Source organism: Amblyraja radiata, chromosome 4, assembly GCF_010909765.2.
Source record: "Amblyraja radiata isolate CabotCenter1 chromosome 4, sAmbRad1.1.pri, whole genome shotgun sequence".
NCBI classification, from domain to species: Eukaryota; Metazoa; Chordata; class Chondrichthyes; order Rajiformes; family Rajidae; genus Amblyraja; species Amblyraja radiata.
The window spans coordinates 58,657,881-58,729,148 of NC_045959.1; the positions used below are offsets into that span (position 1 = coordinate 58,657,881).

The window sequence follows — 71,268 nt, forward strand, 5'->3', positions numbered from 1 at the left end:
CCCTCCCTTCCCCTCTCTCTCTCCCCCTCCCCCCTCTCACATCTTCCCTCTTTCTTGCGGGGGGGGGGCGAAGATGAAGGTGGCACAGGCCCAGCGGGGATGGCAGGGCCAGTGGGGGTGGCGTGGGCCCAGCGGGGGTGGCATGAGCCCAGCGGGGGTGGCGTGGGCCCAGCGGGGATGGCATGAGCCCAGCGGGGGTGGCGTGGGCCCAGCGGGGGTGGCGTGGGCCCAGCGGGGTCAGTGGGGGTGGTGCGGGGGGAAGATGGCTTGGGCCCCGGTGGCGGGGGGAGGCTGGTGTTGGGGTTACAGCCATTGGGTTCAGATTCAGCCACTCTTGCCCGGCGACGGGAGAACAGGGAACTGGCCGTTTCCAAAGTGGAAACGCTGATTTTTTTCCCAATTTTTTTTTCTCCCCGTATTGTATCCAGTGTCTTCAAGGTCCGCTACACCAAGCACCCCTGGGACACAGGCGTCGGGCGAGGAGAGGGATGTCAGCTCATGGGTCGAGCACGACAGAGACCCTGCAGCAGACCTTGGATTACCTGGATCGAGAGCTGCTCCAGTACATCAAGCACGTGGACTGGACTCGGCACTTTTTGTAAATGGTGACACTCGTGTGATTATGCAAAAATAATTTCACTGCAATGCACACGTGACAATAAAGCACCATTGATTTCCTGAGAAGATTGAGCAGATTTGGTATGTCAACGAATACTCTTGATCTTCCACAGGTAGAGAGCATATTGACTGTTTGCATCACGACCTGGTTTGGCAACTCGAACGCCCAGGAATGAAGGAGATTATAAACGTGGTGGACACTGCCTGGACCATCACAGGTACTGACCTCCTCACCATTGAAGGGATCTACGCGAGTCACTTACTCAAAAAGGCAGCCAGCATCAAACACCCATACCACCCTGGCCACGCTCTAATTTCACTCCTGCCATCAGGAAGAATGTATAGGAGTCAGGGTTATGGGGAGAGGGCAGGAGAATGGGGTCAGGAGAGATAGATCAGCCATAACTGAATGGCAGAATAGACGATGGGCCAAATGGCCTAATTCTACTACTATCACTTATAGATGTAGATAGAGTCACTCTCCTTCCTCCTGGGTTTGCGTTTGGTCACCTTCTTGTCTCCATTGGGAGCTCCTGCCTTCTTCTCTGGTTTATTGACCATGATGTTCAGTCCCAGAGCAGTGAATAACCAAGAACCTCTCACTCCAACAACAACAACAAACACACTGCCCAACCCACACTTTTAAATACATCCACTCCTCTCCCTGCGTGTTTAGCCAATTGCCTCCATCTCCATCCAATCACACACCTAACAGGGCCCAACTGAAGGTTATTGCTCATCAATTGTAATTGGTCAATCACTAGCCTGGCCCATGGAGTTCTCTGAGCTAGATAGAGTTGGTCAGGGCAGGAGCCTCATGGAGAGCAGAGTGGGTGAAGCAAGAAACATAACTCTGGTGACTGCACGAGGAATGGGACCCTCCACATGTGATGTGATGTGGCATGAGTCGTGTCGTTATGATTATTATCACGTGCACTGAGATATGGTCCTTTATTGTCACGTGTGCCGATGTACAATGAAATTTGATTTACCATTCAGTCATATCAAAAAAGCAACAAGACACAAAACTACATAAAGATTAAACATAAACAGCCACCACAGCGGCGTGTGAGAATCCCTAGGGCACACACAGCATAAGCGCAGACCCACAGCCATCAGTGTAATGTCCAGGCCACACACACGCTCCTTCACCGTGATATGACCAGAGTTGTACAGACTGCTGTCACTCTCTCTGCCGTCCCTGTCCGCCCGAACTGTCAGAAAGCCGTCCACACTCGCACCAGATACCAGGATGTTCTCATGGCGCCATGTCCCCGCAAACACAGAGATCACTGCGCTCACCGCACTGTTTCCGAGTCCCCACCAGCGCAGGTAGCTCGTCCATCTTGTTTTTCGGCGACCTCACATTCCTCACTGTGATGGAAGGTGAATAACGTTTACCTTCTTTCCTCCTTTTCTCCCACGGTCAGGGCGATCAAAAGATACGCAGTCAGGGACGATTGAAGCCCCCGCAAAGGGGCGATCGGGGCTCCCGCGATCGGGGCAGTCGAAGCTCCTGCAGTTGGAGCTCTGGAAGTGAAGCCCTGACAAAGGGACTGCCAGCTCCACGATGTTAAGGCCGCAGTGCGGACAGAGATACGATACAGAAAAAGTCACATCTCTGTCGAGGGAAGAGATGAAACAAGTTTCCCCCAACCCCCAAACCCCACATAATACAAAAACTAAAGATACATTAAAACATACAAATAAAAGAGACTAAAAACAAGAAAAGAAGAAAGGGACGAGACAGGATGTTGGTGAGGCTGCCACTTATGGCGCCACTCGGCAGAGTGAGAAGGTCGTATTTCGCCATTGTGTGACTATGGGGGAAAAAACATAAAGTGTTGGAGGCACTCAGCGGGCCAGGCGGGATTTATGGGGGAAATGTTTTGTTTGTGATTTTGAGATACAGCATGGAAACCGACCCTTAGGCCCACCAAGTCCACAAAGACCATCGATCACCGTTCACAGTAGTTCTATGTTCTCCCACTTTCTCATCCACTCCCCACGCACTAGGGGCAATTTACAGTGGGCCAAGTAATCTACAAACCTGCACGCCTTTGGGATGTGGCAGGAATCTGGAGCACCCAGAGAAAATTTGCTCGGTCACAGAGAAAACGTGCAAACCCCACACAAACGGCACGTGAGATCAGGATCGAACTTGGTCTCTGACACTACGAGTCAGTAACTACCAGCTGCACCACTGTGCTGCCCCACTGGTTAGGCGATGTTTTGGGCAGGGACCCTTATTCAGTCTGAAGAAGGGTCTTGAGTCGAAACATCATCTGACCCATTACCTCCACAGATGCTGCCTGACCCGGTGAATTAATCCAGTACTTTGTGCTTTACATCTGCAGTTCCTTGCATCATCGATAATGGGCGGCATGATGGTGCAGCAGTAGAGCTGCTGCCTCTGGGCGCCAAAGACCCAGGTTCGATCCTGACTGTACTGAGTTTGTACATTCTCCCTGTGACGACGTGAGTTTTCTCCGGTTTCCTCCCACATTGCATAAACGTACAGGTTTGTAGGTTAATTGGCTTTGGTAAAATTGTAAATTGTCCCTAGTGTGTAGGATAGTGCAAGTGTACGGTGGTCGGCACAAACTCGTTGGGCCTAACGGCCTGTTTCCGTGATGTATCTCTCAAGTCTAAAGTTGATCCAGGACAATCCCAAATGGCATCAAGGAATCCAAGAAAGACTGTAATGTTTTTAAAAATTGACTCAACCACACCACAGAAATAATCTGAAACACCAGTGAACCTGTTTAGTAATCTGTTACACATCAGTCAGAAACATATAGAATCATAGAAACATAGAAAATAGGTGCAGCAGTAGGCCATTCGGCCCTTCAAGCCTGCACCACCATTCAATATGATCATGGCTGATCATCCAACTCAGTATCCCATACCTGCCTTCTCTCCATAACCCCTGATCCCTTTAGCCACAAGGACCACATCTAACTCCCTCTTAAATATAGCCAATGAATTGGCCTCAACTACCTTCTGTGGCAGAGAGTTCCAGAGATTCACCACTCTGTGAAAAATGTTTTTCTCATCTCGGTCCTAAAGGATTTCCCCTCTATCCTTAAGCTGTGACCCCTTGTCCTGGACTTCCCCAACATCGGGAACAATCTTCCTGCATCTAGCATGTCCAACCCCCTAAGAATTTTGTAAGTTTCTATAAGATCCCCCCTCAATCTCCTAAATTCTAGCAAGTACAATCCGAGTCTATCCAGTCTTTCTTCATATGAAAGTCCTGACATCCCAGGAATCAGTCTGATGAACCTTCTCTGTACTCCCTCTATGGCAATAATGTCCTTCCGCAGATTTGGAGACCAAAACTGTACGCAATACTCCAGGTGTGGTCTCACCAAGGCCCTGTACAACTGCAGTAGAACCTCCCTGCTCCTATACTCAAATCCTTTTGCTATGAAAGGGTCCTGACCCAACACATCATCTGTCTGTCCCCTCCACAGATTCTGCCTGACCCGCTGAGTTCCTCCAGAGCTTTATGTTTTCAGGGCTGCCAACTCTCACGCATTAAGCGTGAGAAGCGCACATTTGGCCAAAGTCTCACACTCTCACGCTGATGACAAATTTCTCACGCTCTGTCGTGAGAAATTCTGTGATCAACGAAAATTTCAAAACTCATATCAAGTGCATGGGCCGCGGGCATTGGAGAGCCGGGGCAGAGGGAGGGATGGAAGCAGAAGCAGCGGCGGGGAGAGATGCGGGCGGGGAGCCGGGGCTGGCGAGTGTTTGCCGGGCTGGCCAGTGTTTGCCGGGCTGACGAGTGTTTGCCGGGCTGGCGAGTATTTGCTGGGCTGGCGAGTCGCTCGCTGCAACTCCGGCCATGGAGCAGCCTCAGTGCAAGAGTCCCAGGCCGTCGGAAGCGTTGCGCTGCTGCCATGAGAGTCTCTGTGCCGAATTCGCCCAGGTGACCGGCATGGACCAGGCTGCAGCTCGGTGCATCCTGGAGGACAACCAATGGCTGCTGTAAGTAGGTACCAAGCACTGGGTAGAAACGGTGGATGATAGTGGCCTTCAAATGGGGGTGGTTGGAGAAAGCATCCTGCTTGCCTGCTAGATTTACTTACTGTAACTGCAGGAAAAATGTTCCCGATGTTGGGGGAGTTCAGAACCAGGGGTCACAGTTTACGGATAAGGGGAAGGCCATTTAGGACTGAGATGAGGACAAACTTTCTTCACGCAGAGATTTGTGGATTTCTCTGCCACATAAGGCAGTGGAGGCCAATTCACTGGATGTTTTCAAGAGAGCGTTACATTTAGCTCTTGAGGCTAGCGAAATCAAGGGATATGGGGAAAAAACAGGAAAGAGGTACTGATTTTAGATGAACAGTCATGATCATATTGAATGGCAGTGCTGGCTCGAAGGGCCAAATGGCCTATTCCTGCACCTGTTTTCTATGTTTCTATGCTTGAGTATATGGCAATAAAACTCGACCACTTGATTTTGAAGCATTCAAGCATGCATGGTGGAGGTATAATATAGTCATAGAGTGATACAGTGTGAAAACAGGCCCTTCGGCGCTACTTGCCCACACCCGCCAACATGTTCCAGCTACACTACCTGCTTTTTGTCCATAACCCTCCAAACCTGTCCTATCCGTGTATCAGTCTAACTGTTTCTTAAATGATGGGATAGTCCCTGCCTCAACTACCTCCTCTGGCAGCTTGTTCCATACACCCACCACCGTTTGTGTGGAAAAGGTTACCCCTTAAAAAGTTACCTCTTAAAAATACTTCAAAGAAAAAACATTGAAATCACACTTCTACAATGCACTAAAACATGATTTTAATACATCAAATTTCAAAAAGTCCCTACCGTGAGAGGGGGTACCCCCTTCCCACACTCTCCCCCCCACTTGGTTGCTCCACCCCCTCACCGAGTACCCCCAAGGCCAGTGATCAGTGATCGCTCAGCCCCCTCACTTTCAAAAACGCTCCACGGCCCCTTGTTCAGACGGAGAACACTGCCAGCTGTGAGCGGGGAACTGAGGCCAGTTGTCCATGATGTCTGGATCCCAATGCTCAGCGCTTCGTGTTTCGGAGTTGGCTATTGTTATTGATTTGTAATTAGCCTGATTTGTAATTAGTTGACAAAATCTTCATTTATTAACCCGGAATATCCAGGGGGATGAGATAAGTGTAATATTAAAATGACATGCAAGGTGTCAGGCTGTCTGTCACAACATACAGCCCCGATAACTCATTATTTCCTTCAGTTAAATATTGGGAAGGTAGCTCTATTGTCATTTGCCACTCAACTATTATGTTTGTTTACCTCACTGACTATTTCTAACCCCACCCACCCCTAAATTCCTTTGACAGGTTGAATAGAAATGTCCTCAATCTCGTTGTTTTATTAATTGAACACGTAGATGAATATCCTCAAGGAGTGTAATCAGATGGAAACTGATTCAGATGCGATGTTTAAGAGCTTGTTCAAAGAAGGGGCATATTTTAAAGGAGTGACAGATATACCTGCAGGGGAATGTGTGAGGAGGTTATTTGTCTTTAGTTTTAGCTTGAACCAGGACATCTGAAGATTCAAAGTTTAATACAGTAATTGTACGAATTATAGTAATTGTGCTGATACTGACCCCAACCAACCACGTAATGAATATCATCCATTCTGGAGGTTTTATTTTTCTGATGCCATTTAAACTTCACTTGGATTTCAATCACTTCAATGTAAAGGTAATTGGGAATGGGAACATTGGAAAAAAATTTGCCCTCGGTACATATTAACTGTAAAATAATAATGTATGCATGTTGGTAGGTGCAATGAAAACAAAGATCTTTTTTTTTATCATTGTTGTGTTATGAATACCACAGAAAATATGATGTGCTCCCAAGATCACATTTAATAGAATAATATTGCTTAAATATATAGTTATTGGACTTTGCATTTAGGAAAAGTCCCAGCTGAGAGGAAGCAGCAAAATACTGAAAATATTGGGGGTGAAAATGACTTCAGGACAGTTTGTCAGGAAAATGAAGGAAACAGAGTGAGTGAGTATAATTTTATGTATGAGAAATTGTGTTCAACCAATTAATGACTTATTTGACAAAGTAACTAGCATGTTAGATAACAAGGAAACCAATGGATGTAGCAAATTTTGTTGTACAAAATTTCGTCTGTGAAGTATCCCATAAAAAATTACCGCAATAGATAAGCACCTATGGACTTGAACGTAATAGGTTAAGTCCAGGGGGTCAGATATGGGGCTTTATGTGAGGGCCATATATACTGTCAGTGCAGAGGGGCTAGGAGCAAGGCCAAGTGTGCATCCAGAGTCAAGGTCTGGAATAGTACTAGGTGTGCAGTCAAAGCTGGGACAATGGGACAATTCAGCACTGGGAACCTAAGCAGCTAATGGATTTATGAAGGGTAAATCATGTCTGACGAATCTTATAGAATTTTCCGAGTAACTAGTAGATTAACTAGTAGAGTGGATAAGGGAGAACCAGTGGATGTGTTATATCTGGACTTTCAGAAGGCTTTCGACAAGGTCCCACATAAGAGATTAGTATACAAACTTAAAGCACACGGTATTGGGGGTTCAGTATTGATGTGGATAGAGAACTGGCTGGCAGACAGGAAGCAAAGAGTAGGAGTAAACGGGTCCTTTTCACAATGGCAGGCAGTGACTAGTGGGGTACCGCAAGTCCCAGCTATTTACGATATATATTAATGATTTGGACGAGGGAATTGAATGCAACATCTCCAAGTTTGCGGATGACACGAAGCTGGGGCGCAGTGTTAGCTGTGTGGAGGATGCTAGGAGGCTGCAAGGTGACTTGGATAGGCTGGGTGAGTGGGCAAATGCATGGCAGATGCAGTATAATGTGGATAAATGTGAGGTTATCCACTTTGGTGGCAAAAACAGGAAAGTAGACTTTTATCTGAATGGTGGCCGATTAGGAAAGGGGGAGATGCAACGAGATCTGGGTGTCATGGTACACCAGTCATTAAAAGTAGGCATGAAGGTGCAGCAGGCAGTGAAGAAGGCGAATGGTATGTTAGCATTCATAGCAAAAGGATTTGAGTATAGGAGCAGGGAGGTTCTACTGCAGTTGTACAGGGTCTTGGTGAGACCACACCTGGAGTATTGCGTACAGTTTTGGTCTCCTAATCTGAGGAAAGACATTCTTGCCATAGAGGCAGTACAGAGAAGGTTCACCAGACTGATTCCTGGGATGTCAGGACTTTCATATGAAGAAAGACTGGATAGACTTGGTTTGTACTCGCTAGAATTTAGAAGATTGAGGGGGGATCTTATAGAAACTTACAAAATTCTTAAGGGGTTGGACAGGCTAGATGCAGGAAGATTGTTCCCGATGTTGGGGAAGTCCAGAACAAGGGGTCACAGTTTAAGGATAAGGGGGAAATCTTTTAGGACCGAGATGAGGAAAACATTTTTCACACAGAGAGTGGTGAATCTCTGGAATTCTCTGCCACAGAAGATAGTTGAGGCCAGTTCATTGGCTATATTTAAGAGGGGTTAGATGTGGCCCTTGTGGCTAAAGAGATCAGGGGGTATGGAGAGAAGGCAGGTACAGGATACTGAGTTGGATGATCAGCCATGATCATATTGAATGGCGGTGCAGGCACGAAGGGCCGAATGGCCTACTCCTGCACCTATTTTCTATGTTTCTATGTTTCTAAGCAGCTATGATCAGTGTAGAATAGGAGACCAGGTGTAAGGCTGGACTCAGGGTCAGGAATGAGAGATGGTATGCAACTGGAGTCAGGATCTGGAATAGTACCAGGTGTGCAGTGAGACCCAGGTTGGTCAACATGGGCCAAGTGTTTGATTATAATCTGATTTCCATACATGAATATACTAAGATCATTCATGTGCTGCACCTGTTGATCAGAGCCTGGGTCTACTGTGGAATGGAATTAGGATTGCAATTTAGCCTAACCTTATTCATAGCTAATCCAATTTAAAGCATAAATATTGCATTCAAGTGTAAGTTAAAAGACTCGCTACAGTATGCACCAGATTGCATAATTTCAAGCTGAAAAATGCAAAAGCTCCGGACCAATGGGAGTGGGGACACCACATGAGGCCAAGTTAAACCAATTTCATGTGCCTGTATATGTTCCACTTCCTTCTATTCCCTTCACTTCTATCTAGAATCCTCTTAAACACCACTATGCGACCTGCCTCCACAACCTTCCCCCGGCAGCTTGTTCCAGGCACCCCCCACCCTCTTCCCCGCACATCTCCATTAAACATTTTCCCTCTCACCTTATAGTTATGCCCTCTGGTGTTGAACATTTCCACCCTGGGAAAAAGGTTCTGACTGTCTACCCTATCTATGCCTCTCATAATTTTATATACACATTTTGCTCAAGATTCCAGCATCTGGTGTCCCTAACCCATTACATGACTGCTTATAGAGTCATGCAACAGGGATGCAGGCCATTTGGCCCAATGAGTTCATGCTGACAATCAAGCTGCAATGAAGAATAATTATCTGTTAATCCTAATTTTATTCTCTACACATTCCCATTTAGTCCATCCAGATTCTGGCACTCACCCACACACTGGGGGCAAACACCAACCAGCATGTCACTGGGATGTGGTGAGAACTGGGCAGTCATGGTGGCGCAGTGGTAGAGTTGCTGCCTTACAGCAAAATGCAGTGCCGGAGACACGAGTTCGATCCCGACTACGGGCGCTGCCTGTACAGAGTTTGTGCGTTCTACCCGTGACCTGCGTGGGTTTTCTCCGAGATCTTTGGTTTCCTCCCACATTCCAAAGATATACAGGTTTGTAGGTTAATTGGCGATAAATGTAAAAATGATCCAGTATAAAATTGACCAACTTCCAGTATAGACTCTGGTGGACTCTTCGGAAGGTAAAAGGCACAAGAAACCAGAGCATTCAGAGGTGACCAGTGCAGTCCAAAGGGGAACGTGCAAATTCCACACAGACAGCACCATATATGATGTTAATTTCTACAGGCGTATGGTGGACACACTGACCGGTTGCATCACAGCTTGGTTCAGTAATTCGAATTCCCCGGAATAAAGGAGATTACAGAGAGTGTTGGTTGGACACTGCCCGGTGCAGCACGGGTACTGACCTTCCCACCATCGAAGGGATCTAAAGGAGGCACTGCGTCAAAAAGGCAGCCAGCATCATCAAAGACACACACCACCCTGGCCATGCTCTCACCTCACTGCTACCATCCGGAAGAAGGTGCAGGAACCCAAGAACCGGGACCTCCAGGTTCAAGAACAGCTTCTTCCCAGCAATCCTTGAACACTGCACAACACTAACTGTGATCTTCTATGTACCGTGTGTTTGGTTCCACCACAGACTTTGGTTTTTGCACTATTGGTTAATAGCCTGGTATTACAGTTATTGATATATTGTATTGGTCATTATATATTTATCTGTTGTTATTGCGTTAATGTACCTGTAAAGTTGCAGCAAGTATAAATTTCATTGTTCCATTGCCTGTACATATGACAACACTCGTGACTTGATCTTTTCAGGATAGGGTAGACAGTCAGAACCTTTCTCCCAGGGTGGAAATGTCAAAGACTTAATGGCATAGCTTTGAGAGGGAACAACTTTAATGGAGATACTCAGGGCAAGTGATTTTACACACAGATACAATAGTGGTGTTTAAAAAGTTTTTGGACATGGATATGCAGGAAATGGAGGGATATGGATCACATGCTGGCAGAGGAGATTAGTTCAGCTATGCATCACGTTCAGCATTGACTTGTGGGCTGAAGGGCCTGTTCCTGTGCGGTACTATTCTAGATTTTATGAAATCAGTCTGAGGAAGGGTCCTGACCCTAAATGTTGCCTGTCCATTCCTTCCACAGATGCTGCCTGTCCGCTAAGTTACTCCAGCATTTTGTGTTTAATTCAAAATTCCAGCATCTGCAGTTTCTTATGTTATTAATTTTATTGTTATTATTATTGCAGTGTTCAGGAGCAGCTTTAGACTTTGGAGATAAAGCACGGAACCAGTCCCTTCAGCACACCGAGTCCACGCTGACTAGTGATCACACAGACACTATCCTACACACTAGGGACAATTTACCATGTTTACTGAAGCCAATTAACCTACATGCCTGTATGTCTTTGGAGTGTGGGACGAAACCGGAGCACCCGGAGAAAACCATTGCAGTCACAGAGAACGTACAAACTCAGTACAGACAGCACCCGTAGTCAGGATTGAACCCGGGTCTCTGTAAGGCAGCGGCTCTATAGCCACCATGCTATTCCATAAAAGGAATAGGTGACGTTTCGGGTTGAAACCCTTCTTCTGACCTTGGGGACATTGTTTGTGTTTTTGCACTATTATTAATTGCCATTTATATACATACTGTTTTATATATACTGAACTTTTTGTTGTTTATTATGGTATTTACAGAGTACTGTGTTTACATATCTGTAATGCTGCTGCAAGTAAGAATTTCATTGCAATGAAAAGAAACTGTTGATGCTGGTTTACAGCAAAAGAGAGACTCTTGTCATTATATTTAATTTCATACCAAAAGTAAGAATTTATTTGAAGGACACAAAATACTGAAGTAAACCAGCCAGTCAGGCAGCATCTGTAGAGAAAGGGAATAGGTCAATGTCATTGTATAGGAAAGAACTGCAGATGCTGGTTTAAATCAAAAGATAGGCACAAAATGCAGGAGTAAGTCGTGTATTTGTTCTCTCCAGTAATGCTGCCTGTCCCTTAGGCCAATTTCATTGTTCCCTTTCGGGAATGACAATAACACTCTCAACTCTTGTCCACCATCGAAGAGATTTACAGTATTCGCTGCCTCAATAAGGCAGCCAGCATCATCAGAGACCCACACCACCCTGGCCATGCTCTCATTTCACCCCTGCCATCGGGAAGAATGTACAGGAGCCTGTAAACTGAAACATCCAGGTTCAAGAACAGTTTCTTCCATACAGCTGTCAGACTATTAAACATGACAACCTCCAAAAAGCTCTGAACTACATAAACTTGGAGGCATTTTTGCACTATTATTGTTAATTTTTAATATGTATGTATGTGTGTATTTGTATGTATGTGTATGGACTCCTTCCCATTCCCACACAGACCTTTCTGCCCTAGGTCTCTTCCATTGTTAGAAGACCTTTCTGTCCTAGGTCTCTTCCATTGAGGCGAAACACAAATTGGAGGAACAGCATCTCATATTTCGCTTGGGCAGCTTACAGCCCAGTGGTATTGATTTATCTCACTTCAGGTAGCCCCGGCATCCCCCCCCCCCCCCCCCCCCTCTCTCACTCTCTATCCCTCCCTCATCCAAGTCGCACTAGCTTCTTCTCGTTTTCACCCAACAAACACCTAACAATGGCCTGTTTCCTTTATCATCTTTACATTTTTTGCATATCTTTCATTCATTGTTCTTTATATCTCCACATCACCGTCTATTTCTCTCGTTTCCCTTATCCCTAACCAGTCTGAAGAAGGGTCTAGACTCGAAACGTCACCCATTCCTTCCCTCCAGAGATGCTGCCTGTCCCGCTGTGTTACTCCAGCTTTTTGTGTCTATGTATATGTACACACACACTGAACATGTTTTCTCGTTTATTTCATTGTTTACAGTGCACTATGTTTACATATTGTGTTGTGCCGCTGCAAGTAAGAATGCCATTGTTCTATCTGGGACATTTGACAATAAAACGCTCTCGACTCCTCCTACACTTCGCCTTTGATGCACTCTACCATTTGTAGACGCTCCCCGGCGTTTGATACAAAGTTCGTCTGCGTCTGGCCGGGAGGCTGCGATTTACGGACGGACCCTTTGCCGCAATGCGCAAACGCGCCTGTCCGTATCGCTGGGACTGCACCGGGACATTGAGCGACGCTCCCTGGCCGGGGCATTGAGCGACGCTCCCTGGGCCCCCACCTCCCTCTCGCTGCTCTTGCGCAGTGGGTGTTGATCCGGCCCCCTCTCTCCCCCCCCCCCCACCCACTCCCTCCCCCCCCGGACCCGGAGCATGGAGAGGAAGGTGAGAGACCGGACCCTCCCCATCCCTGTCCCAACATCCATCCTCCTCCTGTCCTCATCCCTCCCACCGCCTCCCTCCATCTCCTCTCCCCTTCCCCTCATCCCTCTCTCCCTCCCCCTCCACCCCCGGACCCGGCACCATGGAAAGGAAGGTGAGAGACCGGACCCCCTCCCCCCATCGTCCAGTTCTCCATCGCCTCCCCTCACTCCAGCCGCACATCTCCCCCTCCTCTCCTAACCCCGGAGCATGAAGGGGAGAGAACAGACCCGGCACACCCACCACCCCTCATCCCCACATCCCTCTCTCCCCATCCCCCCTTCCATCTCTACACCCTCGCCACCATGGAGACCGGACCCGTTTCCCCCTCCCCCTATTCTCCCCCCTCCCCACCTCTCTCCATTACACTCCGCTCCACCCCCACCCCCCACCGCACCATGGACAGGAGGGTGACAGCAGACGCAGCCCCCTCATCCCTTCATCCCTCCCTCCCCCCACTCTCCCGCTCCAGCAGCGGAGTCCGTACCAGCGTCCAACCCCTACTCCCCCCCCCCCCCCTCGACCATCCTTTCCTACCTCCCCCCTGCCTCTCCATTCATCTCTCCCTCCCGCCGCGATCTGTCTCCCTCCCATTCCCCACCGCTCGGAGTCCAGCTCTGGGAGTCCTCGCTCGTTTCTCTGACAGAATGGGGGTTGCTCCCAGGGTGTACATCTCCCCCTCCCCACCCATTCCCCTCTCCCTCCGCGGGGTCGGTGCCGGGGAGGGGGGGAATGGGGGGGGGGGGGTCGTGGGGATCCCGGTGACGCTCCTTTTGTTCGGCTTTCTCGCTCGATCGGTGGGGGCAAAGATGCAGTGAGGGGAGGAGAGAGGATGGGAAGGAATGTGAAAGAGGGGGGGGGGGGTTGAAGAGATGGAGGAGAGGGAAGGGGGGAAGGGAGGGGAGGGGAGGGGGGGGGGGGTGGTGGTCTTTGTTGGCTCAGCTGCTCCCCGGGGCACAGACCCGGGCAGGCACCCTGGAGCAGGATCGCGGGACAGGCGGGGGCAGAGTTCCCCGGCGATGGGGCAGGGGTGACAGACAGTGGAGTGGAGGGATGAAAGGAGGGAGGGAGAGGGTGAGTGAGGGATGGAGGGGTGGGGATGAGATGGGGGAGGGGCGATTAAGGGGCGAATGAGAAGCGAAGGGGGAGGGGCCTACAGGCGACGGGAACCAATATCCGTGGTACCGGACCCTGGGCGTCCCCCCACCCCGGTAAACGGCCGCCCCTCACTCCCTCCCCTCTCCTCCCCCACCTCCCTCCCCTCCCTCTGTCCCCTCCCCCTCCCTTTCTCCGAGTGCGCCGGTTTCCACCCATATCCCAGAGACGTGCGGGTTTGTAGATTAATTGCCCCCTTGTAAATGGCCCCTATTGTGTAGGGAGTGGGTAAGAAAGTGGAAAAATAAAGAACTTGTGTGTACGGGCGATCGATGGTTTGTGTGGACTCGGTGGGCTGAAGGGCATGTTTTAACGCTGTATCTCTAAACTAAACTAAACGGAGGCACTAATTGGATGAAACGATCTGTGTCCTAAAGCTGAAGGGTTACTGGACCAGGAGCCTGTATCTTGGAAATGTCAGAGACTGGAGGGCTTAGGTTTACATTTATTATTGTACCCAGATGCAGTGAAAAGCTTTGTTTTGCCTGCTATCCGATTCAGATTCAGATTCAACTTTAATTGTCATTGTCCGTGTACAGTACAGAGACAATGAAATGCATTTAGCATCTCCCTGGAAGAGCGACATAGCATATGATTTGAAAATATATTTACATTAGCATATATACAGACATAGTGTTTTTCCTGTGGGAGGAGTGTCCGGGGGGGGGGGGGGGGGGGGGGGTGATTGGCAGTCACCGAGGTACGTTGTTGAGTAGAGTGACAGCCGCCGGGAAGAAGCTGTTCCTGGACCAGCTAGTCCGGCAACGGAGAGACCTGTAGCGCCTCCCGGATGGTAGGAGGGTAAACAGTCCATGGTTGGGGTGAGAGCAGTCCTTGGCGATGCTGAGCGCCCTCCGCAGACAACGCTTGCTTTGGACAGACTCAATGGAGGGGAGCGAGGAACCGGTGATGCGTTGGGCAATTTTCACCACCCTCTGCAATGCCTTCCGGTCGGAGACAGAGCAGTTGCCATACCATACTGTGATACAGTTGGTAACGATGCTCTTGATGGTGCAGCGGTAGAAGTTCACCAGGATCTGAGGAGACAGATGGACCTTCTTCAGTCTCCTCAGGAAGAAGAGACACTGGTGAGCCTTCTTGATCAGAGTTGAGGTATTGTGGGTCCAAGAGAGGTCATCGGAGATGTTAACACCCAGGAACCTGAAGCTAGAAACACGTTCCACCTCCGTCCCGTTAATGTGGATGGGGGTGTGCGTGCCGCCCCTGGATTTCCTGAAGTCTACAATGAGCTCCTTGGTCTTCTTGGAGTTAAGGGCCAGGTTGTTGTCAGCGCACCATGCTGCTAAGTGCTGGACCTCCTCCCTGTAGGCCGACTCATCGTTGTTGCTGATGAGGCCAATCACTGTTGTATCATCTGCATACTTGATGATGGTGTTAGTACCATGTACAGGTGTGCAGTCATAGGTGAAGAGGGAGTAGAGGAGGGGGCTCAGCACACAGCCCTGTGGAACGCCGGTGTTCAGGGTGAGGGTTGAAGAGGTGTGCTTGTCTAACCTAACAGACTGTGGTCTGTTGGTTAGAAAGTCCAGTATCCAGTTGCAGAGGGAGGGATCGATGCCCAGGTTACCGAGTTTGGTGATCAGTTTAGATGGTATAATGGTGTTGAATGCTGAGCTGTAATCGATGAACAGCATTCTTACGTAAGTGTCTCTGTTGTCGAGGTGGGAGAGGGCGGAGTGAAGTGCCGTTGAGATGGCATCCTCCGTACTCCTGTTCTTGTGGTAGGCAAACTGATAGGGATCCAGTGTGGGGGGTAGGCAGCTTTTGAGGTGTGCCAGGACCAGCCTCTCGAAGCACTTGGTGATGATGGGGGTAAGTGCAACTGGGTGGAAGTCGTTGAGGCTTGCCGCAGTGGAGTGTTTTGGCACTGGCACGATGGAGGTGGTTTTAAGGCACGTGGGGACAACTGCTTGGGCAAGTGACAGGTTGAAGCTGTCAGTCCAGACGTCTGTCAGCTGCGCAGCACAGGCCCTGAGCACGCTCCCGGGGATGCCGTCAGGGCCAGCAGCCTTACGTGCATTAGTCCTACTCAGTGCCACGTATACGTCGTAGGGGGTGAGTGTGAGGGGTTGGTGATCGGCAGGGAGCACAGCCTTGATGCAAACTTATCAGATAATACTGTACATAAATACAATCGTCAAACTCAAGTACAATAGGCAGAGTAAAGGGGAAGATACAGAGTGTAGAATATAGTTCTCAGCATTGTATCGCGTCAGTTCCAGAAGTGAATCAAAGTCCAATGTCCGCAATGGGGCAGAAGTGTATTGGACAGTACCCTAGCTTATGGAAGGACCCTTCAGAGGTTTGATAATAGAAACATAGAAACATAGAAAATAGGTGCAGGAGTAGGCCATTCGGCCCTTCGAGCCTGCACCGCCATTCAATATGATCATGGCTGATCATCCAACTCAGTATCCTGTACCTGCTTTCTCTCCATACCCCCTGATCACTTTAGTCACAAGGGCCACATCTAACTCCCTCTTAAATATAGCCAATGAACTGGCCTCAACTACCTTCTGTGGCAGAGAGTTCCAGAGACTCACCACTCTGTGTGTAAAATGTTTTTCTCATCTCGGTCCGAAAGGATTTCCCCTTTATCCTTAAACTGTGACCCCTTGTCCTGGAGTTCCCCAACATCGGGAACAATCTTCCTGCATCTAGCCTGTCCAACCCCCTAAGAATTTTGTAAGTATCTATAAGATCCCCCCTCAATCTTCTAAATTCTAGCGCATACAAGCCGAGTCTATCCAGTCTTTCTTCATATGAAAGTCGTGACATCCCAGGAATCAGTCTGATGGGATAATAGAGGGGAAGCTGTTGTTTCTGAGTCTGGTGGTGTGCGCTTTCAAGCTTCTGTACCTTCTCCCAGAGAGGAGCGGGGAGAAGGAGGAATGACTGTGATGGGACAAGTCTTTGATTATGTTGGCTGCTTTTGCGAGGCAGGGTGAAGTGTAGATGGAGTCGATGGTGGGGAGTCTGGTCTGTGTGATGGACTGGGCTACATCCACAACTCTCTGCAATTTCTTGCGGTCTAGGGCAAAGTTGTTCCCAAACCAAGCTGTGATTTATCCTGTGCAAGAAGGAACTGCAGATGCTGGCTTAAACTGTAGATAGACACAAAAAAAACTTGTCCCACACATCTTTAAATGTTGCCTCCCTCACAAAAGTAGAAATATCCAGTCTGGATGAATCATAGAAGATAGACACAAAAAGCTGGAGTAACTCAGCGGGACAGGCAGTATCTCTGGAGAGAAGGAATGGGTGATATTTCGGGTTGAGACCCTTCTTCAGACCTCGATCTCGACCCCATTCCTTCTCGCCAGAGATGCTGCCTGTCCCGCTGAGTTACTCCAGCTTTTTGTGTCTATCTTCTATGATTCATCCAGACTGGATATTTCTACTTTTGTGAGGGAGGCAACATTTAAAGATGTGTGGGGCAAGTTTTTTTACACAGGTGGATGCAGGTGGATGCCTGCAAAGCTTTGCCTGGGGTGGTGGAGGAGGCAGATATGATACTGGTGTTTGCGGCTTTTAGATAGACACATGGATATGCCAGGAATGGAGGGGTATGGGTCACGTGCAGGCAGAGGAGATTATTTAACTTGGCATCAATTTCAGCATGAATATTGTGGGCCGAAGGGCCTGTTCCTGTGCTGTACTATTCTAGTTACTCTGGGTAAAAGACTCTGCCATTATCCAGGGATCCTGAGTTCTCTCTCGCCCCTCTTTCTCACTCCTGCCCTTTCTCTCTCTCTCCCTCCCACCCTTTTACTCCCTCCCCCCTTTTTCTCCCTTCGCCCTTTCTCTCTCTCCCCCCTCTTTCTTTCTCTCTCCCCTTCCTCTCTCCCTCCCCCCTCTTTCTCTCTCCCTCCCCCCTCTTTCTCTCTCTCCCCCTTTCTTTCTCCCTTCGCCCTCTTTCTCTCTCCCTCCCCCCTCTTTCTCTCTCCCCCCTCTTTCTTTCTCCCTCCCACCTCTTTCTCTCTACCTCCTTTCTCTCCCCCCCCCCCTCCCTCTTCCTCTGTCCCTCTCCCCCTGCTGGTTATCAGGGAGCCACTGGTCCAGGTGACGGACGGTGAAGGACACTTGCTGTCCTGGCCTCAGCAGTGCATTGAATGTTCTGGAACCCCCTCCGTGGAATGTTCTGGAACCCCATCTGTGGGCCCACCCTCCATGCATAGACATAGCCGTACACTGTGTGGGGTTGTACAGGGTAGGTTGTGGTTGGGGGGGGGGGGGGGCTCACTGGAAGCGGTGGACGGTTTCAATTATACGGAGAGGATAGACAGGCTGGGATTGTTTTCCTTGGAGAGGGAAAGGTGGGGGAACCTGAGGGAAGTGCACAAAGACGCGGGAAAGACCGAGAGTGCTGGTGTAGGAACCTTACCCCGAGACAGAAGGATCAATCTTCAGGGTCTTGACCTGAAATATCACCTATTCCTTTTCTGCCAGAGATGTTGTTACTCCAGCACATTGTATCTATAATTAAAGACTTGTCCCACTGCAGTCATTCCTTCATCTCCTTTCTCCCGTCCGGAAGAAGGTTCAGAAGCTCGAAAGCGCGCACCACCAAACTCAGGAACAGCCTCTTCCCCTCTGTTATCAGGCTTCTGAAGGGTCCTTCTATAAGCTAGGGTACTGTCCGATCCACCTCTACCCCATGCGGACTTTGATTCACTTCTGGAACTGATGCGCTACAATGCTGAGAACTATATTCTGTACTCTGTATCTTTCCCTTTGCTCTAACTATTGTACTTGAATTTAAACTCATTATATTAGAAACATAAAAACATAGAAAACAGGTGCAGGAGTAGGCCATTCGGCCCTTCGAGCCATATGATCATTGCTGACCATCAAGAATCAGTACCCTGTTCCTGCTTTCTCCCCATATCCATGGATTCCATTAGCCCTAAGCAATATCTAACTGTCTCTTGAATATATCCAGTGAATTGGCCTCCACTACCTTCTGTGGCAGATAATTACACAGATTCACAACTCTCAGGCTGAAAAAGTTTTTCCCCATCTCAGTCCTAAATGGCCTATCCCTTAATCTTAAACCGTGACCCCTGGTTCTGGACTCCCCAAACATCGGAAATATTTTTCCTGCATCTTGTCCGTCCAATTCCTTAAGAATTGTATATGTTTCTATAAGATACCCTCTCATCCTTCTAAATTCCAGTGAATATAAGCCTAGTCGGTCCATTTTTTCATCATATATCAGTCCTGCCATCCCAGGAATTAACCTGGTGGACCTAGGTTGCACTCCCACAATAGCAAGAATGTCCTTCCTTAAATTAGGAGACCAACATTCATGTATGGTATTATCTGATCTGTTTGGATAATATACTAAACAGTGCTTTTCACTGTACCTCGATACATGTGACATAATAAACCTGAACCGTCATATTACCCTATTCAGTTTTACTATGTAATCAGTCACGTTGTCATTGGAAGCCATGGTCAGTAGGTGGCAGAGTGAGCACAGTTTCTGCTATTGTCCAGAATCAACAGTGTGTCACAGTCACACGTACCGGCAGCGGAACAACGAGGTTCTCACTCACAGTAGCTTTACAGACCCATTAATGTAATAACACACCGATCAATATTTAATAATCAATAAAAAATAAACGAATCACCAGCAATTTATTGTTAGGGCGGCACAGTGGCGCAGCGGGTAGAGCTGCTGCCTTACAGCGCCCGAGACCCGGGTTTGATCCTCATTACGGGTGTTGTCTGTACGGAGTTTGTATGTTGTGCCCGTGACCCGCGTGGGTTTTCTCCGCGAGCTCCGGTTTCCTCCCACACCCAAAGACGCACAGGTTTGTAGGTTAATTGGCTTCTGTAAAATTGTAAATGGACCCTAGTGTGTGTAGAATATTGTTAGTGTCACTGGTCGACACGGACTCGGTGGGCCGAACAACCTGTTTCCGCACTGTATCTCTAAGGTCTAAATAAATCTATTATTAATTTGGAAAGGGTGCAGAAGAGATTTATCATGATGTTACCTGGGCTTCTGGGCTTGTGGGCTTGAGTTACATGGAGCGGTTAGATAGGCTGGGATTTTTATCTTTGTAGTGTAGCAGGCTGAGGGGTGACCTTATTGAGGTGTACAAGTTCATGAGGAGCATGGATAAAGTGAACGCTCACAGTAAAACCTGGTGGACCTAGGTTGCACTCCCACAATAGCAAGAATGTCCTTCCTTAAATTAGGAGACCAACATTCACATCACAGTAAAACTAGAGGGCACAGGCTTAAGGTGAGAGGGGAGAGATTTACGAGGGACCTCAGGGGCAACTTTCACACAAGAGGGTAATCCGTATCTGGAATGAGCTTCCAGAGAAGCAGATACAATTATTACTTTTAAAACACTTTTGGACAGACATATGGATAGGAAAGATTAAACGGAATATTGGCCAAACGCAAGCAAATGGGACTAGCCCTTTCTACACCCCCCCCCCCCCCCTTTCTCCCTCTCCCCCCATTTTCTTTCCCTCCCTGCTTTCTTTCTCCCCACTCTAGCTCTCCACTTTCTCTCTCTCTCTCTCCGCTTTCTTTCTTTCTTTCGCCTCCACTTGCTCTCTTTCCACTTTCTTTTCCTCTACCTCCTTACCTTCTGTCTCCACTTTCTCGCTTTCTCTCCCCATTTCGCCCTTTCTGTCTCTCCACTTTCTCGCTTGCCCCTCTCCCACGTTCTCATTATCTCCCCCCCCCCACAGTTTTCTCCCCACTTTCCCTCTTTCTCTTTACACTTTTTCTTCACTCTCACTCTCCCCACGTTCTCACTCCCTCCGCTGTCTTTCTTTTTTTCCCCCTCTCTCTACTTCGCCTCCACTTTCTGTCTCCCCCACTTCTTCTCTCTTTCACTCTTCACTTTTTTCCTCTCTCCACTTTCTCGCTCTCTCCCCGCACTTTCCCATTCTCTCTCTCTCTCTCTCTTATCTCTCTGCTCACTTTCTTTTCCTCCACTTTCTCTCTCCCACCCCCACGTTCTCTCTTTCTCTCCGTCCTCACATTCCCTCCCCCTCCCTCCCTCCTCCCCCTGCCCTGTCCCCCCACCCCCGCGCCGCCCGCTGATGTCCCGGGACAGCTGGTGCAGGGCCGGCGTTGTCCGTCGGGAACCTACCCCCACCCCTCCCCCTCTCCCCCCTCCGGGTCGGTCGGCCGGTGAGGGAGCGCGGAGCGGCAGTGGCCGGCGGTGAGGAAGCGGCCGGCCTGAGGACGACATGTCCGCGGACGAGCCGAGCGGCGGCGCCCGGAGGGCGACCAAGAGCAAACTCTTTGAGTTTCTGGTCCATGGGGTGGTGAGTGTGGCCCGGGGAGAGAAGCGCCCGGGGGAGAGTCCTAGGAGGCTCCGGCCCGGGGGGGAGAAGCGGCCGGAGGCGGGAGCTGAAGAACAACTGTGTGTGTGTGTGTGAGAGAGGGAGAGGGGGGCGCATGTGGCAGAGGGAGAGGGAATGTGGCAGAGAGAGCGGGGCATGTAATGTAGGAGAGGGAGAGAGAGAACGTGGCAGAGAGAGAGAGAGAGAGGGGGAATGTGGCGGAGGAGGATAAAAAAAGAGGAGTGTGAAAGGGAGTCTGTTGTGAGTGGGGAACAGAACCTGTGATCAGATGAAGATCGCTGACCAGAAAGCACAATATAAACGTGTATCCTCTGCTGTACACTGTTGCCAGGAGTCCAGAGCCTGAGCTACAGGGTGAGGTTGGGCAGGAATATGGTTTTATTCCTTGGAGCACAGGAATATGGGTGGTGATCTAATAGAGATAACTTAGTATACTTTAGTATAGAACTTAGTATACTTTAGTTTATTATTGTCACATGTACCGAGGTACATGGAAAAGCTTTTTTTTTGCATGCTAACCTGCCAGCACAAAGACTATATGACTACAATCAAGCCGTCCAATGTAGATACAGAATAAAGAGAAAGTTTAGTGCAAGGTAATGTCCAATTAAAGATAATCCAAGGGTCTCCCAATGAGGTAGATGGGAGGTCATCCGCTCTCTAGTTGTGATAGGATGGTTCAGTCGCTGGGAAGAAACTGCCCCTGAATCTTGAGGTGAGACACTTCGGTGCCTCTTGCCTGATGGGAGAGGGGAGAAGAGCGAGTGACTGGGGTGAGACTGGTCCTTGATTATGCTGGTGGCCTTGCCGAGGCAGCATGAAGTGTAGATGGAAGCAATGGAAGGGAGGTTGGTTTGTGTGATGGTCTGGGCTGCGTCCACAACTCTCTGCAATTTCTTGCGGCCGTGGATGGAGCTGTTCTCAAATTTTGCTATGATGCATCTCGAATATTTTTACGCTATGCTTTCTAATACAAAGGGTGAATGCATATAGTCTTTGACCTAGAGTGGGGGAATCATGAACCAGAGGACATAGGTTTAAAGTGAGAGAGGAAAAATTTAATAGGACCTGAAGGGCAACTTTTTCACGCAGTGGGTGGTGGAGATATGGAACAAGCTGCCAGAGGAGGTAGTTGAAGCAGGGACTATGACAGCATTTATAAGTTCAGTTCAGTTTAGCTTATTGTCACGTGTACTGAGGTACAGTGAAAAGCTTTTGTTGCATGCCATCCAGTCAGCGGAAAGACAATACATGATTACAATCGAACCATCTATAGTGTACAAATACAGGATAAGGGAATAACGTTTAGTGCAAGGTAAAGCTAGCAAAGTCCATACAAGAATAGACCAAGGGTCTCCAATGACCCTTGTGGTCATTGGAGGTAGTGGTAGGTAGTGGTAGGATGATTCCGTTACCTGATAACAGCTGGGAAGAAACTGTCCCTGAATATGGAGGTGTGCGTTTTCATACTTCTATACCTTTTGCCCGAGGGGAGAGGGGAGACGAGGGAGTGGCCAATGTGCGACGTCCTTAATTATGCTGCTGGCGTTCCCGAGGCAGCGTGAAGTATAAATGGAGTCAGTGGAAGACATTAAAAGACCAGTGTTCTATTGGCTTGTCTAAAATCCCCACCGCACCGTTCCTTGCTGAGACTCCGCAGCCTCTCTCCTCGGGTGGTGGAGTGGGGTGGGCCGATGAAAAGACCCCATCAATGCTTCTGCCATCCCCACTGCCACTCTGGACACTTTCCCTGCCCAATCTCTCACCAATCCCATGTCCGCTCCTACAGTATTTCCCAGTCACATTCCTAAGATCATACATTCTCGGAGCAGAATTAGGCCATTCGGCCCATCAAGTCTACTCCGCCATTCAATCATGGCTGATCTATCTTTCCCTCTCAACCCCATTCTCCTGCCTTCTCCCCATAACCGCAGACACCCGTTCTAATCAAGTATCTGTCAACTCCGCTAGGGTGCCTGTGAATGCCTGTTATATTTCCACCAGTTTTCTGCGTGATCTATCTTTGCCTCTCTTATTTCCATTTTTTCAAATAAATTCCTCTCTGAAATATCTTACGCAGTTAGAACATAGAACCATGGGGCGAAACGGTGGTGCAGCAGTAGAGTTGCTGCCTTACAGTGCAAGAGACCCGGGTTAGATCCTGACTATGGGTGCCATCTGCATGGAGTTTGTATATTCTCCCCGTGACTGCTTGAGTTTTCTCCAGTTTCGTCCCACACTCCAAAGACGTACAGGTTGGTAGACTAATTGGCTTTGGTAAAATTGTAAATTGTCCCTAGTGTGTAGGATAGTGCTAGTTGGCTGGTTGGCACAGATTCGGTGGGCTGGAGGGCCTACAGTACAGAAACAAGCCCTTACGTCCACCATGTCAGTGCCAATTAAATTAATCTCCTTTGCCTGCATGTGATCCATATCCCTCCATTCCCTGCATATTGACATGTCTATCTGAACCCCTCTCAAACACCGCTGTTGTATCTGCCTCCACCACCAACCCCGGCAGAGCTTTTATGTATTACATGTAAAATATCTTAGGAATCTCATTACTCCTACTCACCCAGAACATTTATTGGCTCCTTCTAGCCAAACTATTTCCTTGTTTAAGGTTTCCTGATGCTTTTAAATTCCTCAAGGACTTTGTCTGATATCAGCTTTCTAAAGTGCACATAAGCTTTAGAATGAACATACGCCATCTCTCGCCATCCAAGGTTGCCTTCCTTATCTCCAAACCTCACAGTACCACACTGGTCTTGAACTCTCATCAACTCTTCTTCAAAAGACTCTGGCGAGTCAGAGAGTGAGAGAGAGAGAGAGAGAGAGAGAGAGAGAGAGAGAGAGAGAGAGAAGCAAGGAACTGCAGGAGCTGGCTTGGAAAACCCCCCCATAAGTACTGGAGTAACACAGCGAGTCAGGCAGCATCTGTGTATAGGATTAGGGCGACACGGTGGTGCAGTGGTAGAGTTGTTGCCTCACTGCAACATAGCAACGGGTGCAATCCTGACTACGAGTGCTCTCTGTATGGAGTTTGTACATTCTCCCTGTGACCGCCTGTGTTTTCTCCGGGTGCTCCGGTTTCCTTCCACATTCCAAAGACTCCAAAGGTTTATACGTTAATTGGCTTCGGCAAAAAAATTGTAAATTGTCCCTAGTGTGCTTAGAATAGTGCTAGTGTACGGCATGATTGATAGTCGATGCAGACTCAGTTGACTGAAGGGCCTGTTTCCGCTCTGTATCTCTAAAGTCTAAAGGTGATGTTTTGGGTCAGGACCCTCCTTCAGGCTGATTGTGGTGGGGGGGGGGGGGAGGGAGAAAGCTGGAAGGGAGGTGGGGGCAGGATAAATTCTGACAAGTGGTTCAGATGAGAGGAGGTTTGATGGGCAGATGGTTGGACTTGGTCAAAGGACAGAGAGGAAATGACAAACAGTAAGAGATAGGGGGAGTAAACGTGCAAATTGTGAAGCCAGAGGAAGGAATGTAGGTGGTAGGGAAAGGGGGGGGGGGGGGGGGTGGGGGGTTTATATGCTACCCAAACAGAATATAAGATGCTGCTTCTTCAGTTTGCATGTGGCCTCACTCTGGCAACGGAGGAAGCCCAGGGCAGGAAGGTCAGTGTGGGAGTGAATGAATGAATAAGTTTATTGGCCAAGTATGTATACATACAAGGAATTTGCTTTGGTGCTCCGCTCGCAAGTAGCAACATGACATACAGTAACAATTAAGAATGGCACGTAAAACATTAAACTTTAATAATAAAACATTATAGTTTAAACATGTGAATGAAATAAAATACCAGAGCAAAATAAGGCGACAGATTTTTGGTTATTGAGTAGAGCTACTGCGGTTTTTATGTCTGGCTGTGGCCGCTTTGACAGTCTGGAGTCGCCTTCCAGAGGGAAGTGCTTCAAAGAGTTTGTGGCTAGGGTGAGAGGGGTCAGAGATGATCTTACCCGCTCGCTTCCTGGCCCTTGCAGTGTCCAGTTCGTCAATGGAGGGAAGGTTGCAGCTGATCAGAAGATTCAATGCAGTCTCCGGGTGATGTGCTTGGTTAAAATGGTTGACAACTGGGAGATTTAGATTTACCCATAAACTATTCCACTCCCCCTCCCGTCTCCCCAGCTTAGAGTCATAGAGCGTGGAAACAGGCCCTTCAACCCAACTTGCCCACACCGACCAACATGCCTCATCTACACTAGTCCAACCTGCCTGCGTTCGGCCCATATCCCTCTAAACCTATTATAGCCATGTACCTTTCTAAATGTTTCTTAAATGTTGTGATAGTACCTGCCTCAACTAACTCCTCCAGCAGCTCGTTCAATATACCCACCACCCTTTGTGTGAAAAAGTTACCCCTCAGGTTCCTATTAAATCTTTCCTCCTTCACCTTAAATTCATGCCCGTGGTTTTTGATTCCCTTACTCTGGGCAAGAGTGCATCTGCCTGATCTCTTCCTCTCATGATTTTATACATCTTTATAAGATCACCCCTCAGCCTCCTGTATTCCAAAGAATAAAGTCCTAGCCTGCTCAGCCTCTCCCTGTAGCTCAGTCCCTCGAGACCTGGCAACATCCTCGTAAGTCTTCTGGGCACCCTTTCCAGCTTCGGCCCAGTGCTTTTGTAAGTAGGCTTCCCCACGTCCATCCTCATCCTTATCCATAATATCGTAAAACTTACGGAATTATCATCACTCTTTCCAAATCCTCCTCCACTGGAACTCCGATCAGTCGGCCAGGACCATTGCCCAATATAGGGTAGGGGAATCCAGAATGGGAATAGAGTGGATGTGAAGAGGATCTTTCCACTAATGGGAGAGTCTAAGACCAGAGGGCGCAGCCTCAGAATAAAACGACGTACCTTTAGAAAGGAGATGAGGAGACATTTATTTAGCCAGAGGGTGGTGAAACTGTGGAATTCATTGCCACAAAAGGCGTCGGTGGCCAAGTCATTGAGTATTTTAAAGGCAGAGATTGACATATTCTTGATTAGTATGGGTGTCAGGGTTATGGGGAGAAGGCAGGAGAATGGGGTTAAGAGGGAAAGATAGATCAGCCATGATTGAATGGCAGAGTAGACTTGATGGGCTGAATGGCCTAATTCTGCTCCTATGACTTACCACCTTATGAACCAGAGGATGTAGGTTTATGGTGAAGATGGAAAGATTAAAGGGTGATTTTTTCATACAGTGAGGTAGGTGTATGGAACGAGCTGCCAGAGGAGGTAGTTGAGGCAGGTACAATAACAACATTTAAAAGACACTTGGACAGGTAGATTGATAAGAAATGTTTGGAGGGATATGGGTCAAATGTGGGCAGGTGGGACTAGTGGGGCATCTTGGTCAGCAAAGACGAGTTGGACCGATGGACCTGTTTCCATGCTGTATGTCTCTCTAAGGTCTCGTGTGTCCTCATCCATAGTTGGATTATTGTTTGAGCAGTTCTTCTGGGTGCATGAATCAAACTGCTTATTTTCCTCATCTAAGTCCCGGCACTCAGTTCCAGTCAATATCGGGGAAAGTCAACAATGGTTTCCCCCCCACATCCCAAAATGTGCATGTTTGTATTTTAATTGGCCCTCTGTAAATGGCCCCTAGTGTGTAGAGAGTGGATGATAAAGTGGGATAGCATAGAACTTGTGTGAATGGATGGTCGATGGTCAGTACGCACTCCGTGCTGTATCTCTAAACTAAGCAGGCAGTCTGCTCTCCACCCAACATCTGTACGGATGGAGTATTCTGCGACCTGACCAATTCCACCCTGATATACCGGGTGTCCACTACACTCACACTGGGCAGTCGCCATCGGTCTCTGGCCACTCTTCCGTCATCATCCTTCATTGGCTACGGCGTTGGGTACAAGAGTCAGGAAGCCATGATGCAGCTTTTATAGCACTTTGCTCAGGCTTTGGTGAGGATGCAGAGGTTTACCAGAATGCTGCCTGTATTAGAGGGTTTCAACTACAGGGAGAGGTTGGACAGACTTGGATTGTTTTCTCTGGAATGTCAGAGGTTGAGGGAAACCCTGATAGAAGTCTATAAAATGTTGAGAGGCCTAGATATAGTAGACAGTCAGAACCTTTTCCCAGGGTGAACATGTCTAAACGAAGAGGGCATAGTTTTAAGGTGAGGGGCGAAAAGTTTAAAGGAGATGTGCAGGGCATGTTTTTACCCAGAGGGTGGTGGGGGCCTGGAACACACTGCCAGGGGTGGGGGTGGAGGCAGATACGATAGTGGTATTTAAGAGGCTTTTAGATAGGCACATGGATATGGAGGGATATGGATCACTTACAGGCAGAGGAGATTAATGTAACTTGGCATTGTGTTCAGCATGAAAAATATGGGTCGAATGGCCTGTTGCCATGCTGTTCCCTGCTCTAAGTGGTCCCGTTCTGCCCGCAGCGTCCAGGCATGCCGTCGGCCACCCGCATGGCCCCCCAGGGGTCAGCCATGGGGCCGCCTGGACCTCCGTACGGAGCCAGTCCCACTGTGCGCCCCGGCAACCCCCCACCCATCCTCGAGCAGTCCCGCAAACGCACAGCACCAACGCAGGTACAGCAGCAGCAGGCAGCCGTGCAGAGCCGGGCCCGCAGGTAGGGGGAGGGGGGGGTAAAGAGGGGAACAGGGGAGGGGGGATGGGAGATGGGACAAAGGAGCGGGGTGGAGGAAGGAGAGGGTGCTGGGGGGGAGGGGCATGGGGAGGACTGGTGTAGGGGCCCAGGTGAGGGGATGGGTTGAAGGGGCATGGAGAGGTCTAAGGGGGATGGGGAGAGGGCGCAGGATGAGGGAGTGGGTTGGGAGGGTGGGGGGTGTTGAGAGGGTGTTGGCGGGACTGATAGAGGCAGATAGAGGGTGGAGGATGGAGGGAGGGACAGGGACATTGGCTGATGTTTCAAACAGTTGGTTGTACGGTGGGGTGTGTGCGGCTGTGTGTGAGGGTGTGTATGAGGGGGTGTGTGTATGTGTGGGGGGATGTGGGTGTGTGTGTGGGGGGTGTGGGAGCGTGTGTGTGTGTGAAGGTGTGTGAGGGTGTGTGTGTGTGCGTGTGTGTGTATGTGCGTGTGTGTGTGTGAGGGTGTGTGTGTGTGTGAGGGTGTGTGCGTGTGTGTGTGCGTGTGAGGGTGTGTGTGTGTGAGGGTGTGTGTGTGAGGGTGTGTGTGTGTGTGTTGTGCAGGATGTGTGTTTGAGGTGGAGGGTATGAGTGAGGGTGTGTGTGTGAGGGTGTGTGTGTGTGAGGGTGTGTGTGTGTGAGGGTGTGTGTGTGTGAGGGTGTGTGTGTGTGGGTGTGAGGGTGTGTGTGGGTGTGAGGGTGTGTGTGTGCGTGAGTGTGCGTGAGAGTGTGTGCGTGTGAGGGTGTGTGTGGGTGTGTGTGTGAGGGTGTGTGCGTGAGTGTGTGTGTGGGTGAGGGTGTGTGTGTGAGGGTGTGTGCGTGAGTGTGTGTGTGGGTGAGGGTGTGTGTGCGTGCGTGAGGGCGTGTGTGTGTGCGTGAGGGTGTGTATGTGTGCATGAGTGTGTGTGTGTGAGGGTGTGTGTGTGTGTGAGGGTGTGTGTGTGTGAGGGTGTGTGTGTGAGGTGGAGTGGGTGTGTGTGTGAGGGTGTGTGTGTGTGAGGGTGTGTGTGTGAGGGTGTGTGTGTGTGTGTGTGTGTGAGGGTGTGTGAGGGTGTGTGTGTGTGCGGGTGTGTGTGTGTGAGGGGGTGTGTGTGTGAGGGTGTGTGTGTGTGTGCGGGTGTGTGTGGAGGTGTGGGTGTGGTGTGAGGTGTGTGTGTGGGGGGTGTGTGGGTGAGGGTGGTGTGTGTGTGGGTTGTGTGTGTGCTGGGGTGTGTGTGAGGGTGTTGTGTGTGTGAGGGTGTGTGTGCGAGGGTGTGTGGTGTGTGCGGGTGTGTGTGTGTGAGGGTGTGTGTGTGAGGGTGTGTGTGTGTGAGGGTGTGTGTGTGTGAGGGTGTGTGTGTGTGTAAGGGTGTGTGTGTGCGTGAGTATGTGTGTGCGTGAGGGTGTGTGTGTGCGTGTGCGTGTGCGTGTGTGAGAGGGTGTGTGTGTGCGTGAGTATGTGTGTGCGTGAGGGTGTGTGTGTGCGTGAGCGTGTGCGTGAGCGTGTGTGAGGGTGTGTGTGTGAGGGTGTGTGTGTGTGAGGGTGTGTGTGTGTGAGGGTGTGTGTGTGTGAGGGGGTGTGTGTGTGTATGAAGGTGTGTGTGTGTGAGGGTGTGTGTGTAAGGGTGTGTGTGCGTGAGTATGTGTGCGTGAGCGTGTGCGTGAGCGTGTGTGAGAGGGTGTGTGTGTGTGAGGGTGTGTGTGTGAGGGTGTGTGTGTGTGTGTGAGGGTGTGTGTTTTTGTGAGGTTGTGTGTTAGTGTGTGTGTGTGAGAGTGTGTGTGAGGGTGTGTGTGTGTGAGGGTGTGTGAGTGTGTGAAGGTGTTTGTGTGTGAGGGTGTGTGTGGGTGTGTGTGTGTGAGGGTGTGTGTGTGGGTGTGTGTGAGGGTGTGTGTGTGTGAGGGTGTGTGTGTGTGTGTGTGTGTGTGTGTGTGAGGGGGTGTTAGCGTGGGGAGATATTTGTGTGGGGGGGTGACGTTTCCTGTTGCCCCCTTAGCGCCAAGCGACGACGGTTGGTGGACAAGATCCTGCCCCAGAAGGTGAGTGGCATTAGGAAGGGGGAGGTCAGGGGGAGGGGGTGTTGGGAAGGGGGCGGGGGGTGGGGGGGGGAGGTGCGGAGGGCTGGTCTGGCCGGGTGTCGGGAATGGGGTGTTTGGGCAGTGGGCTGAGTCACTACATGTACTTGCCCCCCCCCCCCCCAAGAACCGGGAGCTGGTGCCAGAGGCCCAGGGAGGGTTGAAGGGGAGGGGAGGGGGGAGGGCAGAGGGGAGGGGACGGGGGAGGGGATGCGTGGTGTTATGGAGGGGGGGGGGGGGGGGGGGGGGGGGTTGGAGAGGTTTGATCGATATCCCGCTGATTCTGGAGCCGGTGCCTGAGGGTGAGGGCGGAGGGAAGGGAGAGGGGTTGGGGGCAGTAAGCTGATCTCTGTCGCCCCCCCCCCCCCCCATATCCTGGAGCTGGTGCCTCAGGGAGGGGGATGTGGGGAGGGGGGGGGGGCTTGGAGGGGAGGGGGGGCTGGGAATGGGAGGGGTGGGGCTGGGAGGGGTGGGGGGGGCTGGGAATGGGAGGGGTGGGGCTGGGAGGGGAGGGGGGGGCTGGGAATGGGAGGGGTGGGGCTGGGAGGAGGGGGGGGGGGGGCTGGGAGGGTAGGGTGCAGTGTCCGGGGTAGGGGGTTGGAGGGAGCAGGGAGCTGATCCCCATTGCCCCCACAGATCCGGGAGCTGGTGCCCGAGTCCCAGGCCTACATGGACCTGTTGGCCTTCGAACGGAAGCTGGACCAGACCATCATGAGGAAGCGGGTGGACATTCAGGAGGCTCTGAAGAGGCCCATGAAGGTAGTTCATGTCACAGGAGCAGAATCCAAGTCTACTGCATTCTCAATAATAATGCATTAACAAAGCAAGACTTTTCACTAGTTTTGACTCGCCACATCCCGTTATTCAAGCATTGTTAAAATAGTCACTGCCAAAGCCCTTGCTGGGCATCATGAGCCATGTCTGGTGTTCACAAGTTATAGGAACAGAATTAAGCCATTCGGCCCATCTAGTCTACTCCGCCATTCATTCATGGCTGATCTATTGTTCTCTCTTAACCCCATTCTCCTGCCTTCCCCCCCATAACCCCTGACATTGGTCGTAATCAGAGCACATGGGGGTCATGAGGCACAGGGTCACGGAGCTGGACAGCACGGTTGCAGGCCCTTCATCCCTATCCATGCTCCCATTGATGCTGCCCCACCCACGGAGTTACCTCTCCATGCCAGCACCTTGCCACTGCTGGGCTAGGCCAATCTAGCCTAGTCCAGTCCAGTCTGGTTTAGTCTAGTCTAGTCTAGTCTGGATTAGTTTAATTTGGTTTGGTTTAATCCAGTTTAAATTTGTTTAGCTTGGTTTGGACAAGTGTAGTTTAGTTTAATCTGGTTTATTTTGGTTTAGTTTAGACTACTTTAGCTAAGTCTTATTAAGTCTAGTCTTGTTTAGTCTCATTTAGTCTAGTCAAGTTTGGTTTTGATTATTTTAGTTTAGTTTTGTCTAGTTTAGCTTAGTTTTGCCTGCATTTGGCCCATATTCCTCTGTTCCCTTCCCATCTGTTCTTTGATCCTTTCCTGATTATAATTGGGGCAGCACGGTGGCTCAGCGGTAGAGTTGTTGCCTCACAGCGCCAGAGACTCGGGTTAAATCCTCACCTCTGCTACTGTCTGTGTGGAGTTTGCATGTTCTCCCTGTGACCGCTTGGGATTCCTCCCGGTGCTCCGGTTTCCTCCCACATCTCAAAGACGTGCAGGTTTGTAGGTTAATTGGCCTTCTGTAAATTACCCCCTGTGTAGATTAAATGAGAAAGTGGGATAACATAGAACTAGTGTGCGGGGTGATCGATTGTCGGCAGGGCTCGGTGGACTGAAGGGCTGTTTCCACGCTGTATTTCTAAACTAAACTTAAGGGCTGCCACAGTGGCCCACCGGTAGAGTTGCTGCCTTACAGCGCTTGCAGTGCCGAAGACCCGGGTTCGATCCAGGCTACGGGTGCTGGTGCTGTCTGTACGGAGTTTGTACGTTCTCCCCGTCACCACGTGGGTTTTCTCTGAAATTTTCGGTATCCTCCCACACTCCAAAGATGTACAGGTATGTAGGTTAATTGGCTTGCTGTATGTGTAAATTGTCCCTAATGTGTGTAGGATAGTGTTAGTGCGGGATCGCTAGGCAACATGAACCCGATGGGCCGAAGGGCCTGTTTTGAATTGAATTTCCTTTATTGTCATCCAGACCTTTCAGTCTGAACGAAATTTCGTGCCTGCAGTCATACATACAATAATACAATAATAGACAACAGAACAGACAGTAAACACAAATTAACATCCACCACAGTGAGTCCACCAAGCACCTCCTCACTGTGATGGAGGCAAAAATCTTAGGGCTGCAGTCTCTTCCCTCCTCTTCTCCCTCTGCGCTGAGGCGATACCCCACCGGGCGAAGGTAAAATCAGTCCCGCGGCTCACCGAGCTCCGCGAACGGGCCGGTTCAGACACCGCGGCCCAGGGTGGTCGAAGCTGCCGCCCTCCAGTCCAGCGGATGCTGCTGTTGACGAACCCCGGACTCAGGTCACCGCCGCCAGAACGCCGTCTCAGCCACCGGAGCACCGTTCCACCCTCGAGCTGGGCCGCCCCGACGGGAGCACCGTTCCACCCTCGAGCTGGGCCGCCACGACGGGAGCGTCTCAGCCCCGCGCCAGGCCGCCCTCACGGGAGCGTCACAGCCCCTTACGGGAGCGCCGTTCCAGCCCCGAGCCGGACCGCCCTCACGGGAGCGAGCCCAGGGCGAGTCCTGACAGGCTCTGCCTCCGGAGCCTCGAGGTCGCCAGCTCCGCCATTAGGCCTCAGCGCAGACGGAGGCAGAGAAGGGGGATACGACAAAAAAGTCGCATTCCCCCGAAGGAAGAGACAGCAAGCACTTTTTCAACCCCCCCCCCCCCCCACACATAAACACAACCTAAAAACCAAAAACTTAGCTACACAAAACGAAAAAAACAACACAAAAAAGTAAAAACAAACGAACTGCAGGCGAGCCGCAGCCGTTCAACAGCGCCGCCACTTCCGGAGTTTCCGAGCTGTATCTCTGAACTCAACTAAACTAAAACTAAACTATCCATATATTTGTCCAAATGTCTTTTAAAAGTCATAATTGAACCCACTTCTATAGCTCCAACAGCTTCAACCCCATGCGGTCAGGGGAGGGTGGGGGGTGTTCAGGGGTGTTAGGTGTTGGGGTTTGAGCTCCTCACTCACCCCTCTGTCCCCGCAGCAAAAGCGGAAGTTGCGCCTCTACATCTCCAACACCTTCAACCCCGGGCGGTCGGACGCGGACGACTCGGACGGCTGCATCGCCTCCTGGGAGCTGCGGGTCGAGGGGAAGCTTCTAGAAGACGTGAGTGCCTCAGAGTGACGGCAGGAGGCCACTCGGCTCCTCCAGCCTAGCCCACCAGTTATCACCATCGCCGCTGACCTCCCAGTTCCGCACCGTTAGCAGTCATACAGCATGGAAACAGGCCCTTCGGCCCGTCCCGTCCACCCTGCACCATCTACACTACTCCCACCTGCCTGCATTGGGCCATATCCCTCCAAACCTTTCCTATCCATGCACCTGTCTCTTAAATGTTGTTATAGCCATGGGGCCGCGGAACGTTTTTGAAAGTGGGAGGGCTGAGCGATCACTGATCACCGGCCTCGGGCGTACCCGGTGAGGGAGCAGAGCGAGCGAGTGGGGGGAGGGTGTGGGAGGGCGGCACAATTATTATTTTTAGTTGTTGCTCGACCTCCAAAAACTGGGGGATAATACAGTCCTCAGAAGAAGAGAAAAATACTCCTGCGGGCCAGATAATTGTGGGTTATGAAGCATGTCTCACCAAAAAGGTGGGAGGGGCTGCAGCCCCCCCCGGTTCCCCCGGTTTCGCGGCCCATGTAGTCCTTGCGTCAACTATCTCCTCTGTCAGCTCGTTCCATGCCCTGTGTGAAAAAGTTGCCCCTTGGTTTCCTATTAAATATTTCCCCTCACCTTAAACCTATGTCCTCTGGTTCTTGGTTCCCCTACTCCTGTGCATTCACCCTATCTATATTCCTCATGATTTTGTACACTATAAGATCAGCCCTCATCCTCCTGTGATCCAAGGAATAAGGTCCCAGCCTGCCCCAACCTCTACCTGTGGCTCAGGTCCTCAAGTCCTCGTAAATCATCTCAGTACCGCCCCACCCACAGTGCGGCACTCCGTCAGTACCGCCCCACCCTCACCACCTCTCCTACACTGATTCTCCCTCCAGACTGGCAAACAGAAGAGGAAATTCTCCTCGTTCTTCAAGAGCCTGGTGATAGAACTCGACAAGGATCTGTATGGACCTGACAACCATCTGGTGGAGGTGACAAGCCCCTATTGGGTGGGGAGTATTGTTGGTGTGGGTGGTGGGGTATGTTTGGTGGGGTGGGGGTCGATGTTGTAGGTGTTTCAGCGCTCTCCCTCTCCTCTTCCCCCTCTCCTCACACGAGGGGGGCTGGTGGTCGCTGTCACTACTGGCGTATGGTGGAGTGTATATTTCAGAGGGATTACTGTTGTATTCGGTGGGGGGGGGGCATTTTTTTGGGGGGTTGCTGTGCCTGCTCCTCTCAACCTTCCCCACCCCCCCCCCCCCGCCCTCCTCTCTATCTCCCTACAGAGCGGGGGGAGGGGGGGCCGGGGGTTGGGAAGGAGGCTATTTTTGCAGAGGGAGGGGATGTTGCTGCTGTGTCTGCCCCTCTCTTCTCCACCCCCCCCCCCCAACAGAAGGAATCGCTGGGGCTAGGGTTGGGGTTGGGTGGGGGGTCTGCGAGTGGGGGTATGTTCTCCAGCTGCGGGGAGGGGGTCGCTGGGGCTGGGCTGGGGATGGGAGGGGTATGTTCTCCGGGCGAGGGGCGGGTCACTGTGTTCACCCCTCTCACGCCCCCTCCCCTCACAGTGGCACCGTACCCCCAGCACCCAGGAGACGGACGGGTTCCAGGTGAAGCGGCCAGGAGACGTCAGTGTGCGCTGCACCCTCCTGCTGATGCTCGACTACCAGGTGGGGAGGACAGGGGGGGGGGGGGAAGGGGGGGGGGTGGGGGGGAGGGGAGGGGGTGAGGGGGAGGGGAGAGGGGGAGGGAGTGAGGGGGGGGAAGAAATTGAAGTACCAGCTGGACAGGGTGACAGATTTAGCCGGTGGGTGGGGGTGGAGGAGGAGTGATGGGTTGCTGGGGGGGTGGGTGTTATGGGAGGGGGTGATGTGCCTGAGGGTGGGGGAGGGTCAGGGAGGGGGGGGGGGGAGGAGGAAGGAAGGAGAAGGGGGGTGGAGTGGGAAGGGAGTGGCGCCAGTCAGACAGGGTGACAGGTTTGAGTGGTGGGTGGCGATGGGAAAGGTGGGAGCGTGTGATGTGCCTGCAGGTGGGGGTGGGAGGGTTGGGGAAGGGTTGCTGTACCTCTCTGAGCCCCATCCGCCCCCCTCCCCCCCCCCCCCCCCCCCCCTACTGTCTCTCCAGTTAGCTTGACCCACGTGTGTGGGAGGTGATGTGTGAGAGGGTGGGGATGGGTGTGAGGGTGTTTTGCGTCTCTCTGACCCTCTCCCCCCCCACCCCCCCTGCAGCCCCCCCAGTTTAAGTTGGACCCCCGGCTGGCCCGGCTGTTGGGCCTCCACACACAGACACGCTCGGCCATTGTCCAGGCCCTGTGGCAGTACATCAAGACCAACAAACTACAGGACAGCCACGACAAGGAGTACATTGCCTGTGACAAGTACTTCCAGCAGGTAGGGGTTGGGGAGGGTGGGGGCATGGGGGAATATGTAGTCAACTGTACGGAGGGTGAATCTCCCTTTGCTACCTCTGTTCACCGGCACCATGATTCATCAGGTTCCTGCAGCATTATGTTTATTATTGTCACACGTACCGAGGTACAGTAAAACGCTTTGTTTTGCATCCAATCAGATAATACTACACATAAATACAATCAAGTCAAACTCAAGTACAATAGGCAGAGCAAAGTGGAAGATACAGAGTGCAGAATGCCCAGTAGTTCTCAGCATTGTAGCGCATTAGTTGCAGAGACAAAGTCCAATGTCCACAATGGGGTAGAACTCCATGATAGTGACTGCACCTCATTTATTATGGAGTTCAAGGCAACGTCCTCCCAACAACGGGGTAGAGGTGTATCGGACAATACCCTAGCTTATGGAAGGACCGTTCAGAAGCCTGATAACAGAGGGGAAGAAGCTGTTCCTGAGTTTGGGGGGCACACTTTCAAGCTTCTGTACCTTTTGCCGAACTGGAGTGGGGAGAAGGAACGAGTGGGGGTGGCACAAGTCTTTGATTATGTTGTCTGCTTTCCCGAGGCAGTATGAAGTGTAGATGGAGTCGATGGTGGGGAGTCTGGTCTGTGTGATGGGCTGAGCTATCCGTTCCTATCGCCCTTGTGAGAACGTGATGTTCCTGAACTCTCCCTTGTTCACTGTTAAATAACTCCCACATGTTGGATGTAGATCTCTGTATTATCCTCATAGTTCAGTTTAGTTTAGAGATACAGCGTGGAAACAGGCCCTTCAGCCCACCGAGTCCACGCCAACCAGCAATCACCCGTTCTCACTAACTCTCTGCTATCCCACTTTCTCATCCAATCTCTAAACACTAGGGGCAATTTACAGAGACCAATTAACCTATAAACATGTGCTTCTTTGGGATGTTTGGGATGACTGGAGCACCCAGATGAAACCCACATGGTCACAGGGTGAACAAATAAACTCCATAACACACAGGAGCAGAATTAGACTATTCGGCCCATCAAGTCTACTCCAACATTCAATCATGACTGATCGATCTTTCGCTCTCAACCCCATTCTCCTGCCTTCTCCCCATAACCTTTGATACGCTGAGCACACACAGTACCTAAGGTCAGGTCTCTGGCACCGTGAGGCAGTGACTCTACTAGTTAGCGCGGCACACACACTCACACTAACACATACCCTCACACATACACTCACTCACACACACATGCACATACACTCACACACACATACACTCACTCACACACACACGCACATACACACACTCACACACACACACACACACACACACACACTCACACACACACACACTCACTCACACACATACACTCACACACACACACATACATACACTCACACACATACACTCACACACAAACACTCACACACACACACACAATCAGCGTGACCTCTGCACTCACCGGAAATTACGCAATCAGCGCGACCTGTTCAATAAGCGGAAGTCACGAAATGAGCGGGACCTTTGGACTAAACACAGTCGGACCTAATAAAGCATTTATTCCTTCCAAACACAGTCGGGTGTAATAAAGCATTTATTCCTTCCAAACACAGTCAGTTCTAATAAAGCATTTATTCCTTCCAAACACAGTCGGATCTTATAAAGCATTGCAGTTTCAAGCACAGGCAGGGCAGCAGGCCAAACAACTCATGGCATTGTCATTTCCTTTAATTTCATTTCCAATTAAGCATTGCACTCTCAAGCCCAGGCAGGGCAGCAGGCCATGGCATTGTCATTAAGGGCTAACAAATCATTTATTGCAAGTAAATTGCAGACTCACAGTTCAGTTGATTCACAGCTTAGAATGACAGTCGTGGCCTCTCCCCCGCGATCTTGCAGAGTGACTGACTCACGTCCAGGCATCCGGGGTTTTATAATCCTTCCCCCCTCCTCCCGGAAGGGGCGTTACCTTCATCGCGGTGATTGGCACGCGAGAGAACCAATCAGCTGATCTGAAGGTTTTTTTAACATTCATAAATTTTTTATTTTTCATCGATGGGAAAAATCCTCGGGGCTGGCTAAGCAGAGAAGGACTGAGAGTAAGATGGCCAAAAAATCACAGCGATTTCTAAAATCAATGTACAGCGTAGACAGGAAGTGGTCAAGATAAGATATGGATAGGATAGGTGTTAGAGAGATATGAACGAAACGCGGGCAGGTGGGACTAATGTAGAGGAGGCATGTCGGCCGGTGTGGACAAGTTGGGCCATGCTGTATGACTCTAAGCCGTGGCCAGAGTGGGAAAGGGAACGTGTACAATGTTCAGAGACGTGGTGAATCTCCGCAGAGTTTTGAGGAACTGTGTTAGTGGGTTGTTGGTGGGTTGGAGCAGATCCCTGGATCTGACCTCTGGATCGCTGACCAGATCATCGCTCCCTCCCTGACCTCGGACCGACAGGCCGGCCCCGAGGAAGGAACCCTGGTCGTTCCGGAATGTTCTGTGGTCCGGTGCCGCGCAGTATCATGGTGTCTCTACCGGGACCCTGATACAGCATGGAAACAGGTCCTTTGGCTCAACTAGCCCACACCGACCAACATGCCCCATCCCTAGTCCCACTTGCTGCGTTTAACCCATATCCCTATAAACCAGTCATATCTATGCACCTGTTTAAATGCTTCTTATAGTTATGTTACAATAGTGCCTGCCACAACTACCCCCTCCGGCAGCTCGTTCCATACATCCACCCCTTGGTTGCCCCTCAGGTTCCTATTAAATCTTTTCGCCCTCACCTTAAACCCAGGTCTTCTGGTTCTCAATTCCCCTACTCCGGGCAAGAGACTCTGTGCATTTATCTGATCTATTCCTCATGATTTTGTACATGATAGTTTCTCTGACGTCCTGCAGATCTTTGACTGCCCCAGGCTGAAGTTCTCTGAGATCCCTCAGAGACTAACCAGCCTTCTGCTTCCTCCTGACCCCATCATCATCAACCACCTCATCAGGTAGGTCACACCCTCCCCCTCCCCATCCCCCGCCCATTCCCTACCCCCCTCCCCCCCCCCCCCCCCAGACCCCCATCCCACCACATGGACCCCATCAACCACCTCATTAGGCGGGTCACCCCCTCCCTCCGCCTAACCCCCTTCCACACCCTCTCCCTCCTCCCCCATTGTTCCCCCCCATCCTACGCCTCCTCCCTCCCCGGCCCCATCATCATCAACTACCTCATCAGGTAGGAGACCCCCTCCCCTTCCCCCATGTCATGTGTGTTGTGGGGGGTCTGGGCTCTCTGTCACTCCATGTCTTGTGCTCTCCCCCCCCCCCCCCCCCCCCCCCGCCACAGTGTGGACCTGAGTGACCAGAAGAAGACGGCGTGCTACGACATAGATGTGGAGGTGGACGACCCCCTCAAGTGCCAGATGAGCAGCTTCCTGCTGTCCACAGCCAACCAGCAGGAGATCGCCGGCCTGGACAACAAGGTGGGGGCAGGGAGGGCTTTGGTGCGGGGGACTCACCGACAGCTGGTGTGGGGGTGGGGCAGGACCACTGTCATGTCCATCACTCACTGTCTAGTCAAAGGCTCATCCTCCCCATCCCAACCAACATGCCCCATCTACACTAGTCCCACCTGCCTGCATTTGGCCCATATCCCCCTACACCTGTCCTGTCCTGTCCATCTACCTTACAAGTGTCTCTTAAATGTCGTAATTGTACCTGGCTCAGCTACCTCCTCCAGCAGTTTATTCCATATACCCACCAGGCACCGTGAGAAAAAGTTGCCCCTCAGGTTCCCATTAAATCTTTGCCCCTCACCTTACACCTATGTTCTCTGGTTCTTGATTTCCTCAACTCTGGGTAAAAGACTGTGTATTTACCCTATCGATTCCCCTCATGATTCTATACACCCCTTTAAGATCAATCCTCATCCTCCTGCACTCCAAGGAATAAACTCCCTATAGCTCAGGCCCTTGAGTCCTCGCAAAATCCTTGTAAATCTTCTCTGCACTGTTTCCAGCCTAATGACCTCCTTCCTCTAGCACGGTGACCAAAACTGAACACAATACACCAAATGTTGCCTCACCAACGTCTTGTACAACTGGAACATAAGATCCCAACTTCTGTACTCAACACTCTGATTGATGTGCAAAGAACTTTCTTGACCACCCTGTCTACCTGTGACACTTTCAGGGTACTCCTGGAACCCTCTGCTCTACAGCACTCCCCAGGGCCTTGCCATTCATTGTGAAGGTCCTGCTGTGGTTTGACTTCCCAAAATACAACAATTTGCACTTATCTGCATTAAACTCCATTTGCCATTCTTCAGCCCACTGATCAAGATCCTGTTGTAAGTTTTAATCACTATCTTCATTGTCTACGATACCACCCACCTTAATGTCATCTGCAACCTTGCTAATCGTGCCTAGTACATTCACATCCACACTGATGATATAAACCACAAACAGTATTGGGACCAGCACTGATCCCTGAGGCAGGCACCAGTCACATTGTGGGCCGCAGGGCCTGTACCTGTGCTTTACTGTTCCGTGTGAGAGTCTGGCCATTCCCTACAGTATAAAGGTGGGATTTGGACGTGGTGAGTGTTGGCATTTGGGATCTGGGTCGGGAGGCGTGTGTGATACCACCTCCTTCCACTCCGGCCCCACAGATCCACGAGACGATTGAGTCCATCAACCAGCTGAAGATACAGAGGGATTTCATGCTCAGCTTCTCCAAAGACCCAAAGTGCTACATCCAGGAGTGGCTGCGATCCCAGAGCCGGGATCTCAAGGTGGGTATTCCTGACGCTCCCTCAGGCCCACATGTTCCCCGCGGACGGGTCCAGGGGAGACCTGGGAGAGGGGGGAGTCCGGCAGCATTCCCGTGGTCCCGTCTCTATTCTTGGGACCGCCGCACACGCACTGCTACAGCTTAGTGTTCAGGTTTATCATTGTCACGTGTACCGAGGTCCAGTGAAAAGCTTGGTTTTGCATGCTATCCAGTCAGATCAGATAATATTATATTATTGATAAACACAATCAAGTCAAACTCAAGTACAATAGGTAGAGCAAAGGGGAAGATACAGAGTGCAGAATATATTTCTCAGCATTGTAGCGGATCAGTTCCAGAGACAAACATGCAGCATTATGGGAACCTGCGGTCTGGGAGGATGAGTCAGAGCCCAATATTCGATTAGCTATGATCTATCTTCATGGCAGTGTAGGTTTAAGGCTTATATCCATGATACTGATTTATTATCACAAATTCCAAAATATAGTGAAACGCTTTGTGTGCTATCCAGTCAAACCATACTGTACATGAATACGATCAAACCACACACAAGTAGTGCAAAGAGAAAAATATCAGAGTGTAGAATATAGTGTTACTGTCACAGAAAAAGTGCAATGTCTGCAGTGAGATAGGTTGGAAGATCGGGACTACACCCAAGCTTATGGGAGGACCGTTTAGTAGTCTGATAACAGCGGGGAAGTAGCTGTTCCTGTATCTCATGGTACGTTTTTTAAGTTTCTGTATCTTCTGCCTGATGGAAGATGGGAGAAGAGGGAATGTTGGCTCCTTTCCAGAGGCAGTGTGACGTGTAGATGGTCAATGGTGGTGAATCTGGTCGGTGTGATGGACTTGGCTGCGTCCGCTCTCTGTAATTTCTTGCGGTCTTGGGCAGAGCTGTTGCCAAACTAAGGATGCTTTCTACAGTGCATCTGTAGACATGGGTAAGAGTTGCTGTAGACAATTAAAGAGGAGGACATTTAATAGACCCTTGGATGGGTACATTAATAGGAAAGGTTTAGAAGGATATGGGCCAAAAGCAGGCAGATGGGACATAGTACCCATCCAAAATAACAGAAGAAAGTTATATTGTCTATGTAGTTTGGAGCTTATTTGGAGGCTGTAGTGTTAATAGCTTGATGGTTGTTGGGAAGAAGCTGCTCCTGAAACTGGACGTTACAGTTTTCAGGCTCCTGTAGCTTTTTCCCGATGGCAGGAATGAAATGAGTGTGTGGCCAGGGTGGTGTGGGTCTCTGATGATGCTGGCTGCTGGTTTGAGGCAATGGCTCCTGTAGATCCCTTCGATGATGGGGAGGTCGGTACCTGTGATGGACCGGGCGGTGTCCACCATTCTCTATAATCTCCTGAGTTCCGGGGCGTTCCTTATACCTGGGACCGTGACGCTCTCTCCCATCTCCAGCCTGGGACCGTTGATGCTGACCCTCGCTGAGGTCCTCCTCGCTTCCCCTCGATGGGTTGAGTATATGAGTGACCTCTCGATCCTGGCGCACAGGCTCTCTGTGGGAGGGGAGGGGGCTCCCTGTGGGCAGGGGGGAGTTGAGGGTCTGTCTACTTTGGGAAGGGGTCTCTATGAGGGACTGTGTCTACGGGGGAAGGGCATCACTACGAGGGGGTGTCTGTCTATGGGGGATGGGGTGTCTGTCTATGGGGGAGGGCGTCTCTACAGGGGTCTGTGTCTATTGGAGAGGAGTTCTCTGAAGGTCTGTCTATAGGGGGAGGAGGTCTCTGAGGGTCTGTCTATGGGGGGGAGGGAGTCTTCTTCGAGGGTCTGTGTCTATGGGGAGGGGGTCTCTATGAGGGTCTGTGTCTATGGGGGGAGGGGATCTCTGAGGGTCTGTGCCGCTACTGCTGTGATACCCGACAGTCTCTCCCACAGATCATGACGGACGTGGTGGGCAGCCCAGAGGAGGAGCGGAGGGCAGAGTTTTACCAGCAGTCCTGGTCCCAGGAGGCTGTCAGCCGCTACTTCTACTGTAAGGTGAGCATAGACTGGGTTATGAAACGTCCCCACTGCTCCCCCACGACGGACCGCCTGACCTCCTCTTTCCCTCCTCTCCCTCCTTCCACCCATCTCACCTCATCCCACCAACTCCTCCCTCTACCCCTCTTCCCTCTCCTTCTATTCCCTCCCCCATTCCCCTTCCTCCCGTCTCACACCACAGACACTGGCTGCCCACTGCTGGTTCGACCGCTGCCCCACCTGCTTCACATTTGGTCGGGGGGGGAGGGTATCAACGGTTCTCACTCTACATCCCCTTCTTCCCCCCCCCCCCCACCAGACCATGCTCAGAGAGAGAGGGGTAACCAGGCACAGTACGATCCCATGGTGACGGTGACCGGCGTTTTTGCATGGGGCATTTGGAGGGGGGGGGCGGGCGTTCTAGATCGTGCATCGCCACCTCTCACCCCCCCTCCCCGTCTCTCTCACCCTCACCTCTCTCCCCTCCCGTCCCTCCCCCGTCGTCTCTCCCCCCTGCCTCTCTTCCCCCCCTCCCCCTCCTCTCTCTCCTCCCCCATGTCCTTGCATCATTTCCCCCCTCCTGACAACCTTCCTTGTCCCGTTACAGATTCAGCAGCGACGACAGGAGCTGGAGCAAGCCATTGCGGTGCGCACCACCTAAAACCTTCCCCACTGGAAACTGGACCCACCCAGACCCCCTCCCCCAACCGCGTGTGAGTGTTCCCCCCCCCCATTGCCATATGCCCAACAATGCCAAGCCTAACAAACGCCCTCTCCTCCGCCCTGTCCACCTGACCAGCGGTTGTCAGGGAACCATACCCATGTACCCCGGATCTCTCCAGGGCCAGACTGTTTACTGTGTACACCATAAATGGTAGAGCCATGAATTTATTCCTAAAACGTCACAAAGTGCCGAGGTAACTCAGCGGGTCAGGCAGCAAATCTGGAGAACGTGGATAGCCATTGTTTCCATGTGACATCCCGATCAAAATCATCATCTATCCATGTTCTCCAGAGATGCTGCCTGACCCCGCTGAGTTACTCCAGCACTTTGTGTCTTCTTTTGTAAGCCAGCACCTGCAGTAACATCTTTCTACATTCTTCTGACACCCAGCTGCAATATGCCACCGTTGGTAGTTTAGTGGTTACAATACAGCTGATTGGTTAGTGTTTCCAATTCCCAGAATCGATAGTTGATAAAGAGAAGAGTCTGGGTCAGTTCTGTGGAGGCTCCAGTGACTGCCCCTGGTCTCTCTATTCCCTGCCCATCATCCGGACCACAAGTCCCATCCTTCTTCTCCCACAAATGCTGCGTCTCTTTGGTCTTCCAACTGTCTCTGGATTTCCTGACCCTCGGCACTGTTAAAAATTCATTTTGTTGCTGTGTTAATTCGGAGTCATGTGGAGATGGTCCTTGCGTTCAGCCAGACCACTGCTTGAATGGGTCCTTGGTCCAGACCCCCTGTGATCAGTGTCATCAGCTACCGTGGCATGTGTGATCACTGGCTCCCTTCTGTTCCCTCCAGCTGTTAACCAGCCTTCAGTCACCGATTAACTTGTTCAAGTTCCCCTTTGTTAGTGAGTTTCTGCCAGACTCGCTGTTCTGTCTCAGACTGTCCGCTGACCTTCACAGTATTAACCGTGGTTCCCTTCAGCACATTCTTGGCAACTTGCATCACTTTTGGCAAATGGACTGTCTTGTTCCTCAACCTTCTGCCACGTTGCTGTAACGACTTTTACAGCTCAGGGCCTGAGTTACAGGGAGAGGTTGGGCAGTCTGGGACTTTATTCCTTGGAGCGCATGAGGCTGAGGGGTGATCTTATAGAGGTGTATAAAATCATGAGAGGAATAGATTGTGTAAATGCAGTCTCTTGATCCCAGGGTAGAGGAATCAAGAACCAAGGGACATAGGTTTAAGTTGAGACAGGATAGATTTAATAGGAACCTGAGGGGCAACCTATTCACCCAGAGGGTGGTGGGTGTATGGAATAAGCTGCCAGAGTAGCTAGTAGAGGCAGGTACAATAACAACATGTATAAGATACTTGGACAGGTACATGGACAGGAAAGGTATTTGGGCCTACGTTCCAGGCACATAAATCTGTTCTACACATCTCCTTTAATCTCTGCCCCTCTCACCTTAAAGTTACAGCCTCTCATCTTTGATATCTCCACCCTGGGGAAAAAGGTTTTACCTGTTTACCCTATCTATACCTCTCATAATTTTACATACTTCTATCAGGTCTCCCCTCAGCCTCCAGCATTCCAGAGAAAACAATCCAAGTTTGCCAAGCTTTCAGGACGCAGAACACCGAACAGTGTAGCACAGGAACAGGCTCTTCGGCCCACGATATCTGAGCTGAACGTGATGCCAAGACCAACTCTTTGATCCACCACTCCATTCTCTGCATATCCATGCGCCCATCCAAAAGTCTCTTAAACACCACTATTGTATCTAATAGCTAATACCCTCTGATCCAGGCAGCTCTTGGGACCCTGCACTGTGCTGCGGAGTGTGAGTCACTGCAGATGGGACGGATTTAGGCACGGTAGCGCAGCGGTAGAGTTGATTCCTCACAGTGCCAGAGATCCTGACTACGGGTGTTGTCTGTACGTTCTCCCTGTGACCATGTGTGTTTTCTCCAGGTGCTCCAGTTTTCTCCCACACTCCAAAGACATACAGGTTTGTAGGTTAATTAGCTACTGTAGTTTGTCCCTAGTGTGTAGGAGAGGGCTAGTGTACGGGTGATTGTTGGTCGGCGTGGAGGGCCAAAGGGCGTTTCCATGCCAAGTCTCTAAAGTAAAGGTAAACTGGGCTCTGCCTCAGTCCATTGGTGGGTGTGGGGGAGAAGTAATGGAGCCCTGTATCTGTCCGCTCGGTGGGACAGGGAGCCATCGCTCCCCATCTGTCCTCTCATCTGTTTGCAGCCGGTGGAAGGAATGAGTTGGCTCGGAGAGTTGCTTTAGGTTTAGGTTTGGCACAAGGTCCCGCAGATGGAAACCTGATGGAAGTGTATACAATTATGAGAAGCATAGAGGGTAGGCAGTCAGAACCTTTGTCCCCCCCAGCACAAATGTCAAATACTGTACTACAGGGAACAGCTTTAAGGTGAAAGGGCAAAGTTTAAAGGAGATGTGCAGTGCAAGTTTTTGTGACACAAAGGGTGGGTGCCTGGAACACGTTGCCAGGGGTGATGGTGGAGGCAGATACGATAGTGATTTTTGGATAGGCACATAGATATGTAGGGAATGGAGGGATATGGATTTATGCACAGGTGAGTTTAACTTGGCATCATGTTTGGCACAGATATTGTTGACCAAAAGGCCTGTTCTTGTGCTGTACTGTTCTATATACTGGTTGTCACGTGTACTGAGGTACAGTGAGAAGCTTTGTTTTGCATGCTATCTAAACAGATCAGATAATATACAGTGCCCTCCATAATGTTTGGGACAAAGACCCATCATTTATATATTTGGCTCTGTACTCCACAATTTGAGATTTGTAATAGAAAAAAAATCACATGTGGTTAAAGTGCCCGCAAGCCCAGGTGACATCCTGGTGAATAACTTCTGCACCCTTTCCAACTTAATGACATCTTTCATCTAGCTGGGCGACCAGAACTGCGCACAGTATCGCTGAGTGGGATGAAGTTTTGGATCCCTGGAGTTCAGCTTTCATGAAGTTAACTGAAAAGAAAAGGAATATCACTGATGCTGGAAATGGGCAATAAATGGAGAAAACGCCTGAAACACTCAGGCAGCATCCGTGGAGTGTGTGAATGCCTCGGGTGTGAAGAAGGGTCCCAACCCAAACCGTTGTCTGTCCATTCCCTCCATGGTTGAATGCTGGAGCAACTCAGCGGGCTGAAGAGGCCTGTCTGAAGAAGGGTCCCGACCTGAAAGGTCACCTGTTTCTTTTCTCCACAGATGCTGCCTGACCCACTGAGTTACTCCAAGAGTTCCCGGTGTTTTTTCCCAGGGTCTCGGGTCACTGACCTTTCTCGGAGTTAGGGATAGTAGAAGATATTAAGTTGCGGAAAGGGAGAGGGGTGCAGGGAAGGCCAGTGACGGCAGAATGACCGACACACACAGTTGGCAATTCTTATTTCTCATCTGGCAGCAATGGTGAACATGTCAGGATTGTTTGTCTCTCCCTGTTCTCATGCATCTGAGCCAGCTACAATAACAACATTGAAAAGAGACTTGGACAGGTACATGGGGAGGAATGGGACGAGATTAGATGGAGCATCTTGATCAGTATGGATGTCTGGGCTGAAACGCCTGTTTCCACGCTGTATGACTCTGTTTACACTCCAGACACTTCACTGAGGGACAAGTCTCCCCTCATGTCCAGATAATACCCTGCGTTGTCCCGTCCCTCCCTGTCTCCACCGCATCCTCCGGGTGCTTTGGTTTCCTCCAACATCCCAAAGACATGTGGGTTTGTAAGTTGATTGGCCTCGGTAAATTTCCCCAGTGTGTAGGGAGTGGACGAGAAAGCGGGATAACTAAACTAAGACTCGTTCCTAACCTCCATAGTTTTGATAAAGTTCTGCATTCTTCGAGTTTAACTGCATAAAATTAATCTGGGTTTCAGCTGTGCGTGGGGATGGGTGCAGCAGGTGGGATTGTGTATGGTTCTGTGTGGTATTCGGGAGATGGCAAGAGGGAAGAGATGTGTTTGATTTACGCACTGATGTAGACACAAGGAACTGCAGATGCGAGGTTATTTTTAAAAAGACACAAAGTACTGGAGGCCAGGCAGCATCTGTGGGGGATGTGGATGGGAGATATTTCGGGTCGGGAAACTTCACACTTATTTGGGGGAGGAGTTGGGGGGGGGGGGGGGTGGAGGGAGGGAGGGAGAGAAAGCTGGAAGAGAGGTAGAGGGACAAAGCCTGGTGACAGGATACAGGTGAGGCAGATGGTTTGATGGGCAGGAAAGGCTAGAGATGAAAAGACACAAAAGTGTGTGATTAGGATAGAAGTGTGAAATGTGAAGCCAGAGGAAGGACTGTTGTTGGAAGGGGATGGGAGAATTGGGTGTGAATCCAGGTGGGGCACAGGGTAGAGATGGGGGAATTGTAGGTTAGTGATCCCTGAGGTCTGTGATCCCACACCTGAGCCAGAGTGCCCCGTGAGTGGTGATGTCCTGAGCCCTCCTGCGTCCCTCCCTGTGTCATCACCCCTCCTTGCCCTGCCCTCCCGTGGTGACCCCTCGTGCCAGACATTGCCCTGGCGCCTGGCGCCTGGCACCCCCACTTCATGTACTGTATCAAACTCAGTGTTACTGCTGTTACTCATGGGCATCGTTTGGACCTGCTGTTGTGAAGATCTGCCGCGCACAATGTTCAGAAATTTTACTGTGAAGTTGCTTTGATGGGACTGTATTTTATTTGGGTGGGGAGGGACACGAGAGCAGTGGAATATACCCAGTTTGTAAAGACACTGCTAACTCTATTAAAGTATCTTGGATCATGTTTTGAGTCTGCAAACCATGTGACCACTATTTTATTACTGTCACGTGTACTGAGTTCTGGCAACATTTTCATAAATCTTCCTACACTCTTTCCAGCTAATTGACACCCTTCCCATACCAGGGTGACTGAAACTGAACACAATACTGTACACCAAATGCGGCCTCACCAATGTCATGTCTGACGACTCAGTAGAAAATGATGCATTTCATGAATGAGGAAAGGAATAAAAATATAAAGTACAAATCTAAAGAGAGCGGATGTAAAGCCCAGGGTTATGTGTGTACAAATCTTTGACAATGTCAGGAGTTAAAAATATGTGGAATCCTGGGCTTCTAACGATGTGGAGTCTGAAATTAAGCTGTTCTAAAACACAGATTCAGTCAACACCTTGCCACAGGTGCATTGTGAATATGTTGGTTAGGGGGCAGAGAAGACTTTTACGAATGGCCCCAGTAACAAGGACTTCTGGTTACATGGAAAATAACCAGGGAAAAAGGAACAGGCCTTTTGAGCTCACTCTCATTTAACACAACCTTGGCTGAACCTTTCTCTCAACATCACATTCCTGCTGTTCCCATAGCCCCTGATGTCTTTTGTGATGAAAATCCAAATATGTTCACGTCATAGGAGCAGAATTAGGCCATTCGGCCCATCACATCTACTCTGCCATTTGATCAAGGATGACCTATCTTTCCCTCTCAACCCCATTCCCTGGCCTTCTCCCCATAACCCCTGACATTTAAAATGCAACTCGAAGGTACACAAAAATGCTGGAGAAACTCAGCGGGTGCAGCAGCATCTATGGAGCAAAGGAAATAGGCAACGTTTCGGGCCAAAACCCTCCTTCAGACGTCTGAAGAAGGGTTTCGGCCCGAAACGTTGCCTATTTCCTTCGCTCCATAGATGCTGCTGCACCCGCTGAGTTTCTCCAGCATTTTTGTGTATCTTAAATATCTTGTTGGACAGACTTGGATTGCTTTCTCTAGAACATTGCAGGCAGGGAGACCTGATAGTATATAATATAAAAGAACAAGAGGCATAGATAGGGTAGACAGTCAGAACCATTTTTTTCCACAGTGGGAAAATCAAATGCTGGAGGGCATATTTTTAAGGTGAGCGAGGCAAAGTTTAAAGGAGATGTGCAGGGCCAGTTTTTTTTTAATATGGAGGGTGGTGAGTGTCAGAAACATGCTATCAGAAGTGGCAGTGGAGGGCATACAATAGTGGGATTTAAAATATTTTTGGATAGGCACATGAATATGCAGGGACATGGATTATGTGCAGGGAGATAAGTGTTGGTCTTGGCATCATGTTTGGCACAAACATGTACTGAAGGGCCTGTTCCTGTGATGTGCTGTTTTAACAATGGCCATTGCCTTCTAGGTGGAGAATTCCACAGATTCATTGAATTCATGGGAAAGGTGGGTTTGTTCTCCTTTAAGATGCTTGAGGAGTGATTAGAAAATGTTCAAAATGAACGTGGATCCGGATACATAGAAATGACTCCAGTGACAGGTTTGATAACCAAGAAGTCACACATCTATGGAGATTAGAGAAATAACTAGACATGAAAAAAAGGTTCAATCTGCAGATATGGAGTGGGTTCAATGTTAGCTTTATGGAAATAATTCCTCACTTCAAGGAAAATATTTGCAAAGTTGTGGATAAGCTATCAGCAAATAGGAATACAACAAGGCCAATATGACCTTCACTGACTGAACAGCCTGTTTCTATGCTGTAAACATTTGATGTTTGCATTAAATGTGAGTGCCTACATCTCTCAGAATGAATGCACATCTGTGTGTGTAATGCATGTGTGGGGGTGTGTGACCCATATATAGCATGGAAACAGACCATTTAGCCCAACTTGCTCATGCCGACCAAGATACCCCTTCTACACTAGTCCCACCTGCCTGTGTTTGACCCATATCCCTCTAAATGTTTCCTACTCATGTACCTATCCAAATATCTATTAGATGTTGTTATAGTACTTGCTGCAACTTCCTCCTCTGGCAGCTCGTTCCATATACCCACCATCCTGTGTGAAAAAGTTGCGCCTCAGGTTCCTATTAAGTCTTTCTCCTCTCATCTTAAACTTGTGACCTCTAGTTCATGCATTCTCCTCTCTTGGGTAAAGGACTCTTAAGGGTCTGTAGGTATGATTGCGTGGGTGAGTGACATATATATGCGTCTGTATTGGTGTGCGTGTGTGTCTGTAGTCTTGTGGCTGTGTAAGGCAGTCGGGCCATCTGATAAGGACTCTATTTAGGTTGTGTGCTGATAGTCACATTGGGTGCGGGCGTTAGGAAACAGAACACTAGAAGTGAACAACAAATACAGGGAGACCTCTACAGATGAAAGTAATAAAAGCAAGACCCATGTGTGGCAGATTCACCAATCTAGATGAACGCATAAGCACTTCATTCACCAGTGAGTGAGATTTGAGCTGCAATCACTGTTAGATACACGGTGGCGCAGCAGTACTGTTGCTGCTTTACAGTGCCAGAGGACCAGGTTCAATCTTAACTACGAGTGCTGTCTGTACGGAGTTTGTACGTTCTCCCTGTGACTGCGTGGGTTTTCTCCTTATGACCCAGTTTCCACATTCCAAAGACATATGGATTTTGTAGGATAATTGGCTTCTGTAAAAATTGTTAAATTGCCCCACGTTTATGTTTAGAGATACAGCATGGAAACAGGCCCTTCGGACCACTGAGTCTGTGCCGACCAGCGATCCCCACACACTAACTATCCTACACACACTAGGGACAATTTACAATTTTTACCAAGGCAATTAGCTTACAAACCTGAACGTCTTTGGAGTGTGGGTTGGAGCCGGAGCTCCTGGAGAAAACCCACGCAGGTCACAGGGAGAACGTATAGACACCACCCTTAGTCAGGATCGAACCAGGGTGTCTGGAGCTGTAAGGCATCAACTTTACTGCTGCGTCGCCGTGCCAGCTCCTAGTGTGTAGGACAGTGTTAGTGTACTAACACTGATCAATGAAGACTCACTGATCACCGGTCGATGAAGACTCGGTGGGCCAAAGGGCCTGTTTCCACTCTGTATCTCTAAAGTCTAAAGTAAAGTAAGACCATACAAGCATTCAAACCAGTGTACGCTCCAACTGTTGACAGCAGCAGCTGTGCCCAGGCTTGTAGCTGAGCATGTGAGGCGAAGGTAAAGGTCCTGGATTAAAAAAAAAGTACTGGAGGGACACCACGGGGTGAGGCAGCTGCTGCAGAGGGAATGAACGGATGAGGTTCCTGAAACGTTGCCTGTCCATTCTCTCCACAGATTTACCTTAGCCTTTAGAGATGCAGTGCAGAAACAAGCACTTCGGCCCACCGAGTCCACATTGACCAGCGATTACCCCATACATTAGCACTATCCTACACACTAGAGACAATTTGTAATTTTACCTAACCTTATTAATCTACAAACCTGCACTCCTTTGTAATGTGGGAGGAATCGAGCAACAGGAGAAATCCCACGCAGTCACGGGGAGAACGTGCAAAACTCCATACAGACAGCACCTGAGATTAATAGCGAACCCGGGTCTCTGGCTCTGTGAGGCCGCAACTCTACCGCTATCCCATCGTGCCGTCTGGTGCCAGACCCGCTGTGTACCTCCAACACCGGCTGCCCCCACCAGCCCATGCAGAATGGTGTTGCCTCCTCTGGCCTTCTGCTTATTCGCGCTGGGCCATGGGCCTCACTGTCCATGGAGTTCAGCTCCAGAAAATACTTTTCATAGCATTACTCAGCTCCTCTATGACCAAAGATACTAGAGGAGCTCCTCTAGTATCTTTGCCTGTGACCAACCATTCACTGGAGCGGGCTGCTAGAGGCCCTACAGCAGCTGGGGGAACAGCTGGAGGCCCCATTGCAGCCGAGCTTGCGTATAGGACACGGCCTGCGGCAGCACAGGGCGGTGGTGGAGGACACGGACAGAATCGCTAGGCCAGGCCGGCCCCTACATCGTGGAAACCAGTGCCGCTACCAGGACAAGCCTTTATGGCCAAGATGAGACTCGATAATTAAAAAGAGTTGAAGGGCACGAGATGGCACTGGAAACACGGCAACTCTTTGTATACCGCCTCAGTGAAGTCTCCTATTCTTACACTACAATATGTGCACTTTTTATACATGTATAATTGTGCTTAGGTATAGTATGATTTTCACTGAATTGTAGGCAAAACAAAGAAATTCACGGTATCTAGGTAATGACAATTAAGTACCATTGTGCTTTGCTCAAGATTCTAGCTTCTGCAGTCTCTTGTCTCCATTTGAAGGTTTTTCGTGCTTGTTTTGCCCTGAACATGAATATTGGAGACCACTGTTGGCAGTCAGTTGTTTAAAGGCATCTGAAGACAGCAAAGCTGGCTTGCTGGAGCAGCTGTGTGAAGCGTGGTGCACCTGCTCTGTGTGGCATTGAGAAAGCAGACAGCAACAGATCATAATGCTATGTCATTGTTTCAGCTGACAGCACACTGTTCGGAACACACAGTTACTACATAAAGTTACAACTTTGAAGACAAAGTCTTTCAATGGCCCAACTGTTCAGAGACGAGCAATACTTTTTGTTTACAGGAAGCACCAGGAAGCTCTAAGAGCTTTCCAAAGCATTTGATGTACATCATTTCTACAAGCAGTGACCGGCACAGGTCCATGTTAGCAGGCAATTTGTGAGAGCACGCACACACACTCTCCGCCAATGCTCAATGAGATGAAACGACAAACAAATTGTACATAAAACAACGAGGGGAATAGAATAGATAGGGTGAATGCACAAAGTATTTTATCCAGAGTAGGAGAATCAAGAACTAGAGGAAATAGATTTAAGGAAAAAGAGGAAAGCTTTAATAGGAACCTGAGGGGGAAACTTTTTCTACATAGGATGGTGGGTATATGGCACAAGTTGCCAGAGGAGGTAGCATTTAAAAGACATTTGGACGGGTTTAGAGGGATATGGGCCAAACATGGGAAGATGGGAATCACTTAGATGAGGCAGCATGGTTGGCGTGGATGAATTTGGCCGAAGGTCCCTATTACAATGGTGTATGACTTGAAAAACAGAATGCTAAAATTTAGAGCAAGCAAACAGGCATGCAATCAACTGTTGACAGTGACAACAGTTAAAAGAGAGTTAGACAGGTACATGGATTGGAAATGTTTAGAGAGATATGGGCCAAATGGGACTTGCTTAGATCGGGCGAGTTGAACTAATGGCCTGATTCCATGCTGTATGACAATAAAATAGTGTCTGATACTCTTCTAACTTGGGAAGCAGGGACATTTGTGGTGGCTCAGTCGAGGCTTAGGTTGGCTCGGATTTGGCACACTGCTGGGAAATCCTCAGAATGATTAGAGAAGCAGAGAAATCATCCCTTGCAGCTCTCCACAAGTCATTGCACTCTATGTCTCATTCCTCCATGCTTTGGGAAAGATGTGAAAGCTTTAGAGAGATCTATTAGAACAACTGTACGGATGGGGGATGAGTTAGGTGGAGAGACTTAAAAAAAAAATCTGTTTGGTAGGGAGGAGACTGAGTGGGATCTGTTTACATCGTGGCCTGGTAAGGCAAAGTCAGTACACAAGAGCCTGCAGGGAGCAGTGGACTCAGCCCAGCACCACAGCTTCCTATGAAATCTCTCTGCTCTTACCTTAAACCTATGCCCTCTAGTGCTTGTTTCCCCAACCCTGGGAAAAAGCCTCTGTGCATTCACCCTATCTATTCCCTTCATGAATCATCCTCGTACATTTCTGCACTCTTTCCATCTTAACAACATATTTTCTATACGAGGGTGACCAAACTGAATACAATACTCCCAAGTGCAGCCTCACCATTGTCTCGTACAACTGTAACATGACGCCCCAACATTTATACTCGATTCCCTAACTGGTGAAGGATGAACTAGGGGGTGACTAAGGATCAGGAAAGAAGGTTCAGGTGTGGGTATTTTGGGATCTGGGGTATTGTTGGCAACACTAATATTTATTGCCCATCCTTAATTGCCCATAAACCGTGGCTTCTCAGACCATTTTAAAAGACGTTTAAGTGCCAACCATATGGTTTAGGATTGCAGTCACATACGGCAAACGGGTAAAATTAGTGCATTTGTTCCCAAAGAACATTTGTGAACCAGGTGGTGTTCTTTTTGAAAAGCAGCAGGTTTTGCAATCATTGTTACTAGATTAGTTTGATTATCAGCTGAATTTAAATTGTAAAACTCCCATGTGAGATACAAAATGTTAGGCTGGATGGTTAGGGTGGAATTGTCAAAAAGCCTATCTTTAAGGTGAGAGGGGGAAAGTTTAAAGGGTATGTTTTCACATAAAGAGTGTTGGGTGCCTGGAATGTGCTGCCAGGGGAGGTGGTGGACGCAGGTATACACGAGATGTGTAAGAGGCTTTTATATAGCAATATGGATATGCAGGGAATGGAGGGATATGCATTACCTGTAGGCAGAGATTAACTTGGCATCATGTTCAGCAGAGACTTTGTGGGCCCAAGGGCCTGTTACTATGATCTGTTCTACGTTCTTTGAATATCAGTCTCTTGATTAGTCCAGGCTTCTAGTTCCTAGTCCAGCAATGTAACCACTGAACAACCACCAAGATGAATGGGTTGAACGGATGATAGAGTGAAGGGATCAGGTCTGTAAAAGATTAAATGAATGGGTAGAGGACGGTAGGGAGAGTGTACAGAATTTGCGAGAGAAGTGGTTGCAGTGGGGCTGAAAGCTTTCTCTCCTCAGGCACCTTTTAAAAGCAAGATCCTTGCTGGATATTTTGCTTCTCAGCTGATTTGCTAAATTGAAGGAACAAGCAGGCAATGCGCCTGAGACACGGAATGTTGCCAAATCTGTCCCCAATGCACACCCATCGACAGAACAAGCCCTGGGTGGAGAATGGTGCACTTCACACCCAGGGCACAGTCACCATGACTGTAGATAGTTTGGGTTAAGAAGAGGCAAACCATTCATCAGAGACTGGGTGATGCTAAGTTTGCATTTTTTAAATGAATAGACTGCAAAGGAAACTAAACAAGCTATCCCTTGATCGATTGTGCCTGCTTAGAATGAACCAATCTGGGATTAGATTGGACTTTAAATGAGGCCTGTCTCCACAACTTCTTTTTGAAGGACAGACTTGAAAAAGGCAGTGGCTGAGGGGTGACCTTTTGAGATGAACAAGATCATGAAGGGCAGAGAAAAGTGAACTCTCAGTCTTTTCTCCAGGATTCGAAAAGATGAGAGGGGAGAGATTTAATAGTGACCTCAGAGGCAACGTTTTCACTGAGAAGAAGTCCGTATCTGGAATGAGCTGCCAGAGGAAGCTATAGAACGGGTAAAATTATGACTTTTAAAAGACAATTGGACAGATATATGGATAGGAAGTGTTTAGAGGGATACGGGCCAAATGCAGGCAAATGGGACCTGCCCAATATGCCAACTTAGTCGGCAAGGTTAGCCGAAGGGCCTGTTTCCATGTTGTACAGCTCCATAACTTTACAATTTGAACCCAGGTCCCAGTGGCTAAAAGCCAAACTACAGTAGCCGAAGCAACAGGTTTTTCTAATAACATACTGCACAGATAAGTCTTACGTTAGTCCCTGTCTCAGATCTAAGTGCTGTTAGCCTGCTCCTGCTCGAACATGGCTAGGGCCAACTGGGAGCGCGACGCCAGCCCCTCCAAATTGCTGAGCATGCAGCGGTGGTAGAGCTCCTCGCTAAGCCGCGGGTTGCACGTTCGGTAGCTGTACTTCTGCACCAGGGCCGGCTCCACCGGCCGGAAGACATGCAGGCCCGAGTACTTGATGAAGACATCGTACACCTCCATGATTTCCAGCATCTCGTCGCTGTCGAGGATGTCAGCCGCCATCTTGGTACGTGCCGCCATGTAGTCAGAGTTGAAGAAGCAGGCCTCACCGAAGGTGCGCCGGTCAAAGTGGCCGTCCTTCACAAACTCGGCAGACGAGGGCGTCTGCTGCTCCCGGTACACGATGGCAGGGTTGTACTCCTGGAAGTGGATGGGGAAGAAGACCTGCCAATTGTTGATGGTGTTCATCCGGCAACGGTTGAGGAACTCCCCGTTGATCTCGGTCCAGACACTGGCGATGAAGAACAGGGCGTCTACAGGGTGCTTCTTGGAAATTATGTCCATGATCTTAATCTGGGAAGGAACGTCGGTCTTGACGCTTATCCACGGGATTTTCACATCGGTGTACCGCTTCTCGATCTCGGCGATGGAGGACTTGACATTGGCGAAGATGTCATTCTGGCTGACGCGCTGGGCATCAAAGGGGTCATAGATGAAGAGGAAGGTCAGCAGCACGTTATCGTGCAAGTCCAGGGCGTTCATCGAGTAAGCTTCCAGGAAGTTGCCCACAAAGTCCTGCTCGTGCACGGTCAGAGGCAAGATCACCTGGACCCGGGTGGCCTCGGTCACGTAGGGCATGGGGATGATCTCCACGCTGCCGAGCGGCCGCAGCAGACTAACCCTCTTGGCGATGGGCCGGCTGTAGCCCTTCTCTGTGTGAGCATCCAGCACCAGGTCCAGGGTGTACTCCATGCCACGTGTGGGGTCGAAGCGGCGGTAACCGTTCAGCAGCTGCCGCTTGCGGAAGTGCAGCAGGGGTTGGTACCTCTCGTTCAGCTGCCGCATGGCCGTCTCCACAATGTCACTGACGTCTGCCTTGTTGACACCACGTAGCTCGCACTTGGGGGAGCCCTCGACGCAGGAGTAAATCTGCTCCTCCGTGAAATAGTCCCAGCTCAACACCTCAAACCGGGTCTTGGGCTTGAACGGCGGGTTGATGCCAATCGGCCAAGTTGCTCCCATCTCCTCGTCCGGCGTCAGTTTACTCAGGTTCCTTATTTCCATCTGCAACACAAAGGTTTGAGGTGAGCACTCACGAAGACCGATGAACAAGTTATACAAAGCAAAAAGACAGCACAATATGAGGTAGAAATAAAAAACGGCAGAAAAACCCCACAAAGTGCTCGAGTAACTCAGCATGTCAGGTGGCACCTGTGGAGAACATGGATAGTGACGTTTTGGGTTGGGACCTTTCTTCGGACAATATCAACTAGTGGTTTGGGGCACAATTTGGGGAGTTGATTTCACGTCCACCCACTCTTCTTAGAGTCACCGTCTTACCCGATGAAAACCCGTCCTTCTGCCCATCAAGACCATGCCAAAAATCAACCACACTTACCAATTTGTTTTTATTTTCACTACATTTCCTTCAATTCTCCCTCCTCCCGCCGGAAACTACATTACTATGTATGTGAATGACAGGGCCTTGGGAAGTGTAGTAGAACAGGGAGAGACCAAGAAGTTTAAGAATATAGTTCCCTGAAAGTGGTGACACAGGTCAGAAGGACGGTATATGGTTGGGGGCATGGAGAAGGGTGGCTTTATAGAGTTTTATAAAATCATGAGGAACATACCGTAGTTAAGATGGATGAAGATGTGTAAAACTAGAAGGCATAGGTTTAAGGTTGAGGGTGAAGATTTAAAGGGGATTTAAGGTTTTTGACCCAGAGGAACGAGCTGCCAGAGGAAGTGGTAGAGGCAGGTTCAATTACAACATTTAAATTACATTGAGCTTGAGCTATAGGGAGAAGTTAGGCAAGCTAGAATTTTATCTCTTTGGAGCACATTTACCCTATTCCTGCCTCTCATTAATTTGCACACTTCCAGAATTCCCCTGGCATCCTCCTGTGCTCCAAAGAATAAAGTCCTAGCCTGCCCAACTCTCCCTTGAGTCATGGCAACATCCTCGTAAAACTTCACTGAACCCTTTCCAGCCTAGCAACGTCAACATTTCTCCAATCCTGTGATTTAAAGTACCTCCGGAATTTATTCCCAGCCTGCACATGCCAATGGCTCTGGGAATTGAGCTTCACAAACAAGATTACCTGTAGCTCTTTGATTTCCCGGTACGTTTTTTCCAGTTCAAGTTCACTGAATCGGCGATGAAGGCGATACATAAGTGTAGGGTCTGACACCAGATGAACAGTGAAGGCCTTTGTGAATTCGCCACTGTCCTCTTTATCCGGGTCTGTATTTTTGCCCAGCTGGAAGGAGCGGTAGTGCACATCCTGAAACAGAAAGCACCTTATGAGATATTACTGCATGGGGACAGCAGACAGTTCATTTCAAGCCTAGAGTCAGAAGCAAGCTCTCCCATTCAAAGCAAAGTGTCCTCTACACCGCTATTCCTCACTGCAAGGTCCGTCAGCCATTAATGGTTTGCACTGTAGAGACAGCAGTCATGGGGGCCAGACAGTGGTAGAGAACTTGGCAACTTTATATTCCTTTCACTGATCCTCCTTTAATCACCCAGCCTATGGCAGCTTCAGAACCCTTGCCAGTGTAATTGCGCCCTTGCTGGAGTGTGGCGACCACAACTGCACACAGTGTTCCAGCTGTGGTCTAACCAATATTTTATAATCTTCAAGCAAGAACCTCCTGCTCTTAAACTCTGCACCCTGACTAATGAAGGCAAGCATCCCTATTCTTCACCACCAATCGGTCAGTGTTGCCCATCAGTACCCCATCAGAGCCAACCATTTGTGGTATATGTTTGTCCCTTAGTAGACCCCTTCCCCAAAAATGCAACACCTCATACTTATCAAGATTAGATTCCATTTACCATTGCCCTGCCCAATTTACCATCAATCTGCTGCCTGTGACTACCCTCCTCATTGTCAACACCACCAATCTTCATATCATTTACAAACTGCTGTGAATCTCCACATTTTACATACCACTAGCAGTTTTTAAGATAGGTTTTTATTCCTTTTTAGTTTACACTCATATTGTATTCTCTCTCTCCATTTTATTGTTAACCATAATTTGTATATGTTCAAAATCCCCATAATTTGTCATCTCATTGCTGTTTTTAGCCGATGTTATCGAGGCTTCCCTACAGTCTACCTGTTACTTTGCTGAGCTATGGTTGCCAACACTGATCCAGGTAGAAACAAGGGAGGAAATGGGGTTGGAGAAGAGAGAAAGAGACAGAGAGCGAGAAAGAAACATTAAAGGGCAAAAAGCAACATGTTAATTTGCAGTTTAAGGTGGCTGCCACATTGAAATTTATTTTGATCCACTTTAAAACTCCTTCCTTTCACCTTAAATCTGTGCCCTCATTTTTTTCTATCCCTACCATGGGTAAAAGATTCTGGATATCTCCCCTATCCAGATAGAACAAAGAACAGTACAAACGGGAACAGGCCCTTCTACCCACAATATTTGTGCCGGACATGTTTAACATGCCAAACAAGTTAAACTGATCTCATCTGCCTGTACATGATCCATGTCCCACTATTCCTTACATTTCTATGTGCCTATATAAAAGCCTTTTAAAAACCACTATCATATCTGCCTTTCACCACCACCAATGCATTCTAGGCCCTTGCCATTCTTGGTGTAAAAGTCTTGCCCTGTACATCTCCGTTAAACTTTCCCCCTCACCTTATTATTGGACATTTCAACCCTGAGGGAGAATGTTCTGATTGTTTACCCTATCTATGCCGCTCATCATTATATATACCTCTATCAAATCTTATTTCAACCTCCGATATTCCAGAGAAAGCAATTCAAGTTTATCCAACCTCTCCTTGTATCTGAAACCCTCTAATCCAGGCAGCATTCTGGTAAACCTTCACTGCGTTCTCTCCAATGCCTCCATATCTTTCCTATGATGGAGCGACCAGAACTGCACACAATACTCCAAATGCAGCCTAACCAAAGTCTTATAGAGCTGCATTGTGACTTCCTGACTCTTACACTCAATGTCCCTAGCAACAAAGGCAAGCATGCCATATGCATCCTTTACCACCCTATCTACTTGTGCTGTGACCTCCAGTGAGCTGTGAACTTGGACTCCAAGAGCCCACTGCACATCAATGCTGTTAAGGGTCTTGCCGTTAATTGTATACTCTTCCCTTATATTCAACCTCCCAAATGCAACGCATCACACTTGCTCAGATTAAACTACATCTGCCATTTCCAAGCCCTCTTACATTCTGTATACTTCTATCATTGCCCCCCAGCCTCTGCTCCAGGGAAAATAAGTCCAGCCTACCCAATCCCTTCCCATTCCTAAAATCCTTTGCTCTAAAATAAGAGGTTTTTAGTTAGGCACATGGATATGCATGGAATAGTGGGATATGAATCACGTGTGGGCAGTGGAGATTAGTTTAACTTGGCATCATGTTCGGCAAGGAGGACAAAGAGCTTGTTCCTGTGCTGTACTGTTCCATGTTAAATATTATTCAATCTGCTAAACCCTCGCGGCATTCGCTCTATCACACATCACGTGTAATAGTCACATTAAAACCTGCACACAATGTTCCCGATGAGGTCTCATCAGGGTCTAATATTAATGGCAGCAAGACATTGCTAGTTTTGTTACATAAATAACGGCCAATAAAAACAATCATACTGATTACCTGCGAATTTGTTTGCTGTATCTATATTTTAGCTTTCAATTTATCATACAGCACAGAAACAGGCCCTTTGGCCCAATTCATCCATGCTGACCATGATGCCCCATCTAAACTACTCCCATTTGCCCACATTTGGCCAATATCCCTCTAAACCTTTCCTATCCATATACCTGCCGAAGTGTTTTTTTAAATGTCCTCATAGTATCCATGTCAACTACCTCCTCTGGCAGCTCATACCATACACCTAACACCCTCTGAGTGAAAATGTTGTCCCTCAGGTGCATATTAAATCGTTCCCATCTCATCTTCAACCTATGTCCTCTTCTGTTTGATTCTCCTATGCTGGGTAAAAACTATGTGCCTATTCACCCTATCTATTCCATTCATGATTTTATATACCTTTATAAGATCACCCCTCAGACCCCTGTGTTCTGAGGAATAAAGTCCTAGCCTGCCCTATAGCTCAGCTCCTCCAGTACTGGCTACACTCTTGTAAATCTTCTCTGCACTCTTTCCAGCTTAATGACATTCTTTCTGTAGCAGGGAGACCAAAACTGAACTCAGTGCTCCAAGTGTGGGCCTCTCCAATGTCTTGTGCAACAGTAACGTAACATCTCAACTTCTATATGCAATATCCTGACAGATGAAGGCCAATATACCAAAAGCTTTCTTGATCACCCGATCTACCTGTGATGCCACTTTCAGGGAATTATGTCCCTGTAGTCCTAGGCCCCTCTGCTCTACAACATCCCGCAGGGTCTTACCATTCAATGTGAAGGAGTTGCTCAGAATATGGGGAGAATAAAAAAATGGGATTAAAAATGGATAGTCAATGCTTGATGGACTGCAGGACATGTTTCTGTGTTATATCTCACTGTGCAGTTGGGGTGATGGAACTTAGGGCACTCAAGATTGTTGAAGTGCTACAGAAATGTTAAATTTATACTTTAGTTCAAATAAAACATTGCACAAACAGAGTTTGCTATTTGGCTTGGCATCTTTATTCAGTACAATGCCTCAGCAGTAGCTGCCCACAAGAGTTCCTCTCTGCCATCCATATTCTGGGTGGTGAACACATGGGTGGCTAAAGGTTACAGCTTCTCAGCATTCAGGCAGACAGTTTGAGTGGGTGCCAGAACAATGAAGTAAGGATACCATTAGTGGGCGAGGCTAAGCCAACCTACGGTAGTCTTGTGGTTGACCCTCTATTAATTTATTTTGTAGCTATGCATTAAATAAAGCTTTGTTAAAAGTCACAATTTGTACTCATTCCACCCATTTCCTGATCAATCATTCGTATAAGAGGAGAGAGCGGCACAGTGACGCAGCGGGTTGAGCTGCTGCTTCACAGTGCCAGAAACCCCGGCTCGATCCTAATCTTGGGTGCTGTCTGTGGGGAATTTGCACATTCTTCGTGACCACGTGGGTTTTCTCTGGAATCCCCCCACATCGCAAAGACGTACAGGCTTGCAAGTTAATTGTCTATGCAAATTGCCCCTAATGATCAGGGAGTGAAAGGAGATTGGAATTTAATGAAGCGTATTTTAAGTCCTTATGGAATTTATTCTTCTGTTTAGTAATCACTCCTAATTTGCTAACAATTTATTTTGTCATAAACAGGATTGGATATATACAGATCAAGGAGGTGCCACATAATGCCTGTGTTTTGATGGAAGATTTATACAGTGCTATAAATCTCTTAGTAGTAGTGGTCATTAAGTTATTGGACTGTCATAAAAACCCAAATGGTTCACTAGCGTCCTTCAGAGAGGTCTGCTGTCCCGACCCTCTCTGGCCTGATCCACTGTGTGTCCTGACTTTCAAATGTTTCCTCAGTTCATGGGCAATTAGAGGTGGACAAATAACATTGGCACCACCAGGTAAGTCTACATCCCGTGAACAAATAAAAGAGTTCAGATATAAATGAAACTTTAATTCAAGCATGCAATATGCCTCAGGGAATAAAGGTTTATTTCTGTTCCTACGTTACCAATCTTACCCAATTTTATTTATCTTTTATTTTTATTTTTTTTATTAGAAGTACGGTAAATTACAATACTACACAACACATATGTCTTAATACATTTTTTGTACCGCTTCATTTTTTGAGCTTTAAGAAAAAGATAGAAGTAAAGAAAGTAAAGAAAGTGCGCAAGAGTCGTGAAGGTGCAAGAGAGTGTTGAGAAAAGAAAGCCCCTTAGAAAAGAAGTTAGAGAAGGAAGTAAGGAAAGAAAGAAGACCCTAGAAAAGAAGGAAAAAGAAAGGAGAAACAATCGCTCTATTATAACATTAAACTCCGCAGAAAGGGGACTACCAACCAAGTCTGTTTTTGTTATTTTGTTGTTTTGTTTTTTTGGGGGGTTTTTACACCCCGTTACCAGATCCTGGTACCTTTTATTTATTTATTTATTTATTTTTAATTACTATTGCACCTTATGCTTATAATAGTTCCAAAAACGTAGACCACGTCTTTTGGAAATGGTCTGCTTTGCCTGCTAAGAGGAATCTCATCTCTTCCAGATGTAGTGTTTCAAACATATTTGATATCCACATTTTTATTGTTGGTGTAGGTGCATTTTTCCAGAATTTAAGTATGAGCTTTTTTCCCCATTATTAGCCCGTAATTGAGTAAATTCTTCTGAAACACGTTTAGTTCAGGGTTACCTTCCGATATTCCAAAAATAATCCATTCTGGTTTTGGTACAGAGTTTTATTTTAATTAATTTTGTAAAGATATCAAATATTTCATTCCAGAATTTTTGTATTTTTGTACAAAAAACAAAAGAATGCGCTATGGTAGCTTCTTGACACAGACATTTATCACAGATGGGTGAGACATTAGGGAAGAGTTTATTTATTTTAGTTTTTGAATAATATAGTCTATGTAATGTTTTGAATTGGATGAGAGTATGTCGTACGTTGATCGAACATTTATGCACCTGTAGTAGGTGATTATCACAGCTCTCTTTTGAAATTTTAATAGCTAATTCTTGTTCCCAGTCTCTTCTAATTCCATCAGTTGTGGGTATTTCTATGTTTAAGATGATGTTATATAAGTACGATATTAGATTAGCTGATTCCGCCTTTGTCTTCATTGCTTCATCCAGTAAGTCTGTAGGCATATTATGATAGTTTTTTGTGTATTTTTTCAGATAATCACGAATTTGAAGATATTTAAAATATTGATTGTTTTTCAAATTATATTTCAGTTGTAGTTGTTGAAATGATAGTAATTTTCCCAATTCATACAGATCTCCGAGCGTTTTGATTCCCATTCTTTCCCATTGTATAAATGATTTGTCTATAATTGATGGTTTAAACAATGGATTATTAACTATTGGTATTAAAAGAGATAGGTTTCTTAATTTTAGGTTCTGTTTAATTTGTTTCCATGTTCTAATTGTGCTATGTATAATTGGATTTTTATTATAATTTTTGTTATTCAGATGTATTGGTGAGAGGAGAGTCGCTCCTATATTACACGGAGAGCAGTCCTCTCTTTCCATTACAATCCAGTCCACCTGCTGGGCAGAATTGTCCAGCAGGTGAATCATATTTTTAATATTTACTGCCCAATTATAATACATAAAGTTGGGGAGCGCTAGACCACCCAACTCTTTTCGTTTATTAAGGTGTGCTCTTTGTATTCTATGGGATTTATAATCCCATATAAAATTTGTAATGTCTGAGTCCAATTTTTTGAAAAACTTTTTTGGGAGATATATAGGTATTGATTGAAATAGGTATAGGATTTGTGGTAGAAAGATCGTTTTTATAGCGTTTATTCTGCTTATTATGGACATCGGAAGTGTTTTCCAGAATTTAATCAAATTATTTAGTTTCTTAAGTAAGGGATTATAATTGGCTTTAAACATATCATGGTAGTTTCTAGTAATTTCAATTCCCAAATATTTGAATTTTTCTGTGGCTATTTTAAAGGGGAATTTCCGGAGGTGTGTTGAGTCTTTTGGTTTTATCGACATAATTTCACTTTTGTTCCAGTTTATTCTATATCCTGAGAAGGATCCAAAGTCCTCAATTAAATTTAATATGTTTGGTATACTAATTTGTGGTTTTGTGATGTACAATAGTACATCATCGGCGTATAAAGATATTATGTTATTTGAGTGTTTTGTATTATAACCATAAATATCCGGGTGTGTTCTTATTTTTTCAGCAAGGGGTTCAATTACCAAAGCAAATAACAGCGGTGATAATGAACATCCTTGTCTATTACCCCTTGATAATTCACATTTCGTGGATAGTATATTATTAGTTAGTATTCTAGCCGTGGGTTTGTTATATAATAATTTTATCCATGCGATGAAGTTCTCTCCCATTTGGAATTTTTGCAATACTTTAATCATATAATCCCATTCTACTTGATCAAACGCATTTTCTGCGTCCAGTGAAATGATAGATAACTCTTGGTCATGAGATTTATGTGAATGCATTATGTTAAGCAAGCGTCTCAAATTATTGAATGAGTGTCTCTTAGGTATAAATCCTGTTTGATCCTCATTTATTAATCTACTAACATACCTGCTTAGTCTTCTGGCTAGTGTTTTCGCTATTATTTTTTGATCCGTATTTAACAGAGCAATAGCTCTATATGATCCTGGTTCTTCTATATTTTTATCTTTTTAAAGTATTAATGTGATCGTTGATTCTGCTAATGTTTCAGGTAATCTTTGCTCTTTAAAAGCATATGTATACATTTTCTGTAGGCGTGGAGTAACTGTCGTAAAAGGATTTATAGACTTCGTTACTGAATCCGTCTGGTCCTGGTGTTTTTCCGTTCTTAAGTGTGTTTATTGTGTCTTCTATCTCCTTAGACGTAATTTGTGCTCCCAGTTCCTCTTGTTCCCTCAGTTCTAATTGAGGGAGATTACAATTATCCAGAAATTCTGAGACTTTATTATTGTCTATTGACGTTTTAGATGGTTTTGAAGTGTCTGACACTTTATGCCACGGTTCAAGAGAGTTTATTGTCATGTGTCCCAGATAGGACACTTAAATTCTTACTTTGCTTCAGCACAACAGAATATAGAGGGCATGAATACAGAACAGATCAGTGTGTCCATATACCATTGTATAAATATATACACACATGAATAAATAAAACAGATAAAGTGCAAATAAACTGATAATGGGCTATTAATGTTCAGAGTTTTGTTTGAGTTGAGTTCAATAGCCTGATGGCTTTGGGGATGTAGCTGTTTCTGAACCTGGACGTTGCAGTCTTCAGGCTCCTGTACCTTCTACCTGAAGGTAGCAGGGAGATGAGTGTGTGGCCAGGATGGTGTGGGTCCTTGATGATACTGTCAGCCTTTTTGAGGCAGTGACTGCAATAGATCCACTCGATGATAGGGAGGTCAGAGCCGATGATGGACTGGGCAGTGTTTACTACTTTTTGTAGTCTTTTTCGCTCTTGGGCACTCAAGTTGCCGAACCAAGCCACGATGCAACTGGTCAGCATGCTCTCTACTGTGCACCTGTAGAGGTTAGAGAGAGTCCTCCTTGACATACCGACTCTCCGTAAACTTTGCTTTCTTTATGATAGCATCAGGGGTCTCGGACCAGGAGAGATCTTCAGAGATGTGCACGCCCAGGAATTTGAAACTCTTGATCCTTTCCACCATCGGTTGATATAAACGGGACTGTGGGTCCCCATCCTACCCCTCCCAAAGTCCACAATCAGTTCCTTGGGTTTGCTGGTGTTGAGGGCTAGGTTATTGTGCTGGCACCATTTGGTCAGTCAGTCGATCTCACTTCTATACTCTGACTCGTCCCCATCAGTGATATGTCCCACAACAGTGGTATCGTCAGCAAACTTGATGATGGAGTTCGCACCATGATCGGCTACGCAGTCATGAGTAGAGTGAGTACAGCAGGGGGCTGAGCACGCAGCCTTGAGGTGCTCCCGTGCTGATTGGTATCGAGGCTGACACTTTTCCACCAATTCGAAAAGTCTGTGGTCTGTGAATGAGGAAGTCGAGGATCCAATTGCAGAGGGATGCGCAGAGACCCAGTTCTGAGAGTTTAATATCCAGCTTGGAGGGGGTGATAGTATTAAATGCCGAGTTGTAATCAATGAATAACAACCTGACATATGAGTTTTTGTTGTCCAAGTTGACCAGAGCGGAGTGGAGAGTTAGCGAGATCGCATCCACCGTTGATCTGTTGTGGCGGTAAGCAAACTACAGTGGGTCCCAGGTTTTTCTCGAGGTAGGAGTTGATTTGCACCTTGATCAACCTCTCGAAGCACTTCATCATCACCGACGTTAGTGCCACTGGTCGATAGTCGTTGAGGCACGTCACCTTGCTCTTCTTGGGCACTAGTATTATTGATGCCCTTTTAAAGCAGGTGGGAACCTCGGACCTCAGAAGTAAGAGGTTGAAAATGTCCGTTAAAACTCCAGCCAGTTGGTCCGCACAGGTTTTTAGAACACGACCCGGTATACCATCAGGTCCAAGCGCTTTTCGAGGGTTCACCCCACTGAAGGATTTTCTGACGCAGGCTTCTGTGACTGTGACTGAAATACCATCACAGCGAATGGGGGCTCGAGAAGGCACATCAGTGTTTTCCCTATCAAAGCATTATGGTTTAATTTGAGACTGGTTGAGACTCAAGTTGAGACTTGAGAAAGGTTATGGTTCAATTTGAGACTGGTTAAACAAGGCTGTAAAATTCATGACAAGGTTATGAAGTTTGTGCCAGTACCAGAGATGATAGTGGCTTCTCCAGAACAGCTACTTTCCTACAACCACCGGGTTTTTGGGCTGGAGGGCATTGCAGAGGCGGCAAGGGTGAGGCACAGTCACACAGCAAGGAAACTGGCCCCTCCATCCACCAAGTCTACACTGTCCATCAAGTTCACATTTTTTGCCACATGCACCAATTAGGGTGCAGTGGAATTTGACTTACCATGCAGTCATACAACAAAAGAGCACAATACACAATAGAATATAACATGAACATCCACCACAGTGGAATCAACATTCTTCACTGTGGTGGAAAGCAATAACTTTCAGTCAGTCCTCATCGTTTGTTCATCCGTGGTCGGGGCCATGAACCCTCCGCAGTCGCCGCTACGAATGGCCCGATGAACAGGCCCTCTCAAAACTCCGACGTCGGGACGGCCGGACATTCCTCAGCTTGGAGGTCCCGAATCGGCCGCTTCCTACCGGAGACCGGGGCTTCACGATGTTATAGGCCGCAGGCCGGTGGTCGGTGCACTTCTCCGCCGATCCCCGGCAAGGGATCCCAGGCTCTGCGATGGAAAGTCCACACAGCGCCCGCGGCTAGAAGCTGTGCAGACCGCGGCATCAGGATACAGGTCCGCATTCCGGCGGTCGGAACATTTCATCTGGCTCCGCGATGGAAAGTCTGCACTGCGCCCGCTGCTGAAGCTCTAGGCCCCGACTCCGGGAGAGGCCGCACCAATCCAAGCTGTTAGGCCGCGAGGGTGAAAAGTCGCATTCCACCGAGGTAAGTGACTAAAAAAGTTTCGCCCAATTCCCGCCCTCCCCACACTAAAACATATTTAAACACACTAAAACACACTTTTAGACATACTAAAAACAAAAACAAAGTGGAAAGGACGAACAGCTGCTGGCGAGGCTGCCGGCTCGCGGCGCCACCAGTACTATAAGCCGACTTTGCCTTATATTCCCCTACATTCTCATTAATTCTCCATAGACTCCACCATTCACCTAAACACTTGGAGTAGTTTACAGAAATCAATTAACCTACTTACATGCACATCTTTGTGATGTGGGGGAAAATTGCAATACCCTGTGGTATTGGAAAATTGCAATACCTTGTGGAAAACCATGTGGTCACAGGGAGAACATGCATGTTTCACACAAGCAGCACCTGAGGCCAGGTTTGCATCCGAGTCACTTTACCTGCAAAACCTTGATAGACTGATTTTCTAATTGGGTTTTGCACAGATTAATTGTTTTCGAATAGTCTTTTTCTTTCCAGTATTTTGTGGAATTTACGTGCAAATTACATAGAATATATATTTTTGCATGTTTGTCTGATTCTATGCACCTGAGATGCTACTGCACGCAAGACTTTCATTGTACCTGTACCTCAGTGAACTTATGCATATGATAATAAACTTGACTGACCTGACCTGAACTGATTTGACCTGCCTGTGGCATTGCCAGCGCTCTCTCATTGGCGGGATGGCTTAATTTGAAAAAGCTTAACAGAAACTATGCTATTAACAAACTCTATATTTTGTGTCTTTACACATGCAACTAAAATTAGCAGCTCCAGTTGGACATGGTTAAAATGAACGATTTCACATGACTGCATTCAGAAGTGCTTTGAATTATCAACTTGCTCTTTTGCAAAGGACAAGGATAACAAGGAACACCACCATTTACAAATTTGCCTCCCAACTTGATTTTTATAATACATCTCTACTTCTTACATAGAACAGTACAGACCAGGAACAGGCCCTTCGGCCCACAATGTCTGTGCCTAACATAATTCCAAGACCAATCCTTATCTGCCTTCACATAATCCATATCTAGCGATGTTACAAAACCTACCTTCAGCGGCGCTGCAGATCTGCCAATGGCTATATGTGCGACTACGGCGCCTTTGAAGGGGGGGGGGGGGGCGGGATTAAAATGCAGGTTTGTATCGCTTGTCGGAGAGGGATTTCCTCGGGCTGCTAGTCGATGAAGAAAAATCGATCGGACTTCCGTTCCCGTTTTTTTTAAATAAAATCGCTGGACAATTTAATAGTTGGATTAAAGTAAAAAGTGACTTTAAACGCCCTCAACGCCTTCAACGTGACGTATCGCAATATCAGGACAAAACAAAGGGTAAGTCGTTTATTTCACATATAACCTTGCTTCTTGGGGTGGCTTTAGTCTAATTTTACGACGCGTAAATGTTATTTAGTCCCCAAATGATTCGGCCATGTCTTTGCCTGCCGATATGGGGTTAAAATTCACGGCAACATTCCAATTGATCGCAAGAAACACCCACTCGCAAGATGATTAAAATCCTCTTCTTTTTTTTTTGGACAATCATGTCATATATCGTCTATATTTTGTGTAATTGTCTATCCATAATCAATATTTTTATACTAAATATCCACAACAATTTTAGTCACATGTATTGTGCAAAAAATAATAATTTTGATTATATTGAGAGTGGATGTTTCTAGATTAATTTATGGGAACTCAACTAAATTCCTTCCATTTGGCATATAAGTTCATGACAGTGCGATTTAAAAATCATGTTATATTGTGAATTCTTGTGTGAATGGGATTAGTTTGTTATTTGGATACTTAGGCTATTTAAAAAATTTAGCCTTTTCTTAAGAAATGGATTGATGTTTGGATCCAGTAATTGAATTTAAATGATTTTTTAATTGATTAGATGAATTTAATTGATTTAATGAAACTGATGAATATTAAATTTTTTGTTGGGTATTTACTACAGGTGCACAACCTTTTATCCGAAAGCCTTGGGACCAGACACTTTTCGTAATTCAGAATTTGTCGGTCTTCGGAATGGAAATTTTTTAGCGTAGATTTTAATGGCTGGCTCGGTGGTAGAGTGCTCGGCTCATATCCGCAAGGTCGCGAGTTTGCGCCTTGTTCCCGGCAGTTACTCGGTCGCGAGTTTGAGTCATCAATGTCGTTTTTTCTTGCAGAATAAATGTCTGTATGAAATGCAGTGTGTTGAATGAATTCCTGAATTTGTAAATGTGCCCGCAGCATTGAATCACCTCTCGCACTCATGTCATCCTAGCGGGGCTACATGCCCTTAGGTGGCCTAGCTCGGGGATTCTTGAATCCCCGAGCTAGGTCGCGAGTTTGCGCCTCGATCCTGGCAGTTACTCGGTCGCGAGTTTGTGTCTTCAATGTAGTTTTTTCTTGCAGAATAAATGTTTGTATGAAATGCAGTGTAGGAGAGGTGTACTGACTGTGTGGGCAGAACTTTGGAAGTGATTGCCCACCAGTCTAAAACGCCGCTGTGTCTCCCTGTCCCTGGGATAGCAGGGGGCGATCAAACAGCACAATACCGCCCTCCCCCTCCAACTCCAGAGGAATCCGCTCCCCGATGGGCCGCTATGGCGACAAGTGGCAGTTCGCCCACAGCCCGAGCTGCGCCCCCTCATCCACCACCCCAAGAACAAGACGTACCTTGCACACCATCAGCTTCTTCCCCTACGTGTTCCGCTGGAGTTGGAGCGGGGCTGGGCTGGAGTTGCTGCTGGCTGTGGGTCTCTGGGATCTCCGTGCTTGCAGTGGGCCTGGGGGTCGGTGTCCCGTTGGTCCTGACGTCTCCGCCATCCCCCTGGACTGGATCTGAGACTGGGAACTGTACCGCCCTTGCCCCCTCCCTCTGCAACTGCAAACAACCCCACTCTCCTGCAAGGACGGTACAGTTCCCGGAGGATGGCAGGTGGCCGGAGACGTCAGGACCAACAGGAACCCGCTCCCCGATGGGCCCCGCTCACCGACGCCCCGAGCTGCGCCCCGTCATCCGCAACCCAGGTTCCTCTGTAGTTGGAACCAACGATCTTTGGTTGGAACGGGGCTGGGCTGCTGCTGGCTGTGGGTCTCTGGGATCTCCGTGCTTGCAGTGGGCCTGGGGGTCGGTGTCCCGATGAGAGGGCGCAGCTCGGGGAACGGCTTCTGGTGGTCCTGACGTCTCCGGCCAGTTTGCAGTTTTCCTCTGTAGTTGGAGCGGGGCTGGGCTGGGCTGCTGTTGGCTGTGGGTCTCTGGGATCTCCGTGCTTGCGCTTGAAAACGTTCACCGAGGGCGGCCCACAGAGGTGACAGCGGAACCTCCGGTCGGTCCTCGAAGAAAGGGGAACTAAATCCCCATTCATAAAAGAGAAGGTGAGGGTATATTGCGCGGGAAGGTTAATGATTGACAATATGCTGCTGCCTGCCCGCTGAGTTAAAAAGTTCCCACGCAAGACTCA

The 71,268-nt window shown here is 48.4% G+C and overlaps 2 protein-coding genes and 1 long non-coding RNA gene across 6 annotated transcripts in view; 2 read left to right on the top strand and 1 right to left on the bottom strand.

Annotated features, from left to right (window-relative positions):
- The first annotated feature begins 12,613 nt into the window (after positions 1-12,613).
- smarcd3 (SWI/SNF related, matrix associated, actin dependent regulator of chromatin, subfamily d, member 3) lies at positions 12,614-44,188 on the top strand. Of its 4 annotated transcripts, none has more exons than XM_033019562.1 (13): positions 12,614-12,653; positions 27,613-27,803; positions 29,794-29,836; positions 30,509-30,631; positions 33,094-33,216; positions 34,107-34,202; positions 34,776-34,877; positions 35,436-35,597; positions 38,492-38,589; positions 38,931-39,066; positions 40,254-40,376; positions 42,270-42,371; positions 42,961-44,187. In XM_033019562.1, exons 1-13 carry the CDS (start codon positions 12,642-12,644, stop codon positions 43,012-43,014), a joined length of 1,365 nt encoding a protein of 454 aa, XP_032875453.1. In that variant the 5' UTR covers positions 12,614-12,641; the 3' UTR covers positions 43,015-44,187. The 4 variants fall into 4 exon arrangements, with proteins under 4 accessions (XP_032875453.1, XP_032875454.1, XP_032875456.1 ...); XM_033019563.1 differs by lacking the exon at positions 12,614-12,653 and adding an exon at positions 12,738-12,804; XM_033019561.1 differs by lacking the exon at positions 12,614-12,653 and adding an exon at positions 20,911-21,164.
- Positions 44,189-52,291: 8,103 nt separating this feature from the next.
- The window catches only part of chpf2 (chondroitin polymerizing factor 2), a 35,808-nt gene continuing 16,831 nt past the window's right edge, over positions 52,292-71,268 (bottom strand). Inside the window, exons 3-4 of the mRNA XM_033019560.1 lie at positions 57,764-57,946; positions 52,292-56,723 (exon numbers count right to left, since the gene is read on the bottom strand). Of these exons, the coding sequence (XP_032875451.1) occupies positions 55,464-56,723; positions 57,764-57,946 (1,443 nt within the window). The 3' untranslated portion in view covers positions 52,292-55,463. The remainder of the gene's footprint in view (positions 56,724-57,763; positions 57,947-71,268) is intronic.
- LOC116972171 overlaps positions 66,942-71,268 on the top strand; it is a 17,825-nt gene continuing 13,498 nt past the window's right edge. The window contains exon 1 of the long non-coding RNA XR_004411730.1: positions 66,942-67,360. This is a non-coding gene — a long non-coding RNA (uncharacterized LOC116972171). The remainder of the gene's footprint in view (positions 67,361-71,268) is intronic.

Bases quoted from the DNA above. Each gene is read 5' to 3' on its own strand.
- smarcd3 (XM_033019561.1), top strand. From the start codon at position 21,087: ATGTCCGCGGACGAGCCGAGCGGCGGCGCCCGGAGGGCGACCAAGAGC. The intron at 34,878-35,435 runs GTGGGGAGGACA...CCCCCCCTGCAG, and splicing joins TGCTGATGCTCGACTACCAG to CCCCCCCAGTTTAAGTTGGA. The intron at 39,067-40,253 runs GTGGGGGCAGGG...CCGGCCCCACAG, and splicing joins TCGCCGGCCTGGACAACAAG to ATCCACGAGACGATTGAGTC.